We start from the raw sequence: 72,089 nt of genomic DNA, 5'->3' as shown, positions 1-72,089 counted from the left end.
GTCTTACCTCATGTAGTAGCCAATGATTCCCATTCTGCAACTTAATCTTAATTTTTCCCTTTCCAAAAATCTAACAGGGTTCATTATCCCCCAAATAAACAAGCCCAAAATCCCCTTGGACATAATCAGTGAAATAACCTCTATGAGGTGTAGCATGAAATGAAGCACTAGAATCTAAAACCCATGAATCATCAACACTCTCTAAAGATAGAAGCAAAGCATCCTCTTCGGATTTGTTACTTACCACATTTGCCTCCTTGTCTCCATCTAATTTATCTCCATTTTTCTTTCGATTCCAACAATCTTTCTTTTTCTGCCCTGGTTTCCTATAGTACCAGCAATCATTTGGTCCTCTCGATTGAGACCTCCTCCCCTTTGACTTTCCTCTTGATTTCTCACAATTTTCAGAGTTATTTCCTCTCTCAGTTGTTCTACCCCTGTTTTGTGCATTCAAAGCACTTCCTGATGTAGATCCACCTGAGGATTTTCTACGAGTTTCCTCACTTAAAATAACATCGATCACATCATCATATTTTAGGGTACTAGATCTAGGAACAAAATTACTCACCGCCATTACCAAGCCATTCCAGCTTTCAGGAAAAGAACACAAAATCAAGAGAGCCCTAATTTCTTCATCAAAATTGATACCCACAAAAGATAACTGACTAGTAATAGTATTAAACTCATTTAAATGATCTGCAACAGATCCACCTTCTACCATTTTCATATTAAATAAACGGTTCATGAGAAATACCTTGTTTGAAGTGGAGGGCTTTTCATACAGTGTCGCTAGGGTTTTCATCAAATCTTTTTTCATCTTTTCTTTTGTAATATTAAATGCCACTAATGGTGCCAAGCATAATTGAATTCTTTCGAGTGCCTTTCAATCCAAAAGATCCCATTCAGCCTTTGACATAGTTCCTTGATTATTGGCTTTTCCTTCCAACAGCTTCCATAAATCCTTCTAATATAGATAGTCTTCCATTTGCATCTTCCATAACTGGAAGTTCTGCCCATTAAACCTATCAACCCTCAGCTTACCCTCATATGCCATCGCTCCCACTCAACCATGAGACTCCCACTTAACCGTGAGACTTTCCTGCAGAGGATAACTGAAAGACAACCTCGCTCTGATACCACTTGTTAGGATAAACCACGAAAAGAAATAAAAACTACATGCAAATATAACCAATAATAGAAAATAATAGATCACACAAAAATGAACATAAGGCACCAAGATTTAACGTGGTTCACCCAATCCCTAGGCTACGTCCACAAACAGCAAGTCCAATCTTATTACAATCCAGTGATTACAACCTGATTACAATCTGTAATCCTTTACAGCTCAATACCGCCGCACGAACCAATTTTGCATCACAACATAATGAAAAATACCTAACCCTAAACCCTTTTATACAAGTATTTTATTTATTTTAGGGTTACTATTTATGAAGTATGTATAGTACTTTCCTAATCAGTCACCATAATCTAACACAAACCACATACATATCAATGATTGAAAAATTGAAATATGTAGTACACACAAGGCCTAATATTGAATTAGCAGTTGGCATGGTGGAAAGATTCTCAACAAATTCTAAAGAAAATCACATGATGGTAATCAAGAGAATCATAAGGTATCTGAAGGGTACTAAAGATTGTGGATTATGGTACAAGAAAGGAGGCAATCTAGATCTAAAAGCCTTCACAGATGTTTGTTGGGCAATAAGTGTTGGTGATAGGAAGAGCACTAGTGGTGGAGCATTCTTTCTTGGTAATAGACTAGTGCCTTAGACAAGAAAGAAGAAATTTTTTATTTATTAGTCTACAACAGAGGTAGAATATGTGGTAGTAGTAGTTAATTGTTCCAATGTTGTTTGGTTCAAACAACTATTGGCAGGTATAAAGAAACAAATCAAGGATTCCAATTTGTTATATTCTATGATAACACTGGTGCACTTAATATATCAAAGAATCCTGTGATGCATACCAAAACCAAACACATTGCTACAAAATATCATTTTTTGAGAGAATTGGTACAAGATAAAGAGGTAAGATTGGAATATGTAAATACTAAATAAAAAATTGTAGACATATTCACTAAGCCATTACCTAAGGATGTATTTTTGTATCTAATAGGTAAGTTAGTGGTTATTCCCTTAGCTGAAGCTCACTAAAAAAGAGTTTAGTGATACATCAACTAGAACATGTTGAAGATCAATCAATTGATGAGGTATTGAAAAGGATAGATTGCATATGAATCAATACATGAGGTACATTGATATTCTCTAAATATTGTCTTTGGCATGAGACGTCAAAGAGGGAGTGTTTTCTATCATATCTCATAAATTTTGTTTAAAGACATCAAAGAGGGAGAACTTGGTTTGATATCATAAAGGGAGAGTTTTCTATCAGAAGAATATGTTGAAGACAAAGTTTTGCTTACAAAGGGAGAAAATCAAGGTAGAGGGAGTTCATATTGATAGAGGGAGTTCTCATTGTTGAGAATTAGAATTCAAATAATGATATGTTCCTTACTTTATTTATTTTTCTAAAATTTCATTTTGTTATGACATGTTGTGTTGACATTATTTCCAAAGAGGGAGATTGTTGACAATAATTGGTTAATTTTGTATTGTCTTTGATGTTACACAAAATTTCATATCATTGCTAGTCAGTGTATGTTAAGCTTACTTATGAAATGAAGATAGATTCATGTTTCTGTCGAGAATTTTAGAGTTTTCCAAGTTTAGAAGACAATGTCTACCAAGCTCACTTGAACAATAAATAGAAGATCACAGAAGTGGAGTGTTAATCAAGATCACTCAATTAATGAAGGAAAAGTTGGATGGAACCAATGTTAAATTGAGATCACTTAGTTACCAAAGGAAATTTGTGAAAATGAAGTGTTAATTGAGTTCACTTGGTTAACATAGGAAAATCATTTCTGAGCTAGTACCTACAGAGAAGGGTTGGCTAACAAAGGATTCTCTTGTTTTGGCATATTGAGTTTAATTGATTTGTTTGTTCATTCTAGCCAATTAAGGAGATGAATATTAAGTATTCTAAGTTGTATTCAACTTGACTTGACAATGTGTTAGATATAACTATAAGGTCAAGTTGAGGATTGAATGTGTGCAAGTAATAGAAGATTTGAAGATGCTTAGAGGAAGCGAAAAAATATCCTTGTTGAGCTACAGAGATACATTCGATCAAAAATGACCAAGTATACAAGATAGAATTTAGATTTGTAATCAAAAATTTAGTTTCATCTAAAATCATTTCATCTCATTGTTACTCTCTAACCATTGTAACCATGATCTAAATCTATTAATAGAGTTGGCTTAACAACTATTTGTAAACCTCTAACAAGGTGGCATTTCTAGATTGAAGTGTCTAAAGACCACTAACAAGTCCACTCCTAATATGATGATTAAATCCTCTAACAGGGTCACACCTAACAGTGTGTTTTTTAATCTTTAATAGGGTTGGCTCCTACCAGGACTCACTTCAAAAGAGTGAAAATCAATAACTAGTTACAATTGGTGGTTTTCCCAAATTGGGTTTCCACATTAAATCTTGGTGTTACTTGTGTTCATGCTATCTATTTTATGTTTATGCAACTAAGTTAAATAGGACTAATCATAGAAAATATCTTAAGATCTTCATTTTCTAAGTTACTATTACCATTTTAGTGTTTGCCAAGTTACAACATTTACTAGTATAAATCGAGTGCCTCTGTATTAACCGAGCATCAATATTTTTAGTGAAGTTTATGTTGTGTATTGATATCTAAGGGATTTGGGATTTATTTTAGTGGTAACTAATTCAACCCTCCCCTTTTAGTTACTCCTCTTATATTTCCAATATAATTGAGATTAGATGTAGGCCTAGACCTATAATGTAATTAAATGCTTGACTATCCAACTTGTGGCTTAGCTAGCCATATAAGAAGCTTGGTTAGATGTAAGAAATGATCATCATAGAGAGGAAAATATACAAGATGTGATCTTGAACTTTGATCTTGTAAATTTTATTGTATAGGGTTGTAAAATAGAAGACCTCACAATTGGGCATGTTTCCTTATTTATATTTGAAGTGAAATAATTCCACCTACTGTGATGTTGTATATGGCCTCTTGTTCCCTATTGATTATTTGAGTACATTTTCCATGTGTAGCTCTTACAAAGGGTAGCTTAGGATTTCCTCCTTGGCATTCTTTCCTTATGTCAAGTGTTATTAGAGAAGAGTTCTTTGTTGTGGCTTGGATTGTGGAGAACCTTATTTGTTAGGTTGTTGAGTGGCAGATTTGAAATATGACCTATAACTTGTAGAAGGTTACGATCTTGCAAGAACAATTGTTAAGACAGTTCATGGTAGAGGGAATATAGATAATACCATTGTGGATATAATTGGGTAGATCATAATGAGACTTGAAGTTGTTAAGATGACCTAGAGAAGAGGTGTACATCTTGTTGGAACACAAAATTGCAAGAAATATTTGAAGTACCTATTTGAAAATGTTGCTAAACTAAGCCCCTAAAACACTTTTCATGGGTATATGTCAAGTTGCTATTTTGAGTCATGTGATTTATTCAAAGAGTTCATTGTATTTTATTTGATATATTCATGCACCTAGGGTCATTAGCTTGAATTTTTGAGTTATTTGGCGAGTTGTTGTTTCAAGTATTTTTCAAATCTACATTTTTGTCTAAGTATCAAGTAGTGTTTAGAGGGAAAGTTTTTGTTTGAATATCTTGTACTCGGTTAAGTTTCATGACTATCCCCTTTGGGAGTGTTTAATATGCATATTAAAAAACCTATTTTTTATATTTTAAGTCATTTTTACATGTTTTGATAGGGTTTTGAGCTGCTCAAACTTTGGTGTTCATCTCTATCATAATTTTGCACTTTGTCAAGAAATCCTAGAAGCCTTGTTTTACTAATCACAACTCTTACCCTTTTGACCCTATTGATGACATTATTTTTTTTTTGTATTTTAGAGGTCAAAGAAATTATATATTCCAGATTTGAACTTATGATGAATCCATTTGACTATTTTTCAAATATGATTCCAAATGCAATTTCTAAAGATTTATTGGTAACGAAATGTACATAATGATTGGAAGGTCTATTCAGGATGTTATAACTTTTAAATTGTGATTGATGAGCACAAACTATTTTTACCATTGTGTTCCATACTAAAAAATAGTTCAAAGTGTGTTAGTTTGCATGTTTTTATGAATCCATCTGCACACTTTCCCAAATTTATTCCATTTGCAAAAATCTCTCTTTAGCCAAGTTATCCAATTATACATTTCCCAATAGCTAATTTTTTTTCTTTCGAAATGTGCCATGTTAGTTTTCATGAGAATAAAATATGCATCCATAATATCCATATATAAGTCTACCAATACCCCAAGTAGCAGATCCCTAAGTGACCATTTGACATGTTTTTGAAGTGAAATCCAAATGAATTTTATTATTTTCTAACATGTTACTTACAGGAAAATTTTGAAGTAGCAGTTTTAGTGGTAAATAGATTTTGACCCTAATATCTTCATAAGATGAAATCTTGTAGGGTGAAAACTTGTTCCTCAGAGAAATGCTTGTGAAATGTCACACCTCATTTATTTGATCTTGTCAGTTTTTAAGGCCAATTAAGGGGCTCCTTGGCACAAAAGTGACACTTGTCCAAAAGCATAAAAGAGAATTTTAAAATGATCAAATAATGGCTGAATTTGAGTCCAATTAGTATGATGAGCTTAGCGGATCAGTTTGATAGGTTAGTTGCATGAAAATGATTTTTTTTTAACTAGACCCACTTTGGGCTCCAATTGATTTCATCACACGACTAAGATGATGTTTGCAGAATATAAATGTCTTGATAAGATATGAGTGATTATGATTTTTTTCAATCATTTAGTGAGTACGGTCATCACTTGAAATTTAAGTGAACACATAATGACATCTATGTTATTTATTTCCCAATAGATCATATTAGAGGATATAAATGATGATGCTCATTAGGCATGTTTTATTTCAAATTGAGAGAAATTTTTGAAAGGGTCTAACGTTATGCTACTAAATAATCATCATAAGATTGATGTAGATTGCACAACAAGAAAAGTAGTTTCTTCAGTATTCCCTATTGACTTCTCCAAAATAGGATTTTTACTTCCTTCTTCCTAAGGATGGTTTCTAGGGTCTCCAATATAACCCCTTAAACAACTCTAATCTACCCCAAGGCTTCCCAAACACTTGGCTAAGACTTGAAGTTTGATGAAACTTTTGGTTTTAGGACCCAAGTCCCTCAAATTTTTGATTTGATGGAAACTCACCTTAAGAAACTCATTGACCCTTCCTATCACTTGAAATGATGTCTTAGGCACTCAAATAGGGTGTTTCAATAGTTAGATTGATCCCCAACTTTACACAACACTCCAAACCCAAATTAGGCTAGCAGGGCAATTAAGGCTCCTTAATTGGTTTTTACCACTTAGCTTCCAAAAACTCCAAAGTAATAACCCAAAAAATAACCTTTTTTAGATACCATTTTCACCCTTACTTCTGATTACAAGAGATAAATATTTGACTCTACTCTAGCATTCAGTAACCTTACCTTGTATGTATACCTAATAGGCCTAATTAGGCTTTGTTTAAAAAGAAAGTGCAAGTAGAAGGGTACATAGAACCTAAATAACCCCTTGTATATTTTCCCTTATACTAATTCACACCATCCTCCAGTTTTCATGTCTCACTAACACGAATTTCTCATTCAAATGCTTGATGTTGCATTTCCTAATGTCAAATACATTGAAATATTTGACCTAGGGTTGGGTAGCAAAAATTAAAAACCATAGAACCTGACCACCAACATTTTGAATATATTAGTACACATTCCAAAATTTATTTTCCCAAATGACTATTGAATTCCAATGGTGGAAATGCAAGTTAGGCCCCCATATTTGTTACACACCCTAGAAATAAGGGTTTCTAGAACAACCTCTACAAAAATGGTTATAAATTTACTTAAATATATCACAAAGACTTTAAATAAAAGGAAATGGTTAACTATTTCATCCCTCTATCCAATCATGTAAGTTGATGTAGTATGCCAATCCATACAATTATAAGAAATGACAAAATTGATTGTAAAACTCTATTTTATTTTCTCTCCCATGTCTCAAATCATCACAATCCTTCATCTATGATCTAAGAAATGTCAAATATGCTAATATAGGCCTCCACCAATGGTCACAACATACAAATGCCATTTACAATCAAAATTTGAAAAGTTGCATCAAAATTGCAACTTTTCAATTATGCAAAATTGATAACTTTTACACTTTTTCAACTAATTGCCTCTTAACAAATTTTGGTTGTTTAGCAAAAGTTTTAAATGACTTAATATGATCCTAACACATTAATTCTAACCAAATAGACAATAAATGTTTGAAATCCTATTGCAACTCAAGGAAATCTATGATTTATAATCAATTGTCGGATCCCTTAGCCTTACAATTTTGGATTTTCAAACCAAATAACCTATTATCTAATTTTATCTAATCTCCTATGACCTTTCTATGGAAGTTTATCATGTTGTTTCTTGGGTTCTCTAGACCATACTCCCATTGTTAAAATAAACTCAACTCTCTTGAGTTGGAATGTTTGTAACATAATATCCTACTTTCAAAATATCCCTCTCATTCATCCATGTTGCATCTATTGTTGGTTGATCCTTCCACTTGATCATGTAGATGTAGTAGGTGACTCTCCTAGTCTTTTTGTTTACCCTCTTGGTGAGGATGCATTCAATTTGTGGTAACTCCTTGGTAACAATTTGCACCAACTATTCATTAGACTGACCTACAATTTACCATACTTCTTCCATATCACCTTTGTAAGGAAAAATGTTTGCTACATTGAAGATTGGAGACAGACCAAGGTTAGAAGGAAAGTCTATCTTGTAAGCATTATTTCCACACCTGTGTATTATTCTGAAAGGTCCAATCTTCTTCATCATGAGTTTAGTGTACTTTAATTTTGGATGTCTTTCCTTCTTGAGGTTAATATTCATCATATCTCCAACTTGGAATTGGAGTTCCCTCTCCTTATTATCTTCTTGTTCTTTATATCTTCTTGAGGTATGTTTCAACCTTTCTTGTACTTACTGATGGATATCCTTCATTGCCTCATAAAATTCCTCTACTTGTGTGCTTATTTTCTCCATGTCCTTTACATCTCTAATTTCAAAGGTGTCTCCCATGGAGGATTTGAAATGGGGTCATCCCTGTACTCCTATTAATGGAATCATTACAAGAGAATTTTTCTTGTGCAAATATGTTATCCCAACTTGTGTCTTGCTACTTTTTCAAACATCTTAGGAGGTTTCCAAGAGACCTGTTTATTACCTCAATTTTCCCATCAGAGTAAGGATGGTAGGCTAATGAAAATTACAAATTTGTGTCAATATTCCTCTAGAATGTCGTCCAAAAGTGTCCAATAAATTTTGGATCCCTATTTGATATGATGGATAGTGGCAACCCATGCAACCTAACAACTTCCTTAAAGAATAACCTTGCAATGTATGATGCATCATGTGTTATTGTACAAGGAATAAAGTGATTCATTTTTTAGAATCTATCTATAACCACATAAATGCTACCATAGCTAGATTTGGTCCTAGATAAGCCTAATAAAAAATCCATGCTTACTAAATCAAAAGATTTATTAGAAATAGGAAGTGGAGTATACAACCCTACATTTGAAGTCTGATCTTTGGCTTTTTGGAAAATCAAACAAATTTCTACACACTTCCTTACATTTGTCTACAACTTGGGAAAAAAGTAATATCTTCTTACTTGCTCTAGTGTTTTGTCTACTCCAAAATTTCTTGCCATGCTCCCACAATGCTTTTCTTTTTCTAATGTAATAATATAATACAAACATCAGAAACTACTTCTTGGGTACTTTGTCTCTCTACAACTCTGTGCAAATTAGGCATATCTTCCTTACATCTTTGACTTAGTAATTGTGCATTGAACCTTCACATCAGGACAATGTATTGAACATGTCCATCTATGTGCATCACTAGACAATCAAAATAATGTTTGTACAACTAAGATCTTTTTCTACTACTTTATCAGTCTTCATAGACTTACTACTATGTTGGCATCAATGAAAAACATAGTTATTTATGCAACATGTCAATACTCTCGAATGCTTAGGATACTCCCCCAATGTAGTATCATTAGCATTCATGCTAACAATGTCACCCTTTGGCATTGATCGAAACATAGATGAAAAAAATCTAAGTTCCAAGAATACCAAAATAATACTCTACTACTTCTTATGCTTATGTTTCTATTCTCATCTTTTCAAATCCTCTTCATCAATTAAATCTAAAAAGCTCTAGAACACTACTCTGTTCAACATCTTCTTAGGATCAATAACATTTGTTCACAGTGAACAACTCACAATACATCAACATCCCTAATGTTGCATATCTTCCCCATAGAGATATTCCACCTTCTTTCTTATATGAATCTTTCTAAATCCCCCTAATAAAGTAGATATTTTCATGCACTCTTCTATCCATACATACTTAGGATATTTTTTCATGCATATTATCCCCCATTAACATCAATGAAAAAGGCCTTATCATGCCAATTTAATGCTCCTATTCTTCAACTGGCTCAAGTGTCCAAAGACACTATTCAAGACAAAATACCAAGAGTCTTAAAGACTCAACTCATAACAGATACTCCCCCATATAGGAAGAATCAACATTCAATCCAGTTTAACAATAGTTCTTTGTAGCACTAGACTAATGCAATCTCTACATCATTTACTCAGAAGTAGGTATGTGCATAACCGCAAGCATACCTCTCAAGTACTCAAATGTATCTATATGTAAGGGCTTTGTAGAGATATTTGTAATCTAATCTTTAGTACTCATATATTCCAATCTAATCTCTTTTTCTATAGCTCTCTCTGTCAAGACATGATACTTGATATATATATATATATATATATATATATATGCTTAGTCTTAGAATGCAAAACAAGATTCTTAGACATACTTATTGTACTTGTGTTATCACAATATATGATAACAGGTTCTATAAACTCAATCTTGATATCCTTTAGCATTTGTTTCATCCACATAACTTGATTACAATTATTTTTTACTGCAACATATTCTACCTTAGCTGTACTTTGTGAAATACAATCTTGTTTCTTGCTCAACCAAGAAAAAAATTTCCTCCAAGAAAAAATGTTCCACCATTATGTTGGTATGTTTTTCATTGTGCTAAAATCTCAAGCCATCAATGAACATCACAAACACTAGACTTACCTAGATCCACAAGAGGAGGTAAAGCTATGTTACAAACCTTGAAGGAGGTGCTGATCACCAAGTCAACAATCTCCCCCTTAGCACCAACTAAGGGTTTCTCACTAATGAAATGAAGGAGACCTCTTGAGATTTGAACCTCTGACCCAAGGCTCTGGTACCAATTGTTGGTATGTTTTTCATTGCACCAAAAGCTCAAGCTATCAACAAACATCACAAACACTAGACTTACCTAGATCCATGAGAAGAGGTTAAGCCATGTTGTGAACCTTGAAGGAGGTGCTAACCACTAAGTCAACATATTGGTGCTCTTTTTGTCATCCATACTACCTACCCAATCTAGATCGATATATGTACATAGAGTGAAATTAATCCATCTATCATACCATATTCCATATTCAAATGTTCCTTTCAAATATTTAAATATTCTCTTTACTATTGCATAATGATACCCCTTAGGATAAGCTTGAAATCTACCTACAATCCCAACTACATTTTCTATATTTGGTTTGGTGTGTGTCAAATATTGCAAACCTCTAATCATGGATCTATACTTCTTTTGCTCAATTGTAGGTGATTCATCTTTTCTAGATAACTTATGATGAGTTATCATAGGTGTACCAATAGGCTTACAAATTTCAAATCCAAACCTTTTCAATAAATATTTCAAGTATTTATCTTGTGAAATAAAAATGCCATCACTATTCTACACAATTTGCAACCCTAGGAAAAACTTCATTGCTCCTATCATTCTCATCTCAAACTCATTCTTCATTTCTTCAAAAAAAATTTCACTTTCTTCATTATTACCTTCAAATATTATGTCATCAAAAAATTTTACTATTATCAACAAACCATTCTTAATTTCTTTCATATACAAGTTACTATCTTTTGTACCTTTAGCAAATCCAAGTTTTTCTACATAGCTATCCAACCTTGCATACCAAGTTCTAGGTGCTTGCTTCAGTCCATATAGAGATTTATTTAGTTTGCATACCAAATCTTTGTCTTATGTCAGAGGGAAACCATTAGGCTACTCAATGTAAACCTCTTCTTTAAGTTTTCCATTTAGGAAGGTTGATTTAACATCCATCTAATATACTTTAAACTTCTTATTTGCTACATAAGCCAAGAACATTATTATTGCTTCTAGTCTAGCTACAAGGGCATACGTATCCTCATAGTCTATTCCTTCTTGCTATGAATATCCCTTGCACACAAGTCTATCCTTGTTTCTTACAACTTTTCCTTTCCCATTCATCTTGTTTCTGAATACCCATTTGGTTCCTATAGCATTCTTGTCTTTAGGTTTAGGAACTAATTCCCATGTTTCATTCTTCACAATATGATCTAATTCTACCTTCATTGCTTGAATCCAATGATCATATTTACATGCTTCATCTATACTCTTAGGTTCAACTTGAGAAATCAAACATATTTCACATATTTCTTCATTTACTTGATTATTTTTTCTGCTCCCAATGATCTATTTAGGAGGCTGATTATTTGATATACTTGAGTTAGGAGTTGTGAACTCAACTCTTTCTTCTTCACTAGGCTTAGATCTCTAGTCTTTAATCTGATTCTCATTCTATAAATCATTGTTAATCTCAATGATAACTTCCACATTTTCATGGTTAGCCTTTGGATTAATGATATTTACAAAAGATATCTCTTCTACTAATTCCTCTTTCTTAACCAATTCAACCTCATTATCTTTATCATCACAATCATTCAAGAATCTTTCCATACTTTCTTTAAATTCTCCATCTTCATTAGAAAGAGAACTATTTCTAGATTTACTTACTCTCTTAGGACATCTAGACAAAAAATGACTAAACTCTGTACATGTCCAACAAACTAATATTTCCTTACCTTTTAGCTCTCTCTTCATAAGAAGATCAATACCTTCTTTAATCTTCATGTTTTCTTTGGATTTGGATCTATCTTTACTTGTACCTCTATTATTTTTTATGCAAAAAATGGATTCTAGACTAGGAAACTCAATGATAAGATCTTTACACATATCTAATAAGTCACCAAGAATCTCCATCTTCTGTGTGATGGAATTTCCTCCATCAGACTTGGGATTACCTTTTATGAAATGACTCACCATTGATCTCCCAAATTATTTAAGCTTTCTCTTCAAGGACCTAATACTCTACTACCAATTACTAGAATATATAGTCCACCAATATAACTAAGAGTGGGTAAGGGGTGGGGGGGCAGTGGGGTGGGGGGTGTGGGTTGTGAATCGATTATCCAACTAATATCACAATTATCAAGCTTATTAAACTTTAACCATATGAGAAATATAATTAGAAACCATAACAAGATACTCATACACAATAACATTAGATATGTTAACTAGGGAAACCCTTGATCAGAGGGAAAACCTTGGTGAGGATGGTACCCACAAGATGATGTACTAATATAAATATTCCTTGTTAGAGGATGGACCCTGTTAAGAGTCTATAACAACATTCACTACATATCAGTCCCTGTTAGGAGACTTTGAATCTCTGGTAGTAGATTCCAACCCTATTAGGAGTTGTGCAAGATAGATGGACCTACTGTCAAAGCACCTTCAGGGAAATAACAATGAAACCACTTTCCAAATGATCTTTGTATTATTCCTTGCAGAATAATAGAAATGAATAGTACTACTCCTTCCTTTTTCTTTACCCTATCAACTAGACTTCTACTCCTTCTGATCTTGTAACTAGATCACAAATCTTGCATCCAATAATCCCTTGGGTCACTTACTCACATTCGCCAAACAATTTTCTCCTTTTTACACTTCACACTCAATACAATGATCACCACTTCCATATTCATCTTACAAACAAGAAAAATATCTTTCCTTTATAAAATATCTTCAAAATAATTCCTTGAGTTAGCCTTGATGCTTTCCCAATTGATCATAATAAGATAATTAATCAATTCATAATTACAATAGCACTATCAGCTCAAAATCTATGCACCTTCTCACACATGTGACACTAGGGATTACTCATTTTCTGATGTCATCATCAAAGTATATTATGTTAATGGCTGACTCCACATATCTCTATCAAATGATATAATACAAACATTAGAAACTTATTCTTAGGTACTCTATCTCAGTACAACTCTTTAAAAATCAAGTATATCTTCCATCTATCTTTGACTAAAGTACTATGCATTGAACCTTCATATTAGAACACTATATCGAACATGTCCATAAATGTACACCACTAGACAATCAAAGCATTGTCTATAAAACTAAGATCTCTATATGCTTCTTTACTAGTCTTCATAGACTTACTACTATCTTAACATCAATGAAAAATACAATCATGAATGCAACATGTCAATACTCTTCAATTCTTAGGATACTCCCCCAATGTAGTATCATCAACAGTCATGCTAAAAATCTAGATATACAATATAAAAATTGTTAATAAAAAGCTTTAATACCTCATTCATTAGTCTCATGAATGTGCTAGGGGCATTGGAAATCCAAAAAGGCATCATTAGCTATTCATAAAGTCCCTCAGTAGTTTTAAATTTTGTTTTCCACTCATCCCCCTCTCTGATCCTTATTTGATGATATCCACTCTTTAAGTCCACCTTTTAGTAGTATTTGGCTCCTCCCAAACAATCCATCGAGTCTTCTATTCTAGGGATGGGGAATCTATACCTAATAGTAATTATGTTGATGGCCCTAGAGTCTATGCAAAGTCTCCATGTGTCTTCCTTCTTGGGTGCTAAGATTGTAGGAATTGCACAAGGACTAATACTTTTCCTTATGAAACCTTTTCTTAACAACTCCTCTATCTGCCTTACTATCTCCTCATTCTTCTCTAGATTCATCTTGAATGTTTCTTTATTTGGAAATGTATCTCCTAGTGTGAGGTCTATGCAATGAATAATTTCCCTATGTGGTGGCAAATATTCTGGCCTACAACCTACAGCTAATCCCTCATACTAATCCAAAAGCTCTTTTAATTCCTTAGGTCCAACATTTCTACTTGTTTACTATCCATGCTCTTAGTTACTATCTCCTTCTTTGGTTTGAAAATTAGTCTAAAACATGGAGTGTCCTTCCCTTTAATGTTTTTCATAAACTCCTTCTCTCCCACCAATATGATAGTACCCTTGACTAGTTTGTCACATGTTTCCTCAAGCAGAGGGTTCATGATGTAGTTAACTTCTCCCTTGCTTATGTGATACACATTAGTCTCACCCTCATGCCTAGTTTTCACATCATATTTCCATGGTATCCTTAATAGGAGATGACATGCATCCATCTCACAAATATCATAGAGAACTTTATCATTATACTCTCCTACATTTAACTCTATCCAAACTTGTTCACTCACCAAGGTGTGTTTTGTTGGAAATATTCTAGACTATGCTAAGTTACTAAGAGGGGAGGGGTGAATATAACTTCTAAAACTTCTACAATTTCAACTCTTAATCCAACAATCTAATTAGCATTTAATCCATCATATTTAATCTAATCTAATTGCATGCATAAGAAACTAAAAACATGAAATAATTCATAACACTATGACACAAAGATTTGGTGACCCCAAAACCTGCCAAATAGAAAGTAAAACCCTTGGCTTCCATTGTTGAGATCGTATATGGAGCCTTTATATCTAACCATTCATTATAAATTGGGGAATGTGCTTCATGCATGGCATGTAAATGATGCATCTACATATCCAATTTTATCACCTTGGAAAACTAAATTTGATCCTGCTAGCTGGGAACAACTGGTTGTTTGTTTTATTGTACCTAATCTGATCATAGATCTACATGAATTTATAATCAACCCAAATAATTATAAACTACACCCATTTAACTATATTATGGCTAGTTTCTTTCTAAAAATATCTTCTGTGATATGTTTTTGTAAAATTTCTTGTGAACTATGCCTATTTTTTCTAGCCTACATTATTTTTGTCTAGGATCTTGAGATAAGTCACTTAGCATGGGTGGAGTGAGTTTTAATGTTTTATTATTTGGATTCTAGAATATGTATGTAGTTAGATCAATTTTCCAATCATGCTAAGATGTAATAAGAACCTTAAAAAATATTTCTAAGATATACATGCTTAGAAGGAAATATAAAGAGATGCCTATTTAGAAGGAAAATAAAAGAAAATTTACATAGCCTTTGAAAAAATCATAGAGCAAGGGCAAGACATAGAAACTAAATCGTAGATCAAGGACAATACACAACAATGAAATTATAGAGAAAGGTCACAACAATCAAATCACAGAGTAAGGGCACAACAATGAAATCACAGAGTAAGGGCACAACAAAGAAATGTAGAGATCACAAGGGCATGAAAATGAAATCGTAGAGTAGGGAAGGACAATGAAATGTAGAGATCACAAAGGGCACAACAACGTTTAGATCTCTCAACCCTCTTTTAGAGCTCTCCACCCTCTTTCACATGAAACTCTTCACAATAAAAAAAAATGGGGAATTATTTATGTTGTTTTTTCTTTTTTTGTGTTTACACTCATATGGGCATCACAATTATGACAACAATGTTGGTATTACAAAGGTGTTGAGGAAAATTGCAAGAGAAAAGGAAAATCACCCTAAGTTACACTATTGTCATAAATTTTCATTGCAATTTGACCCCAAATGTTGTAGTATGAGCATCATCATCATCATCATCATTGTCATTGTCACCATCACCATCACCATCGCCATTTCCATCGCCATCACCACTACCACCACCACCACCGTCGCCGCTGCCACTACCACCACAACCACCACCATCATCATCATCATTACCACCACCACCATCATCAATGCCATCACCATCATCATGAACATCTTTTCCATCATCATCATCATCATCATCATCTCCTTCTTCATCTTCACCATCATCATCATCTACTTGGTCTTCCACTTCTTTGGTATCTTCTTCTTCAATAACATTATACTTTATTGGTCTTCTTCTTGGATCATGTCTAATGACAAATGACCAACTTAGTTTATGTGGAATGCCAATGTAAAACACTTCTTCACATTGGCTTGGAAGAACATAGAGTTCATTTCCAACTGGCTCAAATGACCTTGTATTAATCATTGTAAATTCATTATCATGTTCAATAATAGTTCTATTAGGATCATTTTGATTTAGTTGTAGCCTATAACATTTCACAATGAATAGAACTAGTTTGAAGGAATTAAAGTTGCACTCAATTATATCATCCATAATGTCATATTATCTATTTTTAGATTATTGAGGATGCATGTCATTTCTAGATGAAATATTGGTGACCTTAAAGACTATAGTTATCCTAGAATCACAAGTTCTGTTAGTGTTGTCCACCTTCTTAATGCAAAATTTATGACCATTGTAGTACATAGCTTTGTGGTGCTTGACCTATTATTTTCAAACATGTCAAAATTATGCATCCATCTATGAGTTGATATTAAAAAAATGGGTCATGATAGATTAACTTATACGTACCTTTCCACCTCTTAAATCATTTTCTAGAGCAATTACCATTGGTGTATCATTGGGATCTCCATTATGATGAGATTCTTTAACCAATGAAGAAACACCTTCCCATGTTAATGAGCAACCATTTTGTTGAGATCGTTCAATCCATATCATCATCCAATCAATATTGTTTGCAATATCAAATTAAGTGGATACCACTTAGGGGAAACTATATGAAATAACTAGACCAATTAGAAAAAAATTATAGTGACAATGGATAAGAATTAATTAACTGCAATAACATCTTATAATTACCTCTCACTTTCCTCAATCTAACTTTCCCCATCAAGCACTCCCCTTTGAATCTGTTAATGGAGTTGGGATCTCAAATGCAATATTTATAGATCTTTGATGTCAACTTGGGAAGATATTCACTAATGTGCACCATGGTCTAGTATACCATATATCCCTCAACCATGGAACTCTTAGGATGTTCTATTTATCAAACCAAGCCCTTCAAAAATTTCAAGTGCATCTCAACCATTGACATTGAACTAGTTGGTATTGGTCCACATAATTTAATTTCTTCAACTAGATGTATGAGGTAGTGATCTTGTGTATTCAAAAAAATTGAAGGTAGACAGTTTTGCATCTCACACAAAAGCCAATGAATTTTTCTCTTCCAATACTTTATGTCCTTTTTTATCAATTTCTTTAGATGATAACCACCTAAAACATATTCATAATGCAAAAACATATTAATGAGACACTACAAGAAATTATAGAAAAAAAGAGCAAGATGCAAAAATAATATCTATACAATAAATCTAACAAATAACACTTCTAACCTCATGTATTTCCCAAGATCGTATATAACTTTTTTGGTACTCATGTTGTCAAATTTGTGTGGGAGAGATAGAGGTACAACATACTGCAATAATAATAAAGTTATCTTTTCAATTAAAATAAAATAATGAAAAGTACATGATGTTTTACAAATTTATTGTAAATAGAGAAGAACATGACTTACCTTGATGAAGGTATGTCAATCATGCATTTTCAACCCTGACCCAAAATCACCTTTTTTTGATATAGATTGCTTATGCTCGCAGCAAATCCTATGGGAAATTTAGTTTTTTAATGGCTTCAAATATAACATCAATTTTTTGTTGCATTAATAACCAAGGAATGACACTTGTATTAATCTAGTTTCCATTGCTATTTGATTCAAGGAAAAACTTCAATGCATGATTAGATTCATCAATGTAAATACAAAATTTGACCAAATTTTATTTTTCATGCCTTCCATTCAATATTTTCCATAGTATCTTTGTTACATTCTTTTCAGTATGTATATCATCAAACAAATGCATGATTGAGAGGTGCTCATAGTATGACAACTTAATAAATTATATAGGATGGCTTTTAAGTCCTTTTGGAAGTTCCTCATAAATTCCTTAACAACTTTCACAAACATCAATTACATCATTACTAAATAAAAGATAGTATCCAAATTTTAATTTCATACTAAAACCTACATCAGATGGAATGATATTACCTCAATGATTCATTCTATTATATTCCAACTTCTATATGTGAGGTGTCATTCTATGTGGCTTTGATGTTCTCTCTTCTTCCCATTGAAAGGATTCTTTTCAATAATTTGATACTTATGATTTTTGTGGAGAAAGTTTATATGCTCATCAAACACCTTCTTTCCTAAACTTTTTGAATGACGAGATTTCATTTTTGGACCACAAATTGGACATCTATATTTTCTGTTTGTCTGAAGACCTACAAGATCACATATAATTGGATTACATGTGTACTAGAAGATTCATATTTACAATTATCACACATAACTTAAACATAAAATGAAAAAAGTTTTAGCACTATTACATGCCAAAAATATCTGTTAACAGTTTTATATAGCACAAAAATGTGTTAGTCCAGGGGCATCAGATATTTTCCATACAAGCATTGCATGGAATTGAAATTGTCTTTGGCATACATAGTGAACCCATTCCATAACTCCATTAACTCATCAATCAAGGTATCAATATATACATTCATATCTTTCACTTGATACTTACCTAGTTGAATGAACATAAAGAAAACATAATTATTATGGCCATTTTGATACTATTTTTATAAATGAATTTAGATGACTATTAAATGGAAAAATGCTTGGTACAATCATTTCCAACATTATGTTATCCCTTTGTATGAACATCTAAGGAGGAATATTGTTGTTAATAACAAAAATAGGCCAGACCAAGTAAATAGATCAAATCTCTCCAAATGGACTGACATCATCTTTTGCTAATGAAATCTTTAGATTATGAGGTTCTTCTTTAAATAATGACCACATATCTTCTATGTCCTTAAATCGAGAACCATTCATAGGCATTCACATAATGTAATCTTGACTTCTATTTCATGTATGGTAATCCATAAATTGTGCCAAGCTAGTGCACCTGAATAATCATTGTAGATGTGGAATAATAAGAATGTATCAAAGAACCTTGTGAGGAACCTTTTTGGTTATTTGATCTAATCGATATCTACTAATGTGACAATCACAAAATTGTGTTGCAAATTCATGTTTTTAATGATATATAATATGATCATTGGGATATGCATGTATTGTTTGATACTCCATTCCAATATCTTTCATAATGGATGATAATTCTAAGTAATAGTAAAGTAGGATGTTTGACGGTGGTAAAAATATTGGAAATATAGATGGAATAACTGAGAGGGAGGGGTGAATTAGTTACCACAAAAACAAATCCATAGATCCTTTAGATGTCTGATAAAACTAGTTACTGTTGTCGCTCGATAAATGTAGTGTATGTTAACTTTAACAAATCTTAATCATTCATAGTGATTAACATGCAAGCATAAAGGAAATAATATGAACACATGAGACATAAGATTTAACATGGAAACCCAATATGAGAAAACCACCAAGTAACTAGCTACTGATTTTCACTCTTCTAAAGTGAACCCTGTTAGGAGTGGCCTTGCAAGAGGACTTTAGAACAATTCAATGAACTATCACCTTGTTAGACAGTTTACAAATGGCTATTAAACCAACTCTACTAAGAGATTTTTGGAATCATTGCTACAATGGTAAGAAAGTAACAATGAAATGACCTAAATGAGATGCAACTAAATTGTTCATATAGATCTTTGATTTGCTTCAACTAAATCCTTCCTAATCAAATATAACTTTTCTACTCCTCAAGGATATTTGACCATCCTTCAAAGTTCACTCACACTTTCCTTCTTCAAACAATCAATACACTTGCATACTCTCTCATACTTTAGAATTCTCAACTTGACTTTTTAGATTATCAAGTCAGCTCATTTACAACTTATAATCATCAATAATCATTACCTCAGTCAATTAGAAAAAATACTTGAAATAATTAATCTTTATTTCTCAAATTAACAAAATACTTCATTGGCCGACCCTGCTTGGTAAACACTAATCCTAAAATGATTTCCTATGTTAACCAATAGATGCTCGGTTAACACTACGAACCTGCAAAAATCCTTTGGGGACCAAGTGAACTTGGTACACACTAACTTCCCTTCATTAACCATGTGAGATTAGTTAACACTACTTTCTACCACATTTTCCTTCGACACCCGAGTTAGCTTAGTAGACATTGTCTACATAGAGTAATGTCCAAGAATGCTCGGTAGACATAGAAAATTGCCTTGCTAACCAACTAAGCTCGATAAGCACTATCTGCCAACTAATATGACATTTGTGTAACATCAAAGACAACACACAATTAGACAATTGTATCCAACAATCTCCCTCTTTGGCATTGATGGCAACACAACATGTCATAGCATAATAAAATTTTAAAAAAAGACTTTCTTTGATAGAAAGTTTTCTCCCTCTTATATTTCATGCCACAAACTTCTACAAACTTCTCTAATGTAGTAATCTCCCTCTATGAAGGAATTACATGGCTTCTTCTTCAAAATAGTAAACTTTCCCTCAAACAAATTTCATAATGATATGATAGTAAACTCTCTCTCTTTGAAAACACATGCCAAAGACAACACATACCAAATGAGTATTAATGTACCTTGAGTACTGATTCATATGCAATGTTCTCTTGATTATGTTGCATTAACTGATAGATCTTCAACTTGATTCCTGTTGATGCATCACTAAAACTTCATTTTAGTGAGCTTCAAATAGGGGAATGACCCCTAGCTTACCTCTTAGATACAAAAATACATCTTTAGGTAATGGCTTGGTGAATATGTTTGCAATCTATTCTTTTGTATGGACATATTCCATTCTGATCTCTTTATCCTACACCAATTCTCTAACAAAGTGGTATTTTATAGCAATATGCTAATTTTTGGAATGCATCACTAGATTTTTAGATATGTTAATTTCACTTGTATTATCACAAAACATGACAACTGGTTCTTTGATCTCAACCTTCATGCCTTCTAACAATTGTTTAAACCAAACAATATTAGAACAATTCACTATTGCTGCAACATACTTTGCCCCTATTGTAGATTGGGATGTGCAATTTTTCTTTTTACTTGTCCAAGATACCAATCTTTTCCAAGAAAGAATGCTTCACCACTTGTACTCTTTCTATCATCCAAATTTCTAGCACAATCAGCATCAATGAAAATTTTTAGGTCCAGATTTTCTCCAAGTTTAGACCATAGACCATAATCTTTAGTACCTTTCAAATACCTCAAGATTCTTTTGATTTCCATCATATGATATTCTCTGGGTTTAGCTAAAAATCTTGCTACTATACCAACTACAAGAGCAATATCAGGTCTTGTATGAACCACATACTATAACTTTCCAATCATTGATCTATACAAGGTCTGATCCACCTCTTTTGATTCATCATCTTTGGTAAGCTTTAATCCAGTACACATGGGTGTTCCAACTAGTTTACAATCTTCCATACCAAACTTCTTGAGTATCTCCTTGATATACTTAGACTGAGCGATGTAGATACCATTCTTGTTCTATTGAATCTAAAGACCAACAAATAACTTAATCTCACCAAACATAGACATTTCAAATTCTTTGTTCATTTTTTCTGAAAATTCTTTGCATTGATCATCATTCCCTGTAAATGAAGTATCATCCACAAATATTTCTACCAAAATAATCTTTTTATCTAGTCCTTGCTTTATGTATAAGCTACTATTATCATTAGTTCTCTGGAAGTCAATTTGAATAAGGTAGTTATACAATCTCTCATACCATGCTCTAAGAGCTTGTTTTAGACCATACAATGCTTTGTGTAAATTGTAGACCATGTCCTTTCCATCTGAATCAACAAAACTTTCATGTTGTTTAATGTAGACTTCTTCATCAAGAATACCATTGAGAAATGCAGATTTGACATAAATCTGATATACTTTAAAACCTTTATGTGTTGCATATGCAAGTAAGGTCCTAACACCTTCCAATCTTGAAACAGCAGCAAAAGTCTCACCATAATCTATGCCTTCTTCTTGAGAGTAGCCTTTACAAACTAGTCTAGCTTTGTTTCTTGATACCTTACCATCTTCATTCAACTTATTCTTGAATACCCATTTTGTTCCAATCACATTTTTATCTTTAGGCCTAGGTAGAAGAGTCCAAGTTTTTTTATTTTCTATTTGTTCTATTTCTTCATTCATAGCCTCAATCCAAATTTCATTTTCTAATGCATCTTTGACATTTCTAGGATCAAAATTAGCAAGTAAACATGCACCTTTTAGCTTACTTCTTGTCATAGTACCTTCTAATTTATCTCCAATAATCTAATCTAGTGCATGATGCCTCCTGACATACTTGGCCAATATAGGTTCCTTGCCTTTTGAATGAATTGTATTGTCATCCCCGTGAACTTCTGCTTTGGGTTCTAGCTAATCTATCTGTAGCTTGAGTCCTTTAGACTTGGTAGGCATTAGCTCAATAGCTTCAGACTATGACTCAGTTTGAACTTCTTGTAACTCGGTGACTGAGGAAGACTAAAGAGTGGAAGTTTCTTGATTGACAAATGTGTTTAGCAATGTATCAAGTTCAATGTAATAAAATCTCTTGTAATCTTTTGGTTCCTTTTTGCTTTCTTCTTCAGCCCTTTCTGCAAATTCATCAACTTTCAAATGTGTACTTTCTATGATTTTCTGAGTAGACAAATTCAAACATCTATATGTCTTACTCTTGCAAGAATATCCTAAAATTATACCTTCATCACCTTTCACATCAAATTTTCCTTTTCTAGATTCTTTCAAGATATAACATTTACTTCCAAATACTTTCAGGTAATTTAGATTGGGTTTATAGCCATACTCTCACTTATAGGGGGATTTAAATGAGTCTTTCAACTCTACTTAGTTTAAGGTATGAACTGTAGTGCTAATAGATTCCTTCTAGTATTTGATAGCAATTTTGTTTTCAATCATTAGAGTCCTTGTATAGTCCATGATAGATCTATTCCTCCTTTCAACTATTCCATTCTGCTTGGGAATTCTAGGAGTTGATACCTATCTTTTGATTCCTCTTTCAATGTAAAAGTTATTGAATTCATTGGAGATGAATTAACCACCTCTACCTAATCTCAAGTATTTCAATATTTTTCCTGTTTCCTTCTCTACTCTCACCAAATACCATTTGAATTTCTCAAATGCTTCTAACTTCTCTCTTAAATACATAACAGTCATCATTCTAGAGTAGTCATCAACAAAAAGAATAAAGAATATTTCTCTAGTATAGCTCTCAATTCTAATAGGTCCACACAAATTAGTATGCACAATTTCCAAAATATCTTTAGACTAATAATTTTTACTTTTAAAGCTAGTCTTTCCCATTTTACCAATCTAGCAATTCTTGCATAGACCAACATTAGCTTTCTTCAAATTAGGAATGCCTCTCACTTTTTTGAATTTTCTTATTTTCACCATGTTATCAAAATTTACATGAACTAACCTTCTGTGCCATAGCCAATTTTCTTCAACTTGGGCAATAAAACATGAGCACTCACCAAGATCAAGATAAAACAAGTTACTTTTTGTTTGTTCAACTTATCCAATCAATTTTCCTTTGTCATTTAGTAGTCTTTCCTTTCCATGCATGAGTTCCATCTTGAATCCAATATTGATCAGTTGTGCCACACTCAACAGATTATGTTTTAGTTCTTCAACCTAATAGGCATTATCACATACAAGTTCTTTGGTTAATGAGATTCGACCTCTTCCTTTTATGCAACAAGGTTCATTGTTTCCAAACCTTACACTACCACCGTCATAGTCTTCAAAGTGTTCAAACTTTGTTTTGTCACCAGTCATATGATGTGAACATCCACTATCTATGATCCATGTATCATTTTTTCTCACATGAGAGATAAGTGCCATCTTATCTTCTTCATCATCATCAGATTCATCTTTTACAACAATGTAAACTATTTCATCTTCACTATTGTCAGAATCCTTAGCCATAAAACATGTTTTCTTACCTTTGTACTTGAATGATTTGAAATCCTTCTTGCCATTACACTTATGACCTTTCTTCTCATCTTTTCTTTTCTTGTTTGGGCATGTGGCTACAATATGACCAATTTATTCACATGAAAAATAGATTAGAGGGACTTTACCTTTATATTTTCCTCTGCCTCTAGAATATTTCCTCGCAAGTAGAGCTTCAACAACTTCAAGGTCACTATCAAAAATTTCCTCTAATTCTTCTTCACTTTTTGACTGAGTTTCCTTTATCTTCTTGCCTTTCTCCTTAAGTGAAAGCTTGGTCTCAAATGTAGATTCAATATTCTTGGAAGCTGGAGCATAATTGTCATAATTATCTAACTCAAAATGCTATCAATCTTCCTACTATGGAATCCAAAGTTATCTTATGATTTTCTTCACATCTTCTTTCTTGAATTTTAGGTACTCTAATTGCATAAATGGGAAGCAATTTTCTAAGAACTTTACTTACAATACTTTCTTCCTTGATATCTCATCCAAAAGTTTTGATAGTGCTGACACTTGCTTTGATCCATTCAACATATTGGATAATATTTTCATTCTCTCTCATTCTCATCTGATCAAATTGTCCTCTAAAACTTTCTACTTTGGGTCTCCTCACATTACCATCACCACCATAGATATCTTTAAACTTGTTCCATATTTCAAAAGTAGTTTTATAGTCCTTGATATCATCAAATTCTTCATAGCTTAGAGCAGATGCAATGTTTATCATCATGGTGTTATAAGTCTTTTTCTCAGCAATGTCATCAATAGATAATGTATTAGAAGGAGATTTATATTCTTCATCAAGGTATTTCAATATTGTATCACCAATGGAAGACAAATGAAGTCTCATTAGTCCCTACCATGCTAAAAAGTTATCTCTGTTAAGCCTTGGAATTTCTCTCTTGTAAGACATCCTAATCTGTAGCTTAGGTCCTTGAAACCCTTCCTGTAGCACCAAAAGCTCTGATACCAATTGTTGGAAACATATATGGAGTAACTGAGAGGGAGGGTGAATTAGTTACCATAAAAAAAAATCCACAGATCCCTTAGATGTCTGATAAAACTAGTTATTGCTATAACTCGATAAACATACAAAAAATGCTATAACTCGATAAATGCAGTGTATGTTAAATTTAACAGATTGTAATCATTCATAGTGATTAACATGCAAGAATAAAGGAAATAATATGAACACATGAGACATTAGATTTAATGTGGAAACTCAATATGGGAAAAACCACCAAGTAACTAGCTACTAATTTTCACTCTTCTGAAGTGAGCCCTGTTAGGAGCCATCCTAGTTAAAGGTTACAAAACATGTTGTTAGGTGTGACCTTGTTAGAAGATTTAATCATCCTGTTAGGAGTGGCCTTGCAAGAGGACTTTAGAACAATTCAATGAACTGTCACCTTGTTAGAGGGTTTACAAATGGCTATTAAACCAACTCTGCTAAGAGATTTTTGGAATCACTGCTATAATGGTAAGAAAGTAATAATGAAATGACCTAAATGAGATGAAACTGAGTTTCTAATATAATTCTTTGATCAAGGATATATAACCATCCTTCAAATTTTTCTCACACTTTCCTTCTTCAAAAAATCAATACACTTGCATACTCGCTCATACTTTAGAATTTTCATCTTGACTTTCCATATATACCATTCAAATTATCAAGTCAGCTCATTTACAACTTACAATCATCAATAATCATTACCTCAGTTAGCTAGAAACAATACTTGAAATAATTAAACTTTATTTCTCAAATTAACAAAATCCTTCATTGGTTGACCCTGCTCGATAAATACTAATCCTGAAATTATTTCTTGTGTTAACCAACATACACTCGGTTAACACTGTGAACCTGCAAAAATCCTTTGGAGACCAAGTGAACTTAGTACACACTAACTTCCCTTCATTAACCATGTGAGCTTAATTAACACTACTTTCTACCACATTTTCCTTCGACGCTCGAGTTAGCTTGGTAGACATTGTCTACATAGAGTAATGTCCAAGAATGCTTGGCAGACATAAAGAATTCCCTTGCTGACCAACTAAGCTCAATAAGCAATGCTTGCCAACTGATATGACATTTGTGTAACATCAAAGACAAGACATAATTAGACAATTGTATCCAACAAACAAACATTGAACTATCAACCTATGGAAAAAAAATTATTAACATAAAGAAATATAATCATATGCCAACACAGAATATGACAAAAATGATACTATACCTTAGCATACATGAGATTTCTACATTGGATATACCATTCATAACTTTGAAGTTTATCAACAAAAATATAATAGAGACAAGCATTTTTTGGGAGCCTTGGTACAATAACTCGTATTCTTTTTCAATTATAAGTATATCAAAGTTCTATTCATCATCATTATCACCATTAAATGTGCTACTATGATCATCTTCATCATGTTCATCAATTGTACCAGTAACATCTTCTTCAATCCTATTCTCTAGCACATTATCAATTGCACCAATACCAATATCTTCAATTGAGCTCTCTACCTCTAGATCATCTTCTTCCATGGGAGCATTACTTCTACAAGTTGGAAACCCACATTCACTAAAGGATGAAAACCCTTTCCCCCTTCAATGTGATCATGCTTCCTATAATGTCTTTGAGCTGTTGTGATTAGAATTCTTTGATTCTTTAAGCCCTTGCATTTTTTCAAGGACCATAAAACTTTTCATCACATTTTCTTTTGAATCGAGACCATAATCTAGAAATTATCACCTTTTTTTTTCTAGGTTTATATTGTTAGGCACAAAATTTCTTCGTAGGCAATTACTCATGCTATAAAATCATATTAAATATAAACACACAAGCATTAGTAGTATCTTATATATAATAAAAATAATTAAATAATTAAATATGACTATCTCTTCAGTAAGGTTCACATCTAAGAAAGTCAAATGAATTATAGAATTTAAATAAATAAATATATATATAGATAGTAATAAGAAAAATGGTATATAAATAGACGTGGAACAAATTCTCTTAACAAAAATGTAATATTTTTGATGAGGCTAATTAATGGTTCAAAATTGATATCTTAGGATAATTTGTGTCGATGGGGCTTCCTTGGTTTATGTACATGTATTTTGTGTCATCACAATGAGGATTATGTTTCTCATTTTTTCATTTGAAAATCTTTGTCTACAAAGATTTGGCATTTCTAATGGGGAGCTAACTATTAGGCTTGTTTGTGTTTCCTTTTTAGCTAAGCTTTGGGTCTACTAGGGTAAGCCTCTCATTTAAACTTTGTCTTTATACATTTTTGATGGAGCATCTTGCATGGGAAAATTAAATTATTAAAAAAAAATTCAAAAAAAAATTGTGGAGGAGAGAGAAAGTGACGAAAATAGAAGGAAAAATAATTTAAAAAATAAAATAAGGGAAAAAGGAGAAAAGAAGAATAAAAAAAGGAATTTCTATTTTTTAGGTGCATGGGTGGCATAAATAGGAAAATAGTTCTCATTCCATTTATCGAAGTGTGTAGGTGGCATCTTAGAAGTTTGTGGAAAGTTCCTTAAATCATGCATTTAATATTTGTTGTGATCCATAAAGAAAATGTAATTTTCAATTTGGACCACATGGTGGTGCTTAGTTGTATTTAGGTGGAAATTCTAGAAAGTTGTAGATATTGTAGAAGGTTGTAGGGGGAATTCTAGAAGGTTGTGGATGAGTCATGGATTGGGCGTCAAGTCCCTATTTAAGCAAACCATATGAACATTTGTGAGCAAGCTCTCAAGGTGTAGCGAACAAGCTCTTTTTTTGAAAGCTCTTCGAATGTAATCTCTTGTAAGGAAGCTTGAGAAGTAGAAGTCTGGGAAGTAGAAGCTCTTTGAGTATAACCTCTTGAAGGATAGGCTCTTCTTGTAGAAGCTCTTAGTGAGCAATCACTCTTATATTATAATAATTTGGATTTCTTTCATTTGGAGAATATTGTAATGAATTTTAAGTATTAATGGAAGTTTTATGAAGCATTTTATCATCTCTTTGTCCCCATATTTTTGTGATCTTGGTTGTGAGTTGGTAAGGGTGGTGTGACCCTTCATCAGTAGTATTAGAGCATACCTTCATCAGTGGTATCAGAGTGTACCTTCATCAGTGGTATCAAAGCAGGAGTTCTTGAGCATGCGAACAGATCATCGAACGTGAGGCAGTTTGCACCAGGATCTTGAGTTGGGTGAAGTTTGCCAAAAAGTTCTTGATTGTGTAGATAGATCACCGACTGTGAGGCAGTTTGCACAAGGTTCTTGTGTTGCATGAGATTTGTCTTCTAAAGACTTGATTATGGAGAAGAGAAAGAAGAAGATGACTTTTGTGATTGGATGGATTCTGATGATTCATCAACTAGAGAAAATTAGGGAAAGAAATCAAGAGGCATTGATAGTTGATTTGCAGAAGCAAGTGAATGAGTTAGAAGCTGACTTGCAGAAACGAAAAGCGTGTCTCCAGAAAAGAGATGTTGATAATTCCTTAGATTTAGAAAAGAAAGAAGATCTAGTGGAGTATCAGACATGTGGTACAAAAGAAGAGCAAGAGTATGTAGAGGAAATTATTTGCGAACCTAAAGTTGAAGAAGATGAAAGAGAAGAGGAAGAGCATCGAGATGAAAAGATTTACAAACTTGAAGTAGATCAAGATGATGTGAAGATTGCAACAATGGAGGAAAAGTATAGTGCCTTAGTTGGAGATTAGGCAAGTGAAATAGTTACATGCATTGTTGATGACACGAAAGAGGCAAGCAAAGATGAAGATGTCAAATAGGTAAATTTTTATGAATCATGGGATGTTGTCTTTGAGGTGAGTTTGAAAGATATTGATGATGGTTTGCATGAGGATCTTGTTAGTCATGTGTGGTATGCAAAGGAAGATTGGTATGGTGTTGATAGGTTTATTACAGGTGTGATTAATTCAACAAGATTGGATGAGGATGAGAGTTATACTTGGACAGAGTTCATTGCAGAGGAGAAATTTCAGCAATAGACACTTGTTCCAGCCAAGTGTTGGAAAAGAAGAAAGAAGGAAATATATTGGCACTGGATACTTGTTAAAGCTATGTGTTGGAGGAAGAGAAAAAAAAAATGTCAACAGTGGCTACTTCATTTTGTGAATCCATATTCACAAAATTTTTCCTACCACAGGAGTCAGATGCAGGAGCATCATGCATCAGGAAAAAATAAATAAAATGTGGAAGATTTGCATGTTTGTTTTCTTGTCCTTGTTGAGGTGGAAGCCTTTGGTGAAGATGAAGATGGTTGTATATTTTTCTTTTGGTGTCAAAGTGTGGGACACACATTTCTATCTACTAGAGGAGTCTGATGTAGGAGCATCCTGCATAGGAAAATTAAATTATTAAAAAAATAAATATATAAATAAATAAATTCTGGAGGAGAGAAAAAGTTATAAAAAATAGAAGGAAAAATAGTTTTAAAAATAAAATAAGGGAAAAAGGAGAAAAGAAGAATAAAAAAAGGAATTTCTATTTTTTAGGTGCATGGGTGGCATAAATAGGAAAATAGTTCTCATTCCATTTATCGAAGTGTGTAGGTGGCATCTTAGAAGTTTATGGAAAGTTCCTTAAATCATGCATTTAATATTTCTTGTGATCCATAAAGCAAATGTAATTTTCTAATTGGGCCACATGGTGGTGCTTAGTTGTATTTAGGTGGAAATTCTAGAAAGTTGTAGATATTGTAGAAGGTTGTGGATGAGTCATGCATTGGGTGTCAAGTGCCTATTTAAGCAAGCCATATGAACATTTGTGAGCAAGCTCTCAAGGTGTAGCGAACAAGTTCTTTTGTTGAAAGCTCTTCGAATGTAATCTCTTGTAAAGAAGCTTGAGAAGTAGAAGTTTGGGAAGTAGAAGCTCTTCAAGTATAACCTCTTGAAGGATAGGCTCTTCTTGTAGAAGCTCTTAGTGAGCAATCTCTCTTATATTGTAAGAATTTGGAGTTCTTTTATTTAGAGAATATTGTAATGAATTTTAAGTATTAATGGAAGTTTTATGAAGCATTTTATCATCTCTTTGTCTCCATATTTTTGTGATCTTGGTTGTGAGTTGGTAAGGGTGGTGTGGCCCTTCATTAGTGGTATCAGAGCGTACCTTCATAAATTTTTGATGACTAGTTAAGACAAAGTTTGAATGTGATTGACGTGAATGTGAGTGAATTAAATAATCCTACAACCTATTTCATGCACAACATAATTGGTGAAGAAGGAGCCTCGATGTCTTGTATTTTATCAATTGGGTTGATAATGAAACAAAAAAATTATCTTGATGCCCTCCTATAGAAACCATCATTTTGGTTTTTTAGGTGGTCCTAGAAAATCGAGTCCATAAAAAAAATCCAACACCACAAACTTTCTTACCCTCTATTGGTTTTCTAGAAAAAAATGAAGACAGTAGCATCAACGCCATAAAAATATTTTTTTTTGTTGACAAAAAATGTACAACATTGTGATAATTCTTTCAATCAAAAGTCTAAGCTAAAGAAATATTAAAAAAATCAATTCTTCCATTTTTATGGTGAATATTCAGATGAATATTTTTCAAGTTGGTGAGCCATAATTGATATTTGGTGTTTTGGAAATCATGACATATCTCCTCATCAAATTTTGACCCAATATAAAAAATTAGTTAAAAGCTACAACCCTTAGAAGGCCCTTCATTACAACTATATTGAATGTTTTCAACACCAAATAGGAACCTTTTTCTATTACTTGAGTTTTTTTTATTGCAATATTTAGGGCTCTTTGCTCAAAATGTTGGAAATGTTCATCTCGTATTATTCCAAACACAAATATGTCATCCAAATAGACCAAAATAAGGGATAGTAAAAGGCCTAAACATATCATTGGTCATTCTGATAGCTTAAACATCACACACTAAGCATTGTACATTCATAAACAAATAGACGTATACATGGATAAAATTATTTGGTAGATATTATCCAAACTATTTTGGTTTTTGGGGTGTGCACAATCTTTTTGGGACCTTAAAGAAAGGTTGAGGTACTTGAATAAGAAGGAATCCATTCTTTCATCTATGGGTCAAAATGTATCTTATAGGGAAGAGTACTCAACAATGGGAGTGGAATGGTGTTTTCATCGATACAAAAATATAGCTTCTAATTCTAGTAGGAGGATAAGAAATTATTAACTCCCTAATTTTAATTCTTAAAATATCTGATTCATGAAAGTAGCTATTTTATTTGAATTATGTCTTTTCTAGTCTATAGTTATACATTTTGTGGTAATAGAAGGTCACATTTTTTGGGTTGATAGGTATATTGCACACATCATAGTGGGCATGGATTTGTTGTTCCAATCATTTGTAGGGTGAACAAACTTGTGGAATATCATCCAATCATTTTTTTGGTTTTGTTTTACTTTAGTCCTTCTAACTATTCTATTATGTTATTTAAAAATTTGTAAAATAACCATCATAAGGAATTAGATGGGAACATATACACAAAAAATTCTTTAAATTAATAATCCAAACAAGTTACTTAAATGTTATATTTAAATGCTATTTTTCATGTATATATTATTTCTCTAAGATTGCATTTAATTTTAGTTTAGAGAGAGAGAGAGAGAGAGAGAGAGAGAGAGAGAGAGAGAGAGAGAGAGAGAGAGAGAGAGAGAGAGAGAGAGAGAGAGAGGCTTTTTGTGCTCAAGCCTAGGTCTTGACATTGAGTGACAACTTTTTGGTCCCCCATCTTTGTGCCCTTACCCAAACCCTAGACTAAAAACCATAGCCAAGGATTAAATTATATAGTGATAGGTGTCACTTGTGTCATTTATACATGACAAAACATGACCTATATTTAACTATGTCTAGTAAAACATAGATAACTCTGTAATGAATTAGAAAATTAACCTATTATTATAACAAATAAAAAAATTAGAATTGTTTTCTTCATATTCTTAGTAAAATTTGGATATTTTCATCTTCTTCTTTTAGTTAAAGGAAACCCCAAAATTCTAAATGTATTGGAAGAGAGATTTATACCTTGATTAGAGGAAAGTTGCAAAAAGTACAACTTCTCCAATAAGTGGTTGAGTTTTTATTACAAATAGGAATCTTAGAGTGAAATTATATAAATTTGGTGGTCATAAATAATTCAATCAACAAACCATATCCACTACATGATGTTCATGAAGATATTTCTTCCAATGTAGTGGATATGGTTTGTTGATTGAATTATTTATCACCACAAAATTTATATAATTTCACTCTAAGATTCCTATTTGTAGTAAAAACTCAACCACTTATTGGAGAAGTTGTACTTTTGCAACTTTCCTCTAATCAAGGTATAAATCTCTCTTTCAATACATTTAGAATTTCGGGGTTTCCTTTAACTAAAAGAAGAAGATGAAAATATCCAAATTTTACTAAGAATGTGAAGAAAACTATTGAGGATTTAAGATATGGTTAATCAAATAGTGCTAAATATCATATAACAAGAATCACTTAGAATGAATTGGGGATACTTGGAAAAATATATTTCTACCTTGTTCAGAGTGAAAGTGGATGTGATAAAATTGTACTAGCACAATATATGTTGATGAAACAAACCATAGAGTTTCCGCCACATAGTAGGATTCACACAAAAAAAATGAAGAGGTATATTATGAAGTTGAATCAAACAAGAAAAAAAGTGAGAGATTTAATAAGGGGGTTAAAAGAAAAGATCCAAAGGCTTCAAAAAAGGGTAGAGAGATGACCCTAAACCACAAATAAATGTCAAGAACAATATTCTAATATGAAACAAGGTAGAAAATAACAAAAATAAAAGCTTAGCACAAAGGTAATTTCCTTAGATATAATATAATATCATTTCTAAAATGTCTAAAAATCACCACCTCTATCAAATTGTAGAGAAAAATACTATGAGATAAAATTATATTCCTTGCATCTTAAAATCTCCTCCCTCAAACCACAATAGGAGGGCCATGTACATGGATGTGTAGGCTACCTACTTAAAAGGCAAGTGTAGAGAAAGTAAGCATGATGTTTGCAATGAGGATATCCAAAAAAATTCTTAAGAGGATCCTCCACCATAAATATTTGGGTAAGTGATTTTGACCATATCAATAAGGGAAAAACAACAACATGTGCACCACCAAGGAAAGATGTTGCACTAGCAATAGATTTTATATCAAATACAAAAGTAAATGGTGCACTAGCAAGAAATGAACCAAAAATATGCAACACACCTACAATAAATGAACAAACAAAAGATGAAACACTAGTAGTAGATAAACTAGTAATAGATTACACACTTTAAAAATATCAAACCAATAGTAGAAAACTCTTTAACAATAGATCAAACTATAAATACATGCATTGAGAAAAGGTTTACTTTCCAAAGGTTCTAGATTTTATTTTTCCCTTTGAGCTACTTTCAACAACTATTGATTGTGTTTGATGGTATAACCCTCCTACCCAAATCAAAGGATCAAGTTTTTAAAAAAATTTCTTTAATACGCAAGCCTCTATCCTACATGGTAATTTCTTGTTGGCCTAGCTTTTTCCTTCAAAATTCTATTTTCATAGTACCAAAGTATTGTGTTTATCTATATATATGAATATTTTCTACTGAAAACATATTATAAATAATAATATAATAACATTTTAGTTTTGATAATATATGTTTGTAGGTTAGATAAAACAAAACAAATCATAAAAAATGCATAAATATGAAATAAATTTGAAGATTAAAAACTAGATATATGTGCTATATGTTGCATTTGTGTGACAAATTAGTGCTAATAGGAAGTCATCTTGAGAAGATTGGTGCCACAATTGGTGCTGCTCAAATGTGATAAGGGTTACAATATTCTTCATGGTTTCTTTGCACATACAACTTGTGTTGTGCATGTATATATATATTTTTTAATATGATCCCTGACCTAATTCAGGAGTGAAGAGAAGGGGCAGAGGTTTGTATGATAGGGCATGCATATATGTTTTTTTGGTGTACATACATTGTGCAGGTACATGTTTACATGGCATCTACCTCATAGTTAGAGAGTCATAGAAGTATTGAAGTCTCAATGTAAAGGTAAGGAGAAGAAATGAGTTTAGTAATTCACTTTTCTCTACACTACTAGATTTAACATCATTTTTCGACCACAAAGTTTGACCATCAACTAAATAAATTTAGGGTGGTCGAAATGTAAAGGCAAAAATTTCATTTTTTTACATATAAGACCCCTGTTGGTCAAAATTTTGACCAACACAGGGCTTATACATCCGCAAAGTTCAAAAAACATTTTCCCAATTACATTTTTTGCGCCCGATTTCATTTGACATTTTTGGAGCATTTTTGCATGGTTATCTTTGCATTTTCGCATGGTTTTCTCTGAGCCCAGTTTCATTTCAGGTTTTCTCCACCCACTTGATTAATGACACTTGTTAGCCCTGGGAATAATATGAAAGGGGGCCCTACATTTGCATCAATATAGGGGGGGTGGAATAGTAGTTTGAAACTCTTGATATTTTCTTTCTTTCATTCTTCCTGATGTGCATGACTTCAAAAGTTGTTCCATTCACGACCTCCAATCACACCTGCATCTTCAGTGGTCGAGGAGAGGGATTTCTCTTCAAGCATATTTCCATAGGTACATGTGTATTGTTGTTATATTTTTTTATGATAATATTGAAGATGGAAGTGAATACTATTACTATCATTATTATTTTTTATGCCAAAGTTCAGCCATTGTTGTGTAATATAAATGGGAGAGTCTCTGCTCAAGTGTTTTTTCTCAGTGATGTTTTGATGATAAGTGTTAAAAAGAGTCTAGTTATAAAAAGAATGTAATGTACTTCTTGTTTCATTTTATTAAAAGTGTGTAGATGCAGATTTATCATTTGGAATGTTGGTCTATTGTAACAACTATTATACTTTTTGTTATAGTAATGAAAGAAAAGAAAGGAAATGTATATGCAGAAGCTGTAGTTGTAAAAACTTAGAAGAAATAATAATGACAAATTTTTTGTTTTATAAATATAGTTGTGTTGGTATCATATTTTTCTTGTATTTTTGTTTTAATAATACATAATTATATTGTATCATTTAGACAACAATTTCATATTCAAAAAAAGAACAAAAAGAAAAAAAAAATTGAGTGTGTTTCTCTCTTAACCGCTAGAACATTCAACTTAAACATCAACACATAAAGATAATAATTTGAAATCTGGTGTGTTTAGTGCTTGGAGTTGTACCCTCAATACCTAGGCCATGTGGGCTATAAAACATGATATTCATGTGATTCTATGTTAGATGATGATGATGATAATGAATAATCACCATCTACTACTAGCTCATGTAGTGATAAAAGGTCTTCAATGCACCTCTAACTACAATTATGCCATGGAAAAATTGTGATGGAGATGACTCCTCAAACTAATAGACTATCATGGAAATTTTTTGATGAAGATGACACCTACAAATACTGGACTATCTTCAAAAACTTATGATGAAGATGGAACCTAAATTTACTAGACTATAATTGAATTGATGTACTTTGGATCCTTCACTGAAAATCTCTGTCATTTTGTTAGAAGATGATTTATCTTCTAGGTCAACCAAAAGAATCTCTCTCCTATATTTCAACATTACATTTAATTGTTGCATTGCAATTAGGTCTTCCTACAAGGGTTTCCATTTGGATGAATAACAAACTTGTTGGTGTTTTAAAACTACTAAGCAACAAAATGCTTAATACCAAGATGAAAATATTCACACAGTCTAAAGACTAGCCAATTCTTATTATCAATTGTATGTGCACATCGTTTGGGCCAAACTTCTACAAAACCAAGGGTGGTTTTCTACTCTTTTGGCTCTGCAAAACCAGGGTGGGTATACCTAGGGATGATACAAGACTGGGAAAACTGTATGAGAATCATATTAGTTTCATTCTGATTCTCATATCAAATTCTCCAATACATGTACAATTCTTGATACTTAAATAAACACATCCCATATAACAGATATGGCCAAAAATCTTCTATAGGTTTGCAGATGTTCTCAGCAATAATGGCTAACTAAAGCTAAAACATTCCATGCAAACAAGTAGAGGCCAACTTTGAAGATCTACAAGAAACAAAAGTAAAGTTGATTATAATTCTGCATTTTGACAATCATGTGTGACACATTTCTCTTTCAGCTGGATTAAATTTGATCAGTGCCTAAATCATTGGGGTTCAAAGTCTACTACAAATCTCTAGATCTAATTTGTTGCCTTACAACAAATTTTATCAGCAATTCTTATCAGAAATTGTCATTCAAAATCCTTTCCACTACTACAGCAACCTTATCAAATTCATCAAAGCTTTTACTTAATCCACTAAATTAATAGCCATGATAAACAGATATACAACCTAATTGAATTGCATTCAATTACACAACCCTTTACTTATACAACATCAAGATAACCAAGTAATCAAAAGGAGACAAAGTTTCAAAAAGAACTGATATGGGGACAGTTCATAATTTGTATTCATTTTCCTTCAAAATTGTATACAATTTACAATAGACTCATAATGACCTTCAGAAAGAAAGACAAATCATTCTATATTCATGTATTCTCAAGATCTGATAGAGAAAATACATCACGAATTTTTGCTCAAAAATGGTGGACCAAAAATAGACTAAGTGTATCACTTAGCAAATAGAATTTGAACCTTTTCTCTTGCCCTGGAATTTCACTTATATAGTGTGAAATGCAAGCTTTAGGCTAAGAGAAACTGATAGGTGTCTTTTGCAAGGAATATCTACATACACCTATCACAAAATGACAAAACTATGGCTAATAGAAGATATCAAAATCAAATCATTCCTTTCGATGGGTCAGCTTCTGTTACATGTTCTGATGTTGCTAAGTTGGCTATTGATCTGATTCATCTTCATATGTAACTACTAAATTAGCCAACGATGAAGCTTGTTCTGATGAGGGAACATTAACCTCCACTTGAAGGCTTCTACGACCTTCATTCTGCATGGTAAGGACAACTTCTACCTTTTCCTTTTCTTTAATTGTATCGGCATCTTGTGGTCCTAGTTTTGCAACTGAAAGTGATAGGTTTTTTTTGTCTTCTTCATCTGATTGGGTTTGAGTAGTGATGGTATCCATTATTTGGACTTCCTCACCCTGCACCTCATCACTGTCAGTTTCATCTACATCAAACTATTCACTAGAAGGCATTTCTGCCATCCACCTGTCAAATAATGTGTCATCTGGCCAATTGAATTGCAAAATATCCTTTTGTTTCTTTATTATATAATCAGCCTCATTATCAATATCAATGAATTCTTGTCTTAAAGAATCAAAGAATATTTTGGCTTTCACCATTTCTTCTATTGTGGTGGCCCACCGTGCATGCCATGTTTCATTTATGACTTGATTCATTCTTAAATAGAATAAATCATCAAGTTCCTTCGCCCATTCCTCTTTTCTTTTCAAACTATTTTTCTTATCTAGGGCATGAGGAAATAAATTGAATTTTTGGCTCTTATATTTGTCTAAGTAGCCTATTATTATCTTCTGTAAATGTATCCTTTTGCTATCAAAATTAGCAAGATCAAAAATAGTGTCAAAGGTTTTATCAATCTAATCATGAGAATTATTTATAACAGATAGACACAATAAGGTTATTATTTTCTCCCTTCTCACCCATTTGTTCACAATAGGCTTTAGAGCCTCATCATCTACTTTTAACTCCTCCCAGATGTTAATCACCCTGGCCAATTGATCATGGATTAGTGGCCATTCAAACTTGTCTCCTAGATATGTACAAGTTTTTCTTAGTTTATCTTCATATTTAGATTCCAGCTCTACATGTAAGGCCCATAGTTTAATCTTTTCTTCTTCAAAATCCTCAATAGTGTAATACTGTGGCCCTTGGGGTGTGTCTGGTATTTCAACGAGGGGGGTAGATTTGAAAGGTTCAATAGGGGGGCGAGGGTATGTTATTTTAGGCCTGGTGGATTTTCCCAGTAGCTTGTTCTCAAGCTCAACTCTCCTTTTTACCTCTTTATTGTAGGCATCCACAACTGCCTCATATTTACTTTGTAATTCAAACATTTCCTTTTCCTCCCTTTTAGCAGTAGCCAAGGCAAACTAAGAATAATCCACATTCATGTGGGCTGCCTGTACGTGTGAGGTATCAACAACTCTCCTCAAATTAATATTCCCTATCAGTCTTGAACCATCAGGCTGTACTGATACAATCTTGGATCCTCTTCTTAATGACCACATAACAAGAGCAGCTTGATCATCACTAAAAGAAATCCCTGCAAATTCCTTTTTATTTGGATCTTGTAACTCCAGTCTATTAGAAATAGAGTTGAAAATCAATGCATCTGCAATATCCCAATTAGGCAACAATAGTATGTTAGAAGTTTTTACCATTTGCCTTCCCTCCTCAGGGGTAATGTTCTAGAATTCTTGCATCATTCTCTCCTTTATTTGGTTTTGGATGGAGGTTTCATCCATTTCTTGATGCTCTATTTTCATGTTCTTACATCTTTCCTCAAAATTGTGGATGTTTGTCCTCCAAGAAAATTGATGGAAAGCCCTAGACCTTACAAAATTGTCATCTGACAAAAATTGTTGGCTAGCTTGTTCCAAAACAGGGTCCAATTCCCTTCCCTTAAAATCAGCTACAGTTAGCTCGAGGCTTGGCACAAGAGGTTCTTGGGGGTTCCCTTCATCGATCTCTGCTTGAGTGACAAAAACTCCCCCTTGTGATCCAATTTGTTCAATTTGCTCAATAGTGAGCTGCTCCTCCTCGGTTCTCAAAGGGGTCTGTGAAGGTGAATACTTCTCAACATGAGAATCCTCCTCTCTTATTATTTTCCTCCTCTTAGGGGAGGGCTCGGTAGGCCTCTCTTCCAAAACCCTACTAGTGGACTCAATTATTTGTTTGCCTTTGTCCACTATATTCTTTTTATTTTGAACAATAGTATATCTCGACCTTTTTTAGACAGTTAATTGACCTGCCCTTATATTGGGAGTAAAATCCAATCTTCCCATTACTTCCCTGGCCTTATCCAGGTAGAACCTAATAAAGAATTGCTTCTTTTCATTCATTGCCTCTATTATTTTAAGAAAATTATTCATAATTTTTCTCATCTTATCTACATTTGTAACTGCATCGTCCAAAGGACTATAATCTGGATCAAAACAATGAATGAAATCCAAAATTTTAGAAAAGACTTTCCACTTTTTTTTCCTAGTCTCTTGCTCCTGCAAGGAGTACTCATTCCTTATTAAGTCTTTAGGAAAATAAAATTCATGCTCAATTTTACCAAGCTTAATTCTCTACCTCAGAGCCAAATGATAAAATCTTCAGAGTCACAAAAATGAGGATGTGAAGTGGCCATCTTATAAGGATTCAAAATCTTGTACAGAGAAAGCCAACCTCCTTTTGTGATTACAAAATGATGAGCCACTGTGCAAGTAGGAAAAATTGACCCCTTGTGTCTTTTCAATAGAAGGACTTCCTCCACTCTTCCTAGTTGCCACAATATCTCAGCAACTCCTACCTTCAAAGGCACTTGGTAGGGTAGTACGTGAGGGCTTCCTTTAAAACCATATATTCTAAATACAATAGAAATAGAATATGGAATGACATCTCCCCAATTATGTGAAACTTTCAAACCACTGGGGTTGTCCATAGGCCTAATATGATTCATTAATGCTTTGGGGATTCTAGGATTGTCCATTAATAGGAGGCATCTTAGCTTTGAAGCGAAATACCTATCAAACCTAACAAAACTAGCATTCTCTGCATCCCAAGTCATATCTGCACTCCAAAATTGAACTGGTAATGCTTCCCCACTCTCTTCTCTATCTAATTCCATTTCTTTACTAAAATATGTTACTCCCTTGAATAATAACATGTGCATTAATAGAGAATAATGGCCAAAAGTTTTTTCCACCTTACCCTTAGCAATTCCAATCAGTCCAATGTGAATCTCCTCAGCTAAGTAAGAAGCAAAATCAAAAATTATATCCACACCAAAAGAGGAAATCTAAATAATCATATACATAAAATCCATAGGCATGAACTCTTCTTCATCTCTCTGAAAAACTTTAGACAAGGACCTATATATTTTTATAGCCCTAGAATTGAAGTATGCCCTTTTGAAAGGCTCCCTAGAGGATGTTGTTATTTCTGGTAGTGTTCCAATTCTACCTATGTGTGCACTCAGTGCTCCTTGCCTAACTGCATCTCTCTTAGACATATACTCATTTTCTAACCCTTTCAAATCAATGGGCACATGATAATCAGTGACAGGCCCTAAACTGAAAACTTCCCTAATCTCCTCTGCTCTGATTGTAATCAAGATTTCACCACCAGTTCTCCTCACTACCCTAAGGGCTTGGTCGTAATTCTTAGCTACAACTTCCAAAAGATCATAATTCATGAAAACACTAGGAACCACCATTTTCCCTAGACTAGAATTCCAGATGTTGGCATGTGGGGCAAAAAGGTTCCTCTCTGAAAACCATTTTTTGAATAAAATAAGACCAGTCTGTGAAGTTGTTGCATCCCTAACCTAGTTTCCTTTGTCATATAGTTGATCTACTATTTTCAGCCTAGGGTTTAATGAAGTGAGCCTCTTAACTTCTACAGTTTCAATGGTGGAAGAAGAGAGCAGTTCAAGCAAATCATCGTGGACATTCCTATCCAAATAGTTCTCTTGACCAGAAAATGCTTTCTATTTTGGAGCCATTTTAATTAACTCTCAAAGGAATTGAAATAGTAGGAGGATTATAATGCAAGTACTTACTTTGAATTTCACTCTAGTTCTTCTCAGTGTTACTGCAATCTTTCTACGAACAAACTACTTCACAATCTTACCGAATCTAGCACGGTCTTCTCAACAACTATTTTTGCTTAGAAATGCTCTAAATCTTTGTTCAAGTATGGTGGAATTAAGAAAATCTTCTGTGTTATACTCTATTTTTCTTCACACATGAAGCTTTCATCTCTCATAAATGCACAGGGTGGCATCACCTTCTATATTCAAATTTATACCGTGGATTTACAAAAAATCCTATGATCCAAGGATGCAATCAAAGATGACTCATGTTCCTCTTGACAAGCTAGCAGTCAACCCAATGAAAATTTTCCATGTCTACCTTTCCTTCATTGTTGGTGCCTCTGAACTGGACCCACAGAACTCTAAGGACACATATCACTTAGGTGCTATCTCGCTATACATAAAGAGTGAGCACCTTGCCATAGTGAGATAGTGCCCGTCATTAATCCTGATATGATCATGTGGATGACATTTGATGCATTGCTCAAAAGAAATATGGTGGGCCCCTTGTCGCCATGTCGCTATTCATAACCTTCATGCAACTCGCCATAGCGAGATAGCGATGATCATGGATCTGAGATAGATATGACGATCAGTCTTTCATATATTTTTTGAATAGGGCATGGGTTCAATCATTGATGACGTGATGAAATCTTGGCTATATTACCTACTGCTTGAGGCCCATATTTGTTTATTTCTCGGCCAGGCACTATGTTGCTAACAATGAGAAGAACAAGTTCTCGATAGCGATATAGTGAATCCTGGTGTCTTTTCTTTTCTCGACGTATACATATAGCCCATTAGATGCCAGCATGTTCCAAATCTTTATAATTGATATCTGATGGAGTACTTTCTAGGACCCACTTACTCTGAAAAGTTGCTGCAGTACTACTTTCTGTTTGGGCACTATGTCGCTAACGGCGAGAGACACCAATTCTCCGATAGCGACATAGCAATGTCTAGTGACTCATCATAATTTAGGGTTGGAAAGATAAAGGCGAGTGAAGTCATAACTACCCTCGTTAATGCATCTAACACATAATAAAACAACATGTGCACCAGGCAGCCTGAAAAAACTTACGATCATCAAAAAATTTAAAAGTGACTGCCAGCCATTACTTTTGGTGAAGGCGTCATGTCGCTAACAGTGAAGTGTCCAATTTCTTCGATAGCAACAAAGAGACTAATCAGAAAAGATAAGATTTTTGTTGACACCTTTTGTACCTCAATGTTGTAATTCCTTTTCAAGTTATAACATGTCTATTGTAAACGTGATGAAATATCTCTGAAACAATACAATCTTCGGTCATCGTATTTCCACTTGACGGTACTGATTTTCAACTTAGCAGTGGTCGCTATGTCGCTAAGGGTAAAATACTTGTATCTTTTCATAGTGAGATAGCGATTGCCGTAGATCTTTTAGGGATCGGGCGGTCAGAAACAAAAAAGAAAAGATGTGACTCAGGGCACGAAAAGTTTGAAAAGGATGGGAATCTTCACATATTTTTAGTTTCATGCCCGAAAAAAATTAAAAGAAAACAAGACCTAGGGTTTTGACAAAAATTTGCTTCAAAGACCTACAAAATATGACTTCGCTAGAAACCCTATTCACCATAGGTGGATCCCAATCTGAATTCTTCTATACCTTGGACAAAGGAATTCGATTATGCAAAAATTTAGACCAACAAAACTATCATGGAAAAATTGTGACGAAGATGCCACCTGCAACTATTAGATTATCATAGAAAAATTGTGATGAAGATGACATTAAAAACTATTGGACTATCATGTGTACAAGTCACAAAATGATTCCAACATATGAAATTAAGTGTACTACATAGGATAGTGATGATTGAATTTCCATGCCCTCCAAATTTGGTGGTTGTAACATTTATACCAATTTCATTTGTGGGATACACACTCTTTAAATACTCCAAGCAATTCCTGAGTGCAGATGTTTCAATTCCTTAGTGTCAAAACTTGAATATATTTCATGCTTATCATTTCCTCTAGCAATTCTTACGTAAAACATCATTAAAATAATTGTTCCCTTTGACAGCGTCAAAGAGTGTATATATACAATATTTTTGAAGTTGTTTTGTGCTAAATGAACCTTTTGTGATCAAGTCTTGTAAATATCTTGGTTGGTACAACTGCATATTTCTTACTGGCTTTGTACTAGTACCCAAGATTAACATTGATAACATTAGTAGAATTCCAAGTTTTGCTCTTGTATTCCTATTAATTGTACTTGATTGTTGAATATGTTAAAGAAGAAACAAATGCAAGTTAATTTACAAACTGTAATTGACCTAAATTGCTTGATGTATTTTTTAAATGTTGAGATGCATATACTAAGAATTTTTTGTTGCTGGAGGCCAAGCCACAACTGACAGACAGGTCAAAGCTTCCAACTATTGTGGATCCTATGATTAAAGAGTTGTTGAACTTGAAATATCTTCAGCAAGTAAGTTGCATGCAAAATATTTCTTTTGAAGGGAATTGACATTATTTTTAAAAATACATTCAGTTTATACAATTTTACTCATGTTTTGGTGGATAAAAACTTAACGTTCTTCCACATTTCTTGCCCATTTTATTGCATATCTAAAATAAGACATAATCTTGCCATTTTCCAATAGCTAAATGTCTTTAACTGTGATTGGAATTTGGTATAAAATGTATTTTTTAGGTTAGATTGTCAGCTAGTTTTGGTTGATCACCATTTGAAAATTAGAGGTGTTAATCCTTTCATTGAAGATAAAATTTATAGTGCACTACATATCATCACACTTACCCAAAAAAGTTGAGCCAAAAATTTGATTATCTAGATTGAAAGTCATTGTCCACTTCATAATCTTAGCAAGAAGAACACCATAAGTGCTTGTGAACCAAGTATTTATGATGAAGCAAGAAGGAAAGAAAAATGAAAAAATGTGTTGAGTCGAGAGATAGACATTGGAAAGAAATCCATTGATTATAAAAAGTATTAAGATCAAGTTTAAAAATAATGTTTTAATTGACAAGAACAAAGAAAGATTAGTAGCTAAAGAGCAACAAATTTTCCTTGTACATGCGTGCACTATCTCCATGATTCCATGTTTGGTCCTTAGCCTCTTTGCAATAACCACATGATTGATGATTGTCAAATAGTGCCAACATACTATGTGGAAAGGCCCTTTCTAGATCATATTTCAATGAAACAATTTATCAAATGATGGCGCTTTGAGGGGACAATGATCATCTTCAACCGTGTGACTTTGGCTCATTGCTTCAAATTTGTTAGAGGATATAGAAACTTACTGACTATAAACAATAGGTATGTTCTTAGAAAAAAAACCCATACTCATTGTAAACAGCAGGTATGGACTTAACGCATATTTCATGAGTTGTGGTTCATAAAAACCCATACTCATCAGCTTGAATTGTTTGTTTAATACCCAATGCATTGAGGTGATGCTTACAACTTGAATTCATAACAACCATTTCTCATCAACTTAAATTGTTTGTTTAGTACCCATTGCATTGACGTGACACTTACAAGGTTGAAGTATTGCAACTTCGTAGAAGGTTTGCATACTCAATTCCATGATGATCCAACTTTCCTGGATCCTTGGAAGAATGATGTAGGAGCATCAAGGTCAAGGTTGAAGGCATGAGAAGACATTAAGGTCTCAAGATAACCAACATGACCATGTTAGAATAGTTGATGTAATAAGACCCTGTGAAGGTCCTTTTTGATATGTTTGTAATCATTTTAGTTACATTTGAAAACATTAATCACGAAATTTCCAATTTATTTGTACGTATATTTTCTTGTGAAGAAAGACCACGCCTAACAATATGAATCTAGAACAAAATAATGAGACAATGGTTGCATTGTGGGCTCAATTTCGAAGAAAACTTGATAAATTTTATTGTCCTTGCAAAAAATGTAAGGGTTTAAAGAATCGAAGAATTTTAATCACAACAACCGAGAGTCATTGTAGGCAATATGGTCATGTTGAAGGGGGCCATGATTTTCGTCCATTGCTAAATATGGATTTCCTACTGGAGGAACATGGAGGTGTGAATATCCAAGTTGAGGATAATGCTCCCATGGAAGAAGATGATAATGTGCCAGAGAACATGATTGAAGAAGATGGTATTGGGGCAAGTGATGAAGAGGCTCACAATGATGGTACTAGTGAATCTGATAATAATGATGAAGATGGTCTTGATATACCTTTACCTGAGAAGGCACACGAACCCTTATACCCAGGCTCCCAAACAACTCTACTGTCGGCTATAGTGTTGTTGGTGAACGTAAAGGTTATGAATAGCATATCCAATGTAGCAATGTCATGTATGCTAAGGTATCTCATTTTTTTCATCTTCAAGGTTAGCATACAATTACTATTCATTATATTAACAATGCATATTTGTTGTTGTAAGTTGATTAGTGAGTTTTTGTTACCACCATCAAATATTTTTCCTCGTTCGTACCAAGAATTATCTAACATTATGGATCAGATTGGAATGAAGTATCAGACAATACATGCATGTCCCAATGATCACATTCTATATCATAAACAACATGAATTTGCAACAGAATGTCCTGATTGTCATGTTAGTAGATATCGGTCAGATCAAATAACAAAAAAAGTGCCTCACAAGGTTCTTCGGTACATTCCCATTATTCCACGTCTGGAATGGTTATTTAGGTGCACTAGCTTGGCACAATTTATGGATTACCATGCACGCAATAGAAGTCAGGATGACATTATGCAAATGCCTATCGATGGTTCTATATTTAAAGAGATAGAAGAAACATGGTCACAATTTAAAGAAGAACCTTGTAATCTGAAACTTTCATTGGCGGCAGATGGTGTCAATCCATATGGAGATATGAGATCTATTTACTCAGTATGGCCTATTTTTGTTATTAACAATAACTTTCCTCCTTGGATCTCCATAAAGAGGGAGCACATAATGTTGTCAATGATTGTGCCAGGTAATTTTTTTTTTATAGTTATTTAAATTAATTTATAAATAGTGCATGAAAATGGTTATAATAATTATGTAATGTTTATGTTCATTCAATTGCTAGGTAAATACCAAGTTAAAGATATGAACATGTATATTGAGCCCCTAATTGACGAGTTGTTGAAGTTATGGAATGGCATCACTATGTATGACATCTCTAGACCGATAGGACATCGACAATTTCAATTCCATGCAATGCTTGTATGGACAATACATGATGCCCCTAGGATAACTCATTTTTGCGGTATGTTATATTGTTGAGATCACATATTTTTGGTCTGTTATAGTGCTTACACATTACTATCAAATGCTTAAGTTGTGCATGATAATTGTACATGATCCAATTATACATGATCTTTTAGGTCTTCCGACAAAGGGAAAATTTGCATCTTCAATTTGTGGTCTGAAGATGAAATGTCGTCATTCAAGAAGTTTAGGAAAGTAGGTGTTTGATGAGTTTAGACACTTTCTCCACAATAATCATAGGTTTTGAATTGCTGAAAAACATCTTTTCAATGGGAAAGAAGAGACATCATCAAGGCCACGAAGAATGACACCTCATTTATGCAATTTGGAATACGATCGAATAAATCGTCGAGGTAATGTCCAATTTGTCATCCAAAGTTTACAATTTGTATTTCGATATTGTCTTGTATTTACTAATGCTATAACTAATGCTTGTGAAGGTCGTTAAGGCATCAATGACCAACTTCCTAGAGGAATGAAAAGTTATCCTACTCAATTTAGTAGGTTACCATACTACAAGGATCTCCCAATCATGCATCTATTTGATGCTATGCATATTGGAAAGAATGTAACAGAGACACTATGGAAAATGTTGGATGGAAGGCGTGATAGAGAACAAATTGCTAAAATTTGTACTGACATTCATGAATCTAATCATGCACTAAAAGTTTTCATTGAATCAAATAGGAATGGAGAGTGCATAAATACAAATGCCCTTCCTTGGTTATTAATGGAGCAACAAAGTGATGCATTAAAAGAAGTCATTAAAAAAAAAAAAAAAATTCAATAGGATTTGCTGCAAATATAAGCACTCTTCTATCAAAGAAAGGTGATTTTGGGCCAGGGTTGAAGACACATGATTGGCATACCTTCCTCAAGATAAGTCATGTTTTCTATTTACAGTATATTTGTAAGATTGAATGTAGTACCAGTTGCATTATTTAATAATATATTGAAATGGTCATTTTTTAATGATTGCAGTTCGTCCTACCTCTATCCCTTCCACAACAGTTTGACAACAATATTAAACAAGTTATATATGATCTTGGAAAATACATGAGGTTAGAAGAGTGTTTTTTCTTAGATTTGTAGCTTGTTATCTGAAATCTATTGTATAATTTTATTTGAAATCTCCTCTACGTGTTTTTGCATGTTGAATCTCATTTAGGTGGTTATCATCTAAAGAAATTGATAAAAAAGATATAAAATATTGGAAGAGAAAAATTCCATAGCTTATGTGTGAAATGCAAAGTGTTTACCTCCAACATTTTTCAATGCTCAAGAACACTACCTCATATATCAACTTGAGGAGATTGAATTGTGTGGACCTGTACAAGCTAGATCAATGTGGATGGTTGAGAGGCATTTGAAATTTATGAAGGGCTTGGTTCGACAAAGAGAACGTCCTGAGGGTTCTATGATAGAGGGATATATGATATACCAGACCATGGTGTATATTAGTGAATATCTTCCAAAGTTTGCAGCAGGTATCCATCTAGATCGCATTTGGGATCCCAACTGTAATGACAAATTCAAAGGGGAGTACCTGCTGGGGAAAGGTAGATTAAGGAGGGTGAGAGGTAATTATAAGTTTTTTTCTGTAAGAGGTAATTATAAGTTTTTTTCTGTAATTTAACAATTCTTATCCATCATCAATATATATAAGTTGTTTCTAACTGGTGTAATTGTCTTCTTTATAGTTGGTCATGAGTGGGATACACTACACTTGTATATTGCAAACAATCTTGATTGGATGATAGTGTGGATTGAACAGTCTCAAGAAAATGGTCACTCATTAACATGGGATGTTGTTGCATCGTTGGTTAAAGAAGCTCATCGTAATGGAGATCCCAATGTTACACCAATGGTACTTGATCTAATATATGGCTTAAGAGATACAAAGGTATGCATAAGATTACTAATCATGAGACATAAGTTTAATATCAACTCACAGATCAATGAGAAGATTCTTGACATGTTTGAATAATTGCAGGTCAAACAACACAAAGCTATGTACTACCATGGCTATAAATTCCACACAAAAAAGTTAGATGAAATGAAGAAAATGTGTGATTCTGGGATAATTGTTGTCTTCGTGGTCACCAATATTTCATCTAGAATTGACATACATCCTCAACAATCTGAAAATCAATACTATGGCATTTTGGATGATATACTTGAGTGCGACTTTAATTCATTCAAAATAGTTCTATTTTTTGTCAAATGGTTTAGGTTACGACTGAATCGAAATGATCCCGATAGGACTGTTACTAAACACGACAGTGGATTTACTATGATTAATACAAGGTCATTTGAGTCAGTTGGAGATGAGCCCTATGTTCTTCCAAGTTAGTGTGACCAAGTTTTTTACTTTGGTGTTCCAGATAAACCAAGTTGGTCATTTGTTGTTAGACATGACCCAAGAGGAAGGCCAGTAAAGTATAATGTGATCGAAGAAGAAGATATTGAAGAAGCACAAGAGGAAGTAAATGATTATCAAGAACAATAGTTACCCAGTGATGAAGAAGAAGAAGATGGTGATGATTTTGGTCATGCTAATGATAATGGTGATAATGATGATGATGATGCTGATGACGATCATGATCATGGTGATGAAGATGGTGATGATAATGGCGATGACAGTCATGATGATGATAGTGATCAAGAAGATGATGATGGTGATGAAGATGGTGGTGGTGACGACGACGATCAAAGTGACGAGTACGATGATGGTGATGATGATGATGATGCTGATGATGACATGGATGATGATCATGATGATCAATGAAATCTTTAGGTATGATCAATGTCAACTATGATGGGGTCTTGTATGACCAAATATTTCTTTCCAAACCATATGTGCACATATAAACATTAAGTAGAACATGCCAAATATTTTTTTAGATATAAACATTAGTTACACTAAATTTTTAACTTAAGACAAATGATTTACATATACAATCTACTTTATTATTTTTTTTTTTTTTGGTAAGTCCATTACTTTAATTTCGCTACTGATTTCTAAGACTTACTAATTTTTTTCACAAGGCGATACGGATGCACCATGTCAGACACCTTCAGTAGAGGTAAACGTTAATTATTGTAAATTTTAATGTTAATATAGAAAAAAATGTCTTATTATTATGTTCTTTTCTTTATGGCTTTAGAGTTATTTTGATGAAATTATACGAATATTTGATGTCAAAACTAATAGGAAAAAGCTACAATGATCGCTGATCAAATGTAATCTGAAATACGGGCGTCATATCTACATGACATTGGCCTTAGTACTAACCAACAAATTACACAAAGATACACTGATGACCTTGTTCAAATTATCATCAAGGGTGACAAAAGTGAGGAGAAAGAGGCACTGAGAATAGAATTGGACCGTAGAATCCAATCTTTGAAAGTAAGCAGTAATTTGACTAAAGCAGTAATTTGACTAAAGCAGTAACTCAGACATAACCTGTTCCTCCTTCTTAGCAGTGGCCAACACAAAATTAGAAGAATCCACATTCCAATATGTTGCCTGTACATGTGAAGTGTCAGCAACCCTTCTTACAAGTATATTTCCCATCAACCCAGACTCATCTGATTGTGATGGTGTGGCTCTAGATTCCTTTCTCAACAACCAATTGACCAATGCAGCTTGATCTTCAATGAATGAAGTGCCTTGGAAGTCTCTTCTATTTGGGTCTTGCAACTCTAATCTACTTGAAACATAATTGAAAATTAATGTATCTGCAATATCCCAATTGGGCAATAATAAAATGTTAGATGCCTTTATCATTTTCCTCCCCTCCTCAGGGCTTATATTTTGCAATTCCTTCATCATTTCTTCTTTAATTTGGTTTTGCATGGAAGTTTCATCCATTTTTGGATGCTCTATTTTCATCTTTTTACATTTCTCCTTGAAAATGGTCATGTTTGTCCTCCATGCAAACTGTTGAAAAGCTCTTGATTTTACAAAACTGTCATTAGTCAAATATTGATGACTTGCCTGCTCTAATACAGGATCCAACTCCCTGCCTCTATAATCAGCTATTGTTAGATCCAAACTTGGGAGAGGAAGTTCTGGAGGGTTACCCTCATCTAATTCTACTTGAGTAATAAAAATATCTCCCTGTGATCCCATTTGTTCAACCTGTTCACTAGTGAGCTGCTCTTCTCCAATCCTCAAAGGGGACTGGGTGGGTGAATATTCCTCATCTTGAGGCCTTTCTTTTGTCATTACCTTTTGCCTCTTAGGACTAGGCTCTTTAGGTCTCTCCTCTTGGGCTATACTAATAGATCCTATTATTTGTTTGCCCTTGTCTATAGGAACCCTTTTATTCTAAATTATAGTATATCCGGGCCTCTTTTGTACAATTATTTTATCAGTTCTCACATTTGGAGTGAAAGCCAACCTCCTCATGACCTCTCTGGCCTTATCAGGATATGAATCAATAAAAAATTGTTTCTTTGCATTCATGACCTCCATTATTTCAGGGAAGGTATTCATGAGCTTACTTATTTTTTCAGCCTCTATAATAGCATTATTCAAAGGATCATATTTATTATCAAAACAATGAATGAATTCTAAGACCCAAGAATAAACTCTCCATTTTTCCTTTTTAGTTTCCTACTCTTGCAATGAGAATTCATTCCTTATAATATCCTCTGGATAATAAGAATCGTGCTTGATCGGTCCCAACTTGATTCTATGCCTCAACATCTAATTGAAAAATCCCTCAGAATCACAAAAATGGGGATGAGAGACAGCCATCATATACTGCTCCAAAATTTTATGCAAAAAGATCCATCCTCCTTTTGTAATCACAAACTGATGGGCCATTGTTCAAGTAGGGAAAATTGACCCTAATTGCCTTTTCAACAAAAACATTTCTTCCACTCCCCCTAACTGCCATAAAACTTCAGCCATTCCCACCTTCAAAGGAACTTGGTAAGGAAAAACATGAGGGTTCCCCTTGAAACCATAGATTCTAAAAATAGTAGAAACAAGGTAGGGGATGATATCTCCCCAAGTATGTGAAACTTTCAAGTCATGGGGGTTATCCATAGGCCTGGTGAGACTCATTAGTGCCCTAGGGATTCTGGGATTGTCACTCAATATGAGGCATCTCAATTTAGCAGCAAAATATCTATCAAATCTGAAAAAACTAGCATTACTTGCATCCCAGGTCATATCTGCACTCCAAAACTGGACTAGCAGTATTTCCCCATTCTCCTCTCTATTTAGTTCCATCTCATTACCAAAATATGTCACTCCTTTGAACAAAAACATATGCATTAATATAGAGTAGTGACCAAAAGTTTTTTCCACCTTGCCCTTTGCAATCCCAACTAAACCAATGTGAATTTCTTGAACCAAAAAGGAAGCAAAATCAAAAATAACATCTACACCGAAGGAAGCAATCTAAACCATCATGTACATGAAACCAATGGGCATAAATTCTTGCTCATCTTCACCAAAAACTCGACATAAGGTCTTGTATATCTCTACAGCCCGGGAAGTGAAAAGACTCTTCTTAAAAGGCTCTCTAGAGGTTGCAGTAATTACTAGAAAAGTTCTTATTGTACCAATATGTGCCCTTAGTGCACCTCCCCTAATTAAATAATTCTTTGCTTTATATTTATTCTCTAATTCTAGCAGATTGATTTGCACATGGTAGTCTAATAATGGTTCGAGGTGAAAAACCTCTCTAATTTCTTCAGGAGTAATCGAGACCAGAGGCATGCCATCCTTTCTTCTTACAACCCTAATGGCTTGGTCATAATTCTTAGCAATGGCTTCAAGCAAATCATAATCCATGAAAACACTTGGGACTACTAACTTTCCCAAATCAAAATTCCAAACATTAGCATGCGGGGCAAACAACTTTCTTTTTGAAAACCACTTTTTAAACAAGATAAGACCAGTTTGAGTAGTTGTTGCATCCCTAACCCAGTTCCCCTTATCATATAGGCCATCACCAATTTCAAGCCTAGGGTTAAAGGAAATTAAATTTTTAACTTGTGCAGGCTGTACAATAGATTCTGGGAGTAATTCTAATAAATCATCATGGACATTCCTATCCATATAATTAATTTGCCCAGAGAATGGTTTCTTAGGAGGCATTTTGACAGTTTTGAGAGAATTGGAATGCCACAGATGTTATAATATGAGTACTTACTTGACTTGCTAAATTTGTTCTTCTCTGAACTTCTAAAATTTCTCTCAAACGACAAAAGAATAGTTTCACGTCTTTACCAGGCTTAACATGATACAATCAATTAGGCTCTTGTGCTCAGAAAATTTGCAATCTTTGTTCGCGTGGGACTAGAATTAATGAAAATCTCTATTTTATTCTTTGTTTCTCCCACACATGAAGCTTTCACTTATCATAAATGTGCCGAACAAAAAAATAGAGTGGCATCGCACTTTCTTTTTTAAACTTGTGTCATTGATCCTTGAAAAATCCTATGATCTGGGAATTACAACTAAGCTGACTCAGCTTTCTTCTTAACACATTGGTAGTCAAGCCAATAAAACACCTCCACCTCTACCTTTCCTTCAAGGCTGGCACTTCAAACTGGGCCCATGCATGACTACACACAACTATCATCAACTCGCTTACTCATTATACATAATTCTCAAGCACCTTTCCACAGCGAGCTAGCGATGATCACTGATCTTACTTTAATCGTGTGGTAGACAATTGAAACAACCTTTAAGAACACGATGGTGGGTCCATTGCTTGTTAACTCAGCATACCTAATTTTTGCACATCTCTTTATAGAGATTCAACGAGTGTCATCGATCCAAACTTGATCTTGTGGACAGCAATTTTACTTCAATAGTAGTGGGCCACACTCACTAACTCGCTATACTTAACTTTCGAGCACTTCTTCATAGTGAGTCAACACCAGCCTTTGGTCTCGGCTCGATCTCACGATCAAAAATCTTCATACCTAGTACACAGGAAGTGGATCCATGATATTGCTATCCATGATATGGGCCCTACAGATTTCTACCAAGCATTGGTCAAAAGTTTGACCAATGAATGGTAGAAAATGTGCTAACAACGCCAACATTTTTTGACCACTGTATTCATCGAAGTTCCGACCAACCTACTGGATGGTTGAATTTTCAACCAAAAAGTTTTCAACTAGTGCCATCTAGTTTTCCACCATGCATTGGTCAAAATTTTGACCAATGCCCCACATATTTCTACCAAGCATTGGTCAAAAGTTTGACCAATGAATGGCAGAAAATGGCTCAACAAACTGGACATTTTTTGACCAACGTATTGGTCAAAATTTTGACCATCCAGTATGTTCATCAAATTTTTGACCAAAAAATTATCAACCAATTTGTTGGTCGAATTTGGTCAAAGATTGGTAAAAAAATGGGTCAAAATTTTGACCAATAAAGGTCAAAAAATGAGCCCAAATGTACTAGTGCTAGTGTTCAGTGTTTTGTTGATTGCCTCTGACTTTAGATTCAATTCACCCCTTACATTTTTTCATTTATCATTCATTCAGATTAGAGACCACGGTCAATTCCTTACTCATAGAATAAGATGTGGGGACAAAATTAGTACTGATGAAAAGTCATCCCAAGAAGACTGGTGCTACAATTTGTGCTACTCAAATGTCATAAGGGTTACAATGTTCACACATAGAGTTAAATCAAACAAGGAAAAAAATCAAGCATATAGTGAAAACATACAATTGACCCTCAAATGTGGTAAGGTTTACCTCTTGCTATGGTTTCTCCTCTTAAACCCAACCTAAACTCCCACCTGCAATCTATGACACAAAATAAAAATGATCTATTTAACTCTTTTTTTAATATGATCTTGACAATGTCAAAATTTTGATGAGAAACTTAACAGTCATCAAAATTTTGATGATAAACTTAACTATTGTCAAAATTTAGATGTTGTCGGGATCATATTTAAAAGATAATAATTTAGCAAGCCAAATTGACCTATCATCGAAAATGTTTGTTGAAAATAGAGGCCTACTATACTAGTGAAGCCTTGAGCTTCCAAAATTTTATCCTCCCCTTTCATACTTCTATTTTGGTCCTAATCCAATCCAAATGAGTCCATGTCCAAGTCTAGTTAAGCATAAGGGAACTTTCTTTCTTATCTATCTCTTTAAGCTTACCCATGAGGGAACTAAGAAATCAAGTATTTACCTATCCTTTAGGTGATGTAGGTTTGGGAAGGTAAGTGTCATGCATCTACCTTGATGAGAAGAATGTTTAATCACTCCAATTTGTGCTCTAGATGTGTTCATTTCAAGTAACTTTGCATATGGAGGGAAGATTTGATCAAAATTTATGTTCCAAGTAAAGATGTACCTAATTGTAATTGAAATATGTGAAGTTTATGTTATCTTATTTTGACCCCCGCCAAGTTTGAATTCAAAAGTTTAGCCCGCCCAACAACTAGTTTCCAGATTTAATATTATTTAAATGTCATGGAAATATTAAAAAATAAAATGATAAAACCTTATCATTTGTTCTGTCATCCTGCAACTTTCTGCATTGTCAGATCTTACCTAGATCCACAGTGGGCACTTTCCCACATTTTCCAAATACACAATCTTTAAACATTGCACCAAAGCCCCTTAGCAATGCATGGTAGGTGGGTCCATGTCCTTCTTGTGGGCCGCAGGGTGGAAAGGGTGGTAAGGTGAGCTGATGTTTTGATTAATGCCCGCTTTCCCATATTTTGAGCTTCGTCAAACTTTTTGACAATGCGAGGAAGTGCTTTGGTGACACGTATCCAGGTGACATCATAGCAGATGGTTGCAGAGGTTTAGAAGTTACGAATTCTAAGTACCATAGATGTAAATATGATCAATGGTTGGTGCATGCCCGCAAGATGAAGATGCGAGGTAGTTAAATAATGCGGGCAAGTGCCTTTTTGCCACGTGTCCTAGTGGTGCCAGTCAGATGTTGAAGTGTTTTGTGGGCCCTGAAATCTTGAAGAACATGTGCAAAATGGAGAGCCGTTCTCAATTGTTGATCTCATGCAGATAAACGATAACGGCTTTCCCATAATATGGAAGTGCAAGGTAGTTAAACATTGCAGGGAAGTGCCTAAATGACACATGTCCCAATGGGCCCAGTGGAGGCAGTAATAGTTAGAGGTGTTGGCAGTTAATGTGACTGTCATGGTTAGAGTTTGAGGAGTTGACACAGTTAGTCAGTTGGATTTGGTTGACCATGGGGAGACCTTGTGAGGTGGCAGAAAGATAAAAGACCATTCTCCCACATGGCTCATTCTACTTGCAGGATTCATTTGACCTGCTGACTTTGCTCATCTGAAAGCTAGAACAGTGGAAATCAAGTTTTCCTATTCAATCTAATCCTTGTGATCGATGCCAACTACTCTGGAATGAATGCTAACCCTAGGAGAGCACTCCACCACCTCTGATTCGATCCATCTACTTGGTTAGATGATTTAATGGCATCATTTCTATCTTCTCAGAGCCCTATTCCAACAAGATTAGATATCATTGCATCTAGATCTCCATGATTATTCTCTACAGGACTTAATGGCAGTGGTTGTGGAGTAACTTCAGTAAGAGAATATCTCAATTATGCTTGAACTATAAAGGAAATTTTTGTAGATTTTTTTTTGGTCGAACCTTCTCTGATTCCTCTAAAATTGCTCTGCAAATCTTCAGTTTAAAATTCTCTTTTCCTCTAAACTGAATGACATCCTGCTTATCTCCTTCAGCCATTGGTGTGAAAGTGCAAGAATCCTTTGCCTCTCATTGATGTTTTGTAGGAGTCTATGATCTACATGACTTTATCTCTTTGACCTATGAATGATATATAAGTGAAGCTCTCTTTCCTTGTGTCATTCATTCTTGTTTTCTAATCTGCATGTGGTTTTTAGATTAAAACAAGTCTGAATGTGTATATCTTTTGGTGTCATAATGCTTCAATAGTGCATGTATGGGCAGAGATTGGTTTGAACACTCTATTTTGGTGCATCACCTCCTTAGATTAGAATAGGTAGATTTGTTTTCATGCTCTCCTTCTCCCTTTTCCTCTCCAAGAATAGTTAGGTGCACCCTGATAGTAAGAGGAAGCCGACCTTCTCTGGAGATTTAACCTCACAGTTCAAGTCCCACAGCTTGGAGGTTTTTTCCATGTTTCACAAGGTTGTCCTTATGTAAGACTTTGGACAAGGGTACAAACCTTTGTGACAACAATTTTTGGCATGCCCGGTGGGACATATATCAAAAGATTTCAAGATTAATACTAAAGAGATAGTACTGGCTTCAGTGTTCAAGCCTTCAAGAGGTCCATTCTTCAAGTACTTGGCAACTCTGAGCTTCGAATACATCTGGTTCCAGACCAAAGTTGCAGCAATTCATGCCCAAAGCCAAAACAAGGGCTTCTTCTAGAGGTAAATTTTAGTACCAAGAGCTTTCATTTTCAAATCCTAGAAGGAGGACTAGAGTATCTTTATCACCAGTTAGGAGTGCAATAGTAACAAATACACTAGCAAGATCTATTTCTACCCCTCCTATTGTTAGATCTTAGCCTAGGTTGCCATCAACACATATCAATAGATCACTTGGCTATATGGCACAGCCCAGAGCTCATGCTTTTTCCACCTTTAATGGTGGTGGTTCTCTTTTATTGGCCCAAAGACATCACATACCAATAGCTGCACTTAAAAGTATACCAAATTTTACTAGTGAAACCTCTATCTCTCCCTCAGAACACATTCAAGAAGTTGCAAATGTTTGCAATATCCATGGTATTATAGAAGATGATGTTGCATTTAGGCTTCTAGCCTCATCTCTAAAAGGAAAAGCACTACAGTGCTATAGAGGTTTGGCTCATGGTTCTATAACAGATTGGGATGGATTAGGAGCAGGACTATGTAAACACTTTAAGGATAAAAGTGACCATTTTTCACTTTTAGAACAATTGACTACTATAAAAATAGCCCCCCATGAATGTATGATTGATTTCAACTATATATTTCAAAAGACATGGGATAGAGTACCTACTTAAGTAAGACCTACCCCTGGTAATCCCTTCTTGCATTACCTCAGAGCTCTTAACAGTGACATTGCCACTACAATCCAAACTATGGGAGGGGATACATTTCCTAATGCTTATGACATAGCAATAAGGTTGGAAAACATCCTAATACAAGGGGGTAAGCTCGCTCCAACGCCTCTCATGCCTTTCTTTCTTGATGTCCTAAACCATCAACCAAAAATGGCTCCTCCTCCCACAACTTCCACCTCACAATCATTTGCTCTAGTCCCTCAAGCTTCCACATCTTCAAATGGAATAGATGAAATCAAGGAGATGATGCAATCTATGATGTTGAACATAGATAAGAGATTGCAAGGCCAAGAAAAGAAGTTGGAGGATAGCTTCTCTGTGATACAGAAAATGAGCAACAAGGTGGTGACTTTAGAAAGGAAAGCTCAAGGTAGTAAAGCTTAGCAGTTGCAGCATCAAACTCTAAATAGTGGTAGCCTCCAAATCATAATTATGGGAACAATTCTTTCGATCAGAATAGGCTAAATAGCCATGTTTCAACCTCAAATACAAATCAAAGTAGGGCCATAGTCCCTCAAAATAACATGGCCCAATATCAGGATTTTTTTCCCTCTTGTAACTACTCCTATGCTCGTTGTATGTGTCAGAAGGCTGAATCTTATTTGGCTTTGACCATCCAAGAGCTTGCAACAGGACAATCATACAAGGAAGGTCAATTTAAAGATGCCTCCTATGTGCAAGGGCAAGGTGATTATTCCTTTATGAATCATCATGTGGAGGAACATTGTAATGTAAACTAGGATTCCATTGCTCACAATAATAGGAGAAAAAGAAGAGATATTGAAGATGCTACCCCTACTCCTCCTAATTAGGCCTCAACTTCAAATGCAAAACTTCATGAGAAATCAGCAGTAGATGGTCAATCAAATGTTTTTTAGTAGCAAACGCAAAGTAATGTCAAAAAGGATGTGAGTGACCCTCTGGTTGTTCCATCTCAACCTCCTGCAAGGACAGCCCTCAAGGCTTCTACCAAAGTGCCCTCTACTCCATTAAGTGTGGTAGAACAAATGAAGAAGACAGATGTGAATATTTCCATGTGGGACACTATTGCTACTATACCCATGCAAAAGAGGTTGTTGCAGCAGGAATTAGAAAGTATTGAACCAAAGGATCAGATGCCTAGTATGGAAAGTGCCACAAGTCTAATGCAATCGTCAAATAGGGTAGAAACAAGTAAAAAGGTCAGACCTCCTCCATTCTATGTTTCTCTAATTATAGGGGATAAACTAGTTTGTAATTGCATGATTGATTCAGGGGCTAGTAGTCCAGTGATGCCTAGGTGCATTGTTGATACTTTGGGGATGAAATATGAGCCCATTGTTAAGGATGTATTATAGTTAGATGGTAGTACTATCAAGACTGTAGGGATCCTTAGGAATGTAGAGATGGCCCTACATGCATGCCCTGGTTGTATTATCACTCAAGATATATCAGTAGCTGAGGTCAAGCCACATGTTTCCATTTGTCTTTCAAGAGACTTCACTACCCAAATAGGTGGTTACATATCTTCTGATTGGTCATATATGTTTTTTACAACAAGATATGGGGCCAAAGCTTCAATCAGAGTAGAGCCTCTAGCCCTCCACCATATCAAGCCCTACACCCCTAACCTCATCAACATGAATTGTACTATCCTAGAAGAAGATGTGAATGACATAGTGAATGAGCCTACTACTTCCCTAGTGGAGATACCTAATTTTCTCTTAGATGAATGGGCTGATGCATATCAGTTTGATTCTATGTTAGAAACCCTTGAGACAGGCCTCAATACCTATTGCATATTAGAAAAGGATGCTCTAGTTCTTGATCTTGTGGGGACTGAAGAAGATATGAGTGGGATATGGAGTATGTACTTTGATGGCTCAAGAAATATAAATGGATCAGGGGCTGGCATGATGTTGGTTTGTCCTGCACAAGTAAGATACTACTTCTCTTTCAGGCTCTAGTTCAATTACACTAATAATGTGGCCGAGTATAAATCTTTGATTCAGGGTCTCCTACTTGCTTGAAAAAGAGGAATTCAAGCCTTGAGTGTATATGGAGATAGTGAGTTGGTGGTCAATCAAGTGAGAAATCATAATATCACCAAGAATGGTTTGCTCAAGTCTTATAAATATAGGGTATGGGATTTTCTCGAAGGTTTCAATGCATTTAATATTCAAAACATCCCTAGAAAAGAAAATAGATATGTTGATAAACTTGTAGCAATAGGTGCATCTCATAATTTGCCAGGGGATCTTGAGGAAAATAAGAAGCAAAAAATTAGGATGATAGTAAGGAGTATCATCCCTAACAATAATATCCATTGGCAAGTGTTTGAATCTGATGAACAAATTGTGAGCTTCTTATAGAATGAAGAAGAGTTTTCAGAGAGAAATTAGTCAAGATTGCAGGATCAGTATGGCGACCAAATCATTAATCTCAGCTCCAACAAATTACCTAAAGGTCTCATTACTTTAGAGATTTTTTTTAACCCTAATGACCAAGCAAGGGGTAGATTCATGAACCTAGTTGTTGACGAAGATGATCACACTCTAGTCATAATTGCTGATGGAAAATTCTTAAACATGGGGAAGGTATGTTCTGAAATTGAGCAAGAAAATTTTATTCATTTGTGTCAATAATTTAATGATGTCTTTTCTTGGATGTATGATGATTTAAAGGGTTTTGACCCAAGGTTGTTTTAGTATAACATAGATTTAATTGATGATGTCAAACTGGTAAGACAAAAATAGAGGCCAGTGAATCCTAAAATTTAACCCTTAATGAGAAAGGATCTATCCAAATTGATTGAGGCCAACATAATTTTCCCTATCAAGCACTCATCATGGGTAGCAAACCTTGTCCTCGTTAGGAAGAAGAATGGAGAAATTAGATTGTATGTGGACTTTAGCGACCTTAACCAAGCTTCCCTTAAAGATCACCATACTCTTCCTTCCATGGAGTAGATTTTGTCCAAGGTTAGTGGTTCAGAGAGGTTTTCATTTCTTGATGGATTTTCTAGCTACAATCAAGTACTGGTCAAGGAGTCCGATAGGTACAAGACTGCATTTACTACCAAGTGGGGTGCCTATGCTTATTGTAAGATGCCATTTGGACTAACTAATGCAGGTGCTACATTTCAGAAGGCAATGGAGATGACCTTCAAAAACATGATTGAAAAGTTTTTATTAGTTTACCTTGATGATATCACAATATATTCAAAGAATGTAGAAGATCATTTTGATCATCTCAAGCAGGTATTCTTATGGTGTAGAGAGTTTGGGGTATCCCTTAACCCAATCAAATGTGTCTTTGCTACCAATCAAGGAAAATTATTAGGACACATTGTATCTAAGGATGACTTAACCATTGATCTAGAGAGAACAAAAGCGGTACTTTCTCTTCCTCTTCCTAAACACAAGAAAGGGTTGCAATGTTTCCTTGGTAGGATAAATTTTGTGAGAAGATTCATGCCTAATCTTGCTACCATGGTGAAACCCCTTATAGCTATGCTCAATAAAAGTATGGTCTTTGCATGGACTAAGGAAGGGAGGGAAAGTTTTTAAGAGATCAAGGCAGCCATAGCCCCAGCCCCTACACTCGTTAATCCAAACTTTGAGAAAGATTTCATCCTATATACCCAAGGTGGTGAGTCAGGTATTTTTGCTATCTTGACTCAAACAAATGATAAAAATGAGGAGTAGCCCATAGCCTTCTTTAGCGAAGGGCTTAAAGAGTATGAAGACAAGTAGAGTTTTGTAGAGAAGCAAACCCTTGCAGTCATTAGAGCCTTAGATAAATTTAGACACCTCCTATCTCATAATAAAATTCATCTGTTAGTACCCCATGCCAGTGTGAAAGATTTCCTTTTGAGAAAAGATATTAGTGAGAAGAGAGCTGGCTGGATTACTAAAGTAATGGAATATGATGTTGACATCTAGATCACCAAGCTGGTGAGAGGGAAGGGATTGTGTAAATAGATGATATCACCTCAGGAATCAGATGAGGAAGTTGCCATGGTATTAATAGAGGAATAAGAGGAAGGAAATGATAACCCAAAAAATTGGATGGATAATATGAAGAATTTCTTATCAGGCAACAGATATCCTCAAGGATTAGATAAAGCTAAAAGGAGACAATATAGATTGTAGTCAATTCCTTATGTCATAGTTGACGGTGTCCTTTTTAGGAAAGATTTTAATGGAGCCCTATTAAGATGCATTGGTATAGACCAGGCTGAAAGAATGATCAAGGAGCTTCATGATGGTCTTGATGGTGGTCACTTCTCAGCAAGGACAATTGCAATGAAGGTCATGAGGGCTGGTTACTACTGGTCGTCCCTATTCCATGATTGTCATAGGTATGTGAGGAAGTTTGAAAAATGTGCTTTCTTTTCTGGTAAGAAAATGCTTGCAACTCTTCCTCTTCATCCCATTCAGGTGGACCAGCCTTTTGCTCAACGGGGATTGGATTTCATAGACCCTATCAATCCTCCTTCTAGTTCTAGTCACAAATGGATTTTAGCTACTACAGATTACTTTACCAAATGGACAAAGGAAGTTGCATTGAAGGATGCCACAAAATCTTTATTTGTTGAGTTCCTTGATGGAATTGTGACAAAGTTTGGTGCTCCTTCAACCATTATTTTAGATAATGCAAAGCCTTTTGTAGGAGCTTAGATTTGTGCATGGGTAGTTGATCATAATATCTACTTGAGCACATCCTCAAACTACTATCCCCAGGGCAATGGTTTGGCTGAGTCCTCTAACAAAAACCTGATTAGGATCATAAAGAGGACAATAGAAGATAACCAGAGGTGTTGGCATAAAAATTTGAGAATAGCTTTGTGGGCTGATAGGATAACTCCTAAGAGGTCATTAGGGAATTCACCGTTCATGTTAGTATATGGTAGAGAAGCAAGGCTTTCAATTTCATTGGAGTTCCCATCCTGGAACTAGCTCATCAACTGGAGCTAATTGAAAATGATGCCATGACAGTGAGAATGGCAGAGTTGATGGAGTTGGAAGAAAGAAGAAATCAGGCCATGCAAACCCTGGAGACACATCAACAATAGGTAAAAAAGAGCTTTGACAAGAAGGCTAGGGTCAGAACCTTTAGGGAAGGTGACTTGGTCGTAAAGTAGGATGCAGATAGGGAAAAATTAGGAAGACATTCAAAATTCAATGCACTATGGAGTGGTCCCTATGTGATTGTAAGTTGCAAGCAGGCCAATGCTTTTCAATTAAGCAAGCCTAGTGGTGAACCTTTTCCCATCCTATTCAATGGGATCTACCTCAAGCCATGTTTTTGAGAGGGCTTGATTTTCCTGTACATATTCAAGTAGTTTCCTTTTAGTTTTTTTCCAGCTTTCCAAGAAGTGCATGAGAACATGTGTTTTTTTGAGTTGCAGAGATAGATATTTTCAATATTTTATTGTTGCAGAGGTAGGGTTAGGGTTTTACAGTGCACTAGCCCACATCTTTCCTGACCCTATAGCTCAATGGATGTTTACGGTCACTAGTTTTATGCATAGCAAGCTCACATCCCCTCTGAGTTGCCAGAATGTTATCTTATTTTGCCCCTCGCAAAGTTTGAATTAAAAAGTTTAGCTCGCCCAATGCCTAGTTTCTAGATTTCATATTATTTAAATACCATGGAAATATTAAAAAATAAAATGATTAAACCTTATGTTTTGTTTTGTCCACCTACAAATTTTTGTACTGTCAGATCTTACCCAGATCCATGATGGGTGCTTTCCTACATTTTCCAAATACACAATCTTTAAACATTGCAGGAAAGTCCCTTAGCGATGCATGGTAGGTGGGTCCATGTCCTTCTTGTGGGCTGCAAGGTGAAAAGGGTGGCAAGGTGAGCTGGCATTTTGATTGGTGTCCACTTTCCTGCATTCTAAGCTTTTTCAAACTTTCTGACAATGCTAGGAAGTGCTTTGGTGACACGCGTCTAGGTGACATCACAATGGATGGTTGCAGAGGTTTAGAAGTTACGCATTGTGAGTACCATAGATGCAAATATGATCAACGGTTGGTGCATGCCCGCAAGATGAAGATGCGAGGTAGTTAAATAATGTGGGCAAGTGCCTTGTTGTTGCATGTCCCTGTGGTGCCAGTCAGATGTTGAAGTGTTTCATGGGCCCCAAAATCTCAAAGGATAGGCACAAAATGGAGATCCCTTCTTGATCGTTGATCTCATATAGATCAACGATAAGGGCTTTTCCATAATATGAAAGTGCAAGGAAGTTAAACATTGTAGGGAAGTACCTAAATGACATGTGTCCCAGTGGGCTTAGTGGAGGAAGTAATAGTTAGAGGTGCTAGTAGTTAATGTGACCATCACAGTTAGAGTTTGATGAATTGGCACAATTAGTCAGTTGGATGTGGTCGACCGTAGGGAGACCTTGCGAGGTGGCAGAAAGATAAAAGACCATTGGCCCATGTGGCTCATTCTACTTGCAGGATTTGTTTGACCTACTGACTTTGCTCATCCATAGGCTAGAATAGGAGAAATCAAGTTTTCCCGTGCGATCTAATCCTTGTGATCCATGCCAACTACTTTGGAATGAATGCTAACCCCAGGGGAGCACTCCACCACCTCTGATTCGATCCATCTACTTGGTCAGATAATTTAATGGCACTATTTCTATCTTCTCAGAGCCTTGTTCCAACAAGATCATATTTCATTGTATCTAGATCTCCATCATTATTCTTTGCAGGACTTAATGGTAGTGGTTGTGGAATAACTTTAGTAAGAGGATATCTCAGTTATGCCTAAACTATAAAGGTAATTTTTGTAGATTTTGTTCTGGTCGAACCTTCTCTAATTTCTCTAATATTTCTCTACAAATATTCCATGTAAAATTCTCTTTGCCTCTAAACTGAATGACATCCTACTTATCTCCTTCTTTGCCTCACAGTTCAAGTCCCACAACTTGGAGGTTGTTTCCATGTTTCACAAGGTTGTCCTTAGGTAAGACTTTGGACAATGGTGCAAACCTTTGTGACAATAGTTCACACTCCTTGGAACCAGACACAAGTTATCTTAGATGAAGAGGTAGTGAAAAAGCCTTACTTTTGTTCAATTTTAGAAAACCTATACTTTAGTTATCAAACAAATATTTTGATCCCTCTTTTCGATGAAGTGAACAATCCTAAACTGTGGATTTTTCAACTACTAAAAGATGAGATTTGATCACAAAAATTATATAAATGTTAGCTTAGCCATCCATCTAACACTAAAGGAGCATGAATCAATGATCAATATTTTACATTTTGGAAACTCTCTCTCTCTGTCTCTCTCAATACGCCAAGGCCATCGCCTAGTTGCACTTCTAATTTTCTAAAATTGATGCTTGGAAGAATTTTGAGAGGCCTGAGCTGAAATAAATTGCTTCTCTAAAGAATTTGAAGGTATCTTAAACTATTAATTCAATTAGATGAAGAAGATCCATTGAAGTATGAGCCATTTTAGAAAGTCACCTCTAACCCTCCATGAGTTCAGAGAACATACTTGGAAACCAAGTTTTTTGAAAATTATTGAATAGACAAATGGTTAGCTTTCCATGCTCAAATTTCTTTCTAGGAGTAATAAGTGTCTTTCTGAGCATTAAGAAGCACAATTTGGGAGGTTTCTTGATTAATTTAAAGGTTTTTAGAGATTGAAAATTCTAATATGCAATTGGTTCCATCATGGAGCCGCTCCTCCTTTTTATAAAGGGGTGAAATTTGATGAGTTCTTAATGTATCTTTGTGTTGATCTCACTCTAGAAAGTAACTGTGATACTATTAAGCATTGATGAACCATTTCAAGAACATTTTGAAGGTGATAGTCAAATTTTTGAAAGTGCTCCCTGACACTATTCATGATCATTGTGAAGCTACAACGCCCATTTTCTAAAATGGAAATTTGGAGAACTTTCTCAAGGTATCTATGTAGAGTCTTCAAACACTCAAGGAGCCAAAGAATCCCAATGTAATCAAGATCACCTAGAGAATAAAAGTTGGTAAGAAGAAGATTTTTTATCAAAAAACTACCTCTATAGCTATGCTTGCGTACTCCATGAGATACATTTTCAAAATTGAAGGGATGACCACTTCTAAAGTTCTATATAATTGAAATTATGCATTCTTGAGATTCTTAGGAGAATTTAGAGAAAAAATGAACCATTTTTTGAAGGCCATGAAGTTGGAAGAAGCCATGTCAAGTTTGACCTATTCTAGGTATGCTCGAGGACATGTATCACCAATTTTCCAAATGACACAATGCACTGACTAATAAGGCCTTAGAGATAATGATTTTTATTGTTGGATATATTTGAAGTGATTTCCAAGTCTTGAAGGCATTAAGATTGGATAAATTCATGTGAAGCAAGGTTGTGTCATAAGAGTGTGGTTGTAGCTATGCACTTAATGTTGAGCACTTCTCCAATAAAGAAAAACTAACAAATTAAAGGTTTATTATATACAAGGAAGATTCATCAAAGATGCTCGACACATGCTATTCTTAGGTAAATTATAAGGAAGTGAAAAATAAAGGAACTGTTCGTGTTTGAAAATGTTACTAGTTTACAATTATCTCGATGAGAATAAGACACATCTAGGGGAAGCTAACTCCTATTTTCAACATATCCTTTCAGACACCAGGCCAACTATAAGGCTCGACCCTTCTTTTACTTCAAGCTCTACAAGACCTAGGTGGGTGGACCTTAGATTCAATCAATATGGTACTAGTGCAAAACATAATTCTGAATCTAACCATGCACATTACAACCCTTATATCTCCTAATATTCATGCAATAACACATATCTAAAGTAGATAAATGAAAATCTATGAATCTCATAAGCTAAGTGAGGGCATTACATTTAAGTTCTTCAACATGAAAGGGAAAAAACATTTGATTAATGATGTATATTCAAAAAAACCTCAAATATGTAGCAGTAAGAACTAATGATCCTGTAGCTAACCAGTGCCTCATCCATTGGGCAAATCCATGAATCAAATGCATACATATGGATACCTAATACTTATTTATATATTCAAATATATGATCTATCTATTCATCTTGTAAATAGACATCCATGTTCAATCTAGATCTCATTCTTACATGATATCCCCATCATTAAACTTGCAACCCTATTGATTTCCCTGAAGCATTTACATAACCCCTTGAGTTATAAGCAACAATGAAACAACATACAAACTTAAGGACTGCAACTATGACCTAGGCTCTTTGTTCAAAGATCATAAAACATTGAAGATTACTGCAATGGGAGATGAGAATCAGAATGAAACTAATGAAATTCTTACTCATTTGTATTCATTTCCTTGAAACAATACAATCAAATGCATGAAATCAAAACATGAAAACACCTAACAAATCAGAACTAGTTGTATTATCTCTCTTACTTCTATTCATACAAGAGAAATTGCATAAGAATATGTGGTGTCATAGTATGGGAATACATCAAAATTGGATCCAAAACATGGTATCACAGTAGTGAGTGGTTTTTCTCCAAAAACTTGAACCAACAATGGTCTCATAGTGAAAAAAAACTAGAACCCTTACAATGGATGAAAGAAAGCAAGATATAGAAGAGGATGAATTCTTGGATCTATTCTAAAGATGACATGTGTCCACCTAAAAATCCCTCCTCTTCAGTGAAAAGAATCTCTCTAATCTCTCTCTGCAACTGATCAATCAAATCCTTGATCATTTCATTTTCTAATCGAAAATTGGAGCCAAATTATACTAGAATGGCATAATATCCTAAAAATTGATCCAATAGACCTTTTACCAAGTGTTTTTACCAAACCTATAACTGCATTCCCAATTTTCACTCATTTCACTAAGAAGGGCAAAATTTTATATTTCTGACTATAACTCAAAAAAATGAATACCTGCATAGAAATGAACTCCATAATCAGAAAGTTCATCTTCTCATAATTCTAGCGATATATAATATCACTATGTTCACCTCTTAGAAACCTCTAAAATCTTAGTTTGAAAAAATGTCCCTTGCTAAAAGGCTCAGGTCTGCAACTTTAAATTTAAATTTTCAAAAATTTAAAATTGTTTAAAGTTAAAACTTTAGAAAAAGGCCATTTTGAATTTAAAAACTGAACATGCAACCATTTGAGAAAATAATAAAATGTTATTTTTTATTACTTCCAAACTTTTCTCTACCCTTCAAATTTGGGGTCAAAATAGGTTTGACCAAGTGCCACGTGGCAGCCTCTGATTGGCCAACCTCTACACACACCTACCATTGGACTACCACATCATCACCTTAGATGCAGTGCCACATCATCATCGAGTGAGGCCTGCTAACACGTGTCAATCACCTGCATACCCACTTTGCTTAACTGGTGAGTACTTTTTTCTTGCAGGGATGCGCAGACCATTGATCTATCCAAGTGGCACGATCTTAAGCATTTGGTTGAGATTCACCATCGATCAAAACATCATCATGCATAGAGACTTGCTACCATGTGGCAACAACCTACATTTCTTATCCTTTAGGCAACTTGATTTTGTGGGCTTAGGCAAGCAATTTTGTCTTGCAGGGATGCACAGAACACATATCTATCTATGTGACACATACTTAAGCATTTGGTTGAGATTCATTGTCAATCTCCATGTCATCATGCATAGAGACCCGCTACCATGTGGCAGCGGCCTACATTTTTGCATTTCTTATCCTCCAGGTAACTTGATTTTAAGGGCTTGCATCATCTACAGCATCAAGACACGTGTCAAAATCTCATGCATTAGCCTCTAAACTCGCCATGTCATCATTCTTGTTGGTTCATTTAAAATTATCCTTATGTATCATGCCAATTGTCAACAACTAGGTCGGTGGTGGGGTCCTCATGCCTGAATGACCTTTCAAAAGGCTCTTTTCCTTAGATACAATCAATATTGTGTGGATTCATATTTAAAGACATAAAAGACCCTCCCACAGGCAATGTGGGATAATGGCCTTTACTAGTTTTCCTCTTAGCTCTTGCGTGTTTGCATGTCGCTGTTGTTGCTTATGACTTCCTTTCCTTTTCTCACTTCACAAGTTGAGACCTCTCCTATTTGGACGTGGACATGGGATGGTGTAATGAGGGCAAACGATATTTCCATACCACCTACAATAGACCCTATTATTGGGATTCTTATTGCGATGATAACAATGATAGAGTTCTCAGATGCTACGACAATGGGAACTTGTTGTTAACCTCAAGCACTGCTGCTCTGCTCATAAAAAACTCTTGAACTCTTCATAATCAATGATTTTATTGTAAAGATTAAAATATCATAGAATAATTATGTTTTATATTTCATTAGGATGGATAGGGATGTTGGGATGATCCTTGCTTTTGAGATCCAAATTGTGTGGCATGGGATGGTGGTCTTCCTTTCTGGCTAATCATGAGGCCCCCTGCCATTTTATTTGCTACTTCTACATGGACTGTTGGCATTCATCCTATTGTAGTCATGGATGAGCTTGCTTTTTTTTGTATAAATTTCCCTCTAAGCACGTTGCTTCTATTTCTTTACATGCTATTGGAAGCTCCCCTGCTTTTTTCATGGATCTCCTCATTCTGTGCGCCTAGTTTCCCTTTCATGGTGGCTTTGGCTTTTAAACTCCCCTGCCTCCTCTTTCTGGCATTGGGTTTTTCTTTATATGCGTTAGTTTGCTCCTACCTTGTCGATGTACACTGCAACTTACTCTTTTCTTTGTTTGTGCATTGGCTTTGTTCTCATGCATGGGCAAGTTCCTTCGACCTATGACTCTTCTTTTGACTAGGGCTTAAAACTTTGATGGAATTCTTTTATTCAACATGTGGCACTCCCTTTTTCTTTTAAAAACATGGGTTCTTCCCTTCATTGACGTGGGCGTCTTGCTTGCTGTTGATGTGGAGACTGTTTGCGTTGAGTGGCTCTACCTCCTTCATTTTCTTGGGTTTATGGCTACTTGAGATATGAAATGTCAATGGTCAAAGATATATGCTCCCAAATTCCCTTTAAATTGTTGCTTCCACACTCTTTTCCATCTCAAGAATAGTTCCAACAATGGCATTTGTACTTTTCCACATTTTGCAAGTGGTTTTAAATTACTATCAACTGAAACCCCATAGATCTCCTTCATAGAGATCAAAACTAGTGCTTTATGACTAACAATATTTTTTGGGTGGAGCACATCATGAATATGATATACACTCTCTTTGTAATCTTCCTAAGATGCATCCAATTCTATTTTCTACTAATTCTCACAAAACTTCTTCTCAACCCTGTAGGGAAAAAACTAAGATGTGTAAGAAGTGGCTTCTCATGACTCCAAGGAATGTTGAAACTCAAATATCTTGAATATTTCTATAGTCCAGTTGACTTCAAAAACAAGTTCACACTCTGCTTTGCTTTAGTATTATCTTCATTAGCCCACACAACTTGTTTAATATAGGCCAAATGACACACCCTCTGAATGCTAGGCTCCCCAAGATGCAGATGAGGTGGTAGCAATGAAGTTGTTGCATTATCTACTTTTTAACAATTTGTGGCTAGCAAAGGTCCATTAATAAAAGCAATCAATGCCTTTTCACCACTAGTCCAACCAGGTGATCGCGCCCTTGGCAACTTTAAAAGAAAAATGGCATACATTGTCTTCCCAAATAGTATCAAAGATATGATCTGTATCTGCAAAATGTATTCTTATTGTATATCCACAAAAGGGAAAATATTTCTTCAGAATCCTTAGAATATCCTTTCTAAAAAATCCAAAATGCTTTCTCATACATTTCATATTATCAATCTGATGAAATTAGTTGGGCCCCAAAGTGGGTCCGGCTAAAACAAATTCATTTTCAAACACCTGACATTCCAAATCGATATATTAGAGCCGTCATACTAATTAGAATCAGGTTCTACCACTGAAAAAAAATTTGAAAACTCATTTGACATCTTTCTGCAAACTGTCAATTTTGCATCAGGAGGTCCTTTGATGAGCCTTAAAAATTGATCAAAACAACTAATCAGGATCTGAAATCCAACACATTGATTCTCTATTTTTCACACTTGAACCATGTCAAATTTCATCCCATGATGAATTCAGAGTCAAAAGATATTAGCTGGCAAAGTTGACCTCTCATAACTGCCTGCAAGAAAACATGTCAGAAAACACTAAATTGCATTCAAATTTGGCTTTGAAAACTAGGCAAATTGACACTTGGGAAGACAAAAACTGGGACATTAGTTCATTTTCATGAGGAGAGTATAAATCTAGGATTTGGGCTCATGATGAATAACAAGATGCACATGGTGAGCTGTCAAAGTGGGCTACTTAGAATTTGTAGACTGGAAACAATGTTAGAAAAACATTTTTTGCAAATGGAATTGACCTGGAAAAGTATGCAAATGGATTTTTCAAGGCTTGAAAGCTGGCACACTTAAAGTATTTTTGGATTAAAACATAGTGGTATAATTCATTTGACCTCACCTATCACGAATTTCAAGTTATAACATCCCGAACAAGCATTTTGAAAAATCTGCACTTGTTGACACTAGTAAAAAGCTAGAAATTGCATTTGGAATTGCATTCAAAAACATATCAAACGGATTCGTCATATGCTGAAAATTGAAAAATAGTAATTCTATGACCTCTAAAATGTAATGTAAAAGGAATCTTAGCATTTTGGTCAATTGAGTCAAATTTATAACTCAACAAACAAGGCCTCCCAAAATTATGTGCAATGTGCATCAGCATGAAAATAGTAAACTAACAACTTTGAGGGATTCAAAACTTAGTCAAACAAATTTGAAATGACTCTAAATCTGAAAAATAGGCTCTTAGGAATGGACACTAGACACTCCCAAAGTGGTGAGTCATGAAACATCACTGGATGCGAGATATTCACTTGCAAACATAGGCTCCTATTGATGTTTGACACTTAGGTGAAAATGCAGATTTGACAAATGCTTAAAACGAAACTTCACAAAATGACTTGAAATGTCAACTTAACTTCATGAAATGAGTGGATATACTAAATGGAAGGTGCTAGAAGCATTAAATACCTTTTAGGGCTCAAAAGGACATCTAGGTACAAACTCATCAAAGAGCATTTATAGGGGTTGATTCACAAAATTCTCAAAACCAAGGGCAACAATTTTGACTCAATTCTGATTTTTTATACCTAGATTGGGAGAATGTTATTATGTAAAAAATCAGACCAACAAGAACTATATGTTGAGTTTCAAAAAAGAAGTGAAAGTTCCCTATGCCAAACGAAAGAAAAATAAACAAAGTTTTGAAAGGCATCGAAAAATTACTATTTCAGCTATACTCAAGCTCTAAAGGTAAAAGTTTTTTAAATAAATGGTACATGTTTCTCTTAAAGCCTAATTTAACTCAAAATAGAGCCATTTACCCACCCTATTAATAAAAAATATAATGGCTATAATATTAATTGACATAACATGCTTATTTCATTGTGTCTCATTCATGCGACGTGAGGGATTCAAGAAGTAATGACCATATT

Source organism: Cupressus sempervirens, chromosome 1, assembly GCF_028749045.1.
Source record: "Cupressus sempervirens isolate cs-2001-9-10 chromosome 1, ASM2874904v1, whole genome shotgun sequence".
NCBI lineage: Eukaryota > Viridiplantae > Streptophyta > Pinopsida > Cupressales > Cupressaceae > Cupressus > Cupressus sempervirens.
This window is presented reverse-complemented; position numbering follows the sequence as displayed.